General features: G+C 44.6%; 3 protein-coding genes and 1 pseudogene across 4 annotated transcripts; 2 read left to right on the top strand and 2 right to left on the bottom strand.

Annotated features, from left to right (window-relative positions):
• Nucleotides 1-6769: 6769 nt before the first annotated feature.
• Nucleotides 6770-10714, top strand: LOC121048333 (glycine-rich cell wall structural protein 1.8-like). Its single transcript, XM_042291248.1, has 5 exons — nt 6770-6784; nt 7854-8049; nt 9021-9244; nt 10070-10370; nt 10413-10714. Exons 1-5 carry the CDS (start codon nt 6770-6772, stop codon nt 10712-10714), a joined length of 1038 nt encoding a protein of 345 aa, XP_042147182.1.
• Nucleotides 10715-17104: 6390 nt separating this feature from the next.
• LOC121836438 lies at nt 17105-17772 on the bottom strand (annotated as a pseudogene).
• An 8459-nt stretch (nt 17773-26231) lies between these two features.
• On the top strand, nt 26232-29214 carry LOC120850059. Its single transcript, XM_040222397.2, has 3 exons — nt 26232-26556; nt 27830-27907; nt 28413-29214. The coding sequence occupies exons 1-3, from the start codon at nt 26466-26468 to the stop codon at nt 29201-29203; spliced, it is 960 nt and encodes a 319-aa protein (XP_040078331.2). The 5' UTR covers nt 26232-26465; the 3' UTR covers nt 29204-29214.
• A 1103-nt stretch (nt 29215-30317) lies between these two features.
• LOC120850060 (putative nuclease HARBI1) lies at nt 30318-34914 on the bottom strand. 2 transcript variants are annotated; one of them, XM_042291250.1, is made up of 5 exons: nt 34842-34912; nt 34641-34805; nt 34424-34563; nt 34183-34351; nt 30318-31245 (listed from the first exon to the last, which is right to left on the bottom strand). In XM_042291250.1, exons 1-5 carry the CDS (start codon nt 34893-34895, stop codon nt 30577-30579), a joined length of 1197 nt encoding a protein of 398 aa, XP_042147184.1. In that variant the 5' UTR covers nt 34896-34912; the 3' UTR covers nt 30318-30576. The 2 variants fall into 2 exon arrangements, with proteins under 2 accessions (XP_042147184.1, XP_042147183.1); XM_042291249.1 differs by having other exon boundaries at nt 34641-34914.
• Between the last annotated feature and the right edge of the window lie 36395 nt (nt 34915-71309).

The raw sequence follows: 71309 nt of genomic DNA on the forward strand, positions 1-71309 counted from the left end.
AATGTGCACACCATGAATAATGCATCTCACCTTAAAGGCCGACGTACATTTCGCGCTTTTCACTTTTGTCCGCCTCATCCTCTCCTGTATCCTCTCCACTTTTTACCTTAGCCCAACCTGGCTCTCCTCTCAGCTTAAAATAAGGCAGAACTAAACCGTACAAAAAACCGAGGTTTACGTCGCCCTTTAAAACCACAAGAAACAAACACCGCAATCGCACTATCACTACCGCTTGAATCATGCAGATATAATCATCGAATAATCATCCATTTAATCGTCCAATTCAACTGACGTTGACCCCAGCTGAATTCTTATTTTGTGCGATGCCTCCTCTATTTACGCGATCAGAAGCAAACATGTTTTTATTTGTTTTTTTTTTTCTAATACCTCTGCATCTCGCAGACTGTTCAGGCTCCCTCAAAACCTATAATGTCCCGCTATCTTCATCAACAAACCGGACTCTACGGGAGAAAAAGAAATGCCCGCTGCCCAGTTCTCAAAATACGCCCGTCCACGTGAAGGTGTAAGTCCCCCCGAGAATCGCAGACCAGATCTGTAGCAGAGCGGCGAGGAAGTGTCGCGTGTATACCGGAGAAAAGCGGTATAGCTTCCTCGCTCCGTTGCAGCCCTGTCCTGTTCCGGAGTCGCTTTGAGTGGCGGGACGTGACCATCTCGAGAGGAGCCAGACGTAAATCCAGCCTTCTCGCCGCCGTGGGAGCGCCTCAGACTCGTTCAGCGCCGTTAACTGTCCGACTGCGCCGCATTCATACGACGTGGGTCCGCCGATGTGCGAAAACTACGGGAAGAAATTATACACGATTATAAGGGGGCATCTCGCAGGCGTCATGTCTCTCTTCGTGTGAATACGCACGTATATTTTCGAGCTTTTAAAGCCAACCATCTTTCACATGTTGTACGAGTTCGCATAGATGGGGCGGGGCGCCTACATAAATGTCATGCTTCAAATTCTTTAAAAAGAATAAAAAAGAAATAAGCGCTTTCTGAATGTGAACGAGTATGGTAGAACGGGTTATATCATCAAGATTGAGAACTCACAGAACATAGATCGCCTTGAAACACGTTGTGAAGTAAAAGCTTGTTCGTAAACTTTCGAGTAAACGGGGACTTTTAGCAAACCGTTACCGTGTTCCGGTAGTCAGGCCGCGCCCCGCGGTCACGGAATCACTCGGGCGCGCGCTTAAACGCATATGCTGCAAAGGCTCCGGTAGTGCGGTGCGTGGAACACGGTAACGGTTTGCTAAAAGTCGCTATTATTCGGAATACCGTTGAATACGAGCCCGAAGAATAATGCGAGTCGACAAACGGGTAACAGACGTCATACTATCACTTCTTGTTCCTTAGTGCAAATCGGGTCTTTAAGGAATAGTTGTTTCACCCGGTGTTATGACCGTTTTGGAACGCCGTCAGTGTGTGTTACAGTGTACAAAGGGTTAGACGTTTTTGAACTGTTTGGAGAAATAACCTTTATTAGAGGAGGAAGGGGGACGAGTATAGCCGCTGGAATGATACGGGCTGTTTATTACGTTGATATCCGCTTGCTTTATTTTTCCGTGCTCATCACCGCCCTCACTGGAAAATGTCGGTCAATGAGATTGGGGTATATAGTCGATGAAAAAGCCGAATAATGAACCAGGAAGCAAGAAGCGTGATTATGATATAACTCACTTCTAGGGATTCTTAAAAGGCGACTCCGATCGAAAGCAAAACCGAAATAAATGACTGATATCACTTTAGTGGAACGAAATATGATCACAGACGAATTATTAAGTCAAAGTGAAACCACGTACTCCGCTAGAACCTATTTTAAAGATGCGACCAGCTGCTTTTCAGAGGGCAGCAAGCGGGCTAGCTTTTAATCGAGACTGGCGCAGCACCCTTGTGACGCAACGTCTCGGTGGAGCTGCGGTTGATTGGCTGTACCGCGTACCGCAGCACCCGTAAGTTGTCCCTTGGCGGCCTTACGGATGATAATCACTGTTTCTATCACCCTAGCATATAGTTTCAGTTTTGCCGCAGGCGCCAAAAATCAAACTTTGAGCCGTTATAATTTATTTATTTATTTATTTATTTACCATACTGCGAGCCTGGCGGTCAACGCAGAAGAGAAATAAAAAAGTTTGTACAAGCAAAACAAACACGTTACAGCGCTCGGACAGATCATTACACTATCACAGGCAAGGTTGTTGCCTCCTGTGCATTTTGTTAATACATATTGACCATGCGGTGGTGCATATACTAGTCAGGCAAACACTAGCGTAATGCTAACTCGATTGAGTTAAGATCAAGACAGTTGGCAGCTTCATTGGGCAGAGGATTCCATTCAATAATTGTTCTACAAAAAGGAGGACTTGAAAACATTTTTATACTAGTAAGGAGCAATCGCCTTGATGTTAGTGATCCTCTGGGAGCGTGATGTTGAAGGCCGCAGGTACAACTGAGGGTCAATCTTCGTCATTCCGTTTGCAATACAAAATAGTTGTTTTAGTCATGCCACTTTTCTTCGCTTAGCCCAAGAGTCAAGTTGTGCCATTAGTCTCAGTGCTGAACAGAATCCATACGGTTGTATCTGGAAAAAATAAATCTTAGAGCTCGATTTTCTATTCTTTCTATTTGAGAATTCCGATTTTTGCCTATATGGGTCCCATACCGAGTTTGCGTATTCTAAGACCGAACGAACATAGCACTGATACGCAAGTAGCCGCACGTCACTGCTAGCATGGATAAGTTTTCTTCTTAGAAGTACTAGCTTTGTGTAGGCTTTTGCAAAAACGTAGTAACACAGTATTGAGATTTACAACACAATATCTAGAAAAACAATAATACCTTGGAATTCAGAGTCGCAACTTTGGCTGGAAACAGTCGTCATCTCAAATTCAAAAATGTTGACCAGAGTTGCCCTTTAAGTTTTCGGTGACTATAGATCTTTGCAAAAATGGCCTTCTGCGCGCTGCCATCTTGGTCTGCTCTACTATGGAACGCCTTATGAGCATGCGCTGTTGCTCTGCTGTGCGGTATATCAGACGCTGCGCATGCGTCCAGAGTTAAATGACTCAGCGGTTTTCGAACAGGTGATTAACACTGGAAAGGTCTTTAGTCAACACCTCTACGATTATACTTCGTTTCATCTCAAGTCCAGACAAGTCCTATACGAGCTGATGGGACCAATCAGACAGCTCCGAAAGCGCGCCGCCATGGTGCTCATCGCGTTTCTGTACTTTTTCTATCATCGCTGAAACAACCATAAACAGAAACGGCCCAGTGACTTGCGCTTTCGACGCTGCTTGAGCGGTTCCATTACACCGTAGCGTCGTCTGCGCCATTACTTAAGCTGAAACAATATATAGAAGACCTAGTGCTGACTTTTCCTGTGTCACTAAAGAAGGCCCACTTATAGGGCCCTACCAGTGCGTCAGAGTTCAAATGGAAGTGCCCAAGCCAAACGGTTACTCAGTGGTCGCGTCCAATCTCTGTCCTACTTGGGCCTTCTTTTGTGGCGAAGAAAAGTTTATCATTAAAGGCCCTGTTATACCCCGTCGTTGAGTGCATTGAATGCAGCGTAGCGCAGAACGCGCGCGTTTCATTTGCCAGCGTGCAGGAACTCGATATCTGCGACCAATCAGTATCGGTGTGCTCTGTGCTACGCCGCATTCGCTACGCTCGACGTCGGAATATAACAGAGTCTCGTGGCTCTCTTATAGTGGTGGTGTAAATTCCCTAGATAAGAGTTTCCCACAAATAGCGGCATGCTTTGAAGCGCCGACTGCGCGACGGTGGAAGTTTAAGGGAGTGAATGGCGGAGCAAAGCAAAAGACTTAACTGAATGCCGCCATTTTGTTCCAGTGGAACGTGCTTTGTCACTTGTATTGGTTGTCATTACTTTTAAAAAGAAGTATCAAGAGACTTGATGGTGGTGTATAGCCAAACGCGCCCCCTACAATGATGAAGGCCTCCGCACGAGTGCCGAAAGATGACGTAACGCGAGTGTTGCGTCGGAGTTCGGCCACAGGACACGCGTTCAATCAACGCGTCGACGGACGTTCGGCTTCGGGCTCTGGTCCAGTTGCTGAGTTGACACCGCCGGACTCTAATGACGTCTCGTGTAGGAAGAGAAGGATGTTCGCGGGTATCGATTATTTTAGGTGGGGTTGGTGTAGCCCGTCTGACTAGAAATGCAAGATTTAAAAGAGAGTCGCGGAAGAATTACAATCGTCTTCTCCCTCGACGAGTCGTTGCGGCTCGAAGAAGGTGTTTCGGGAAAGATGAAACCCTCTGCATCGAAGACGACGAGGCCCGTTTCGCGGCTCCTTCTGGTCGAGGATCCGACGGGGGCTGCTGGCTGCCCGCACAACTGGGTCACACCGCGAGGAAGCTAAAGATATGGCTTTGGCCCGTTCCTCCTTTTGTCCTGTTCTCCTGAGCAGAGGTCAAGTTAATGGAGACCGTTTCTCTGCATCCCCGGGTGACGAGGCACGGAGACAATGAGCACCGCTTCGAAGCGGGACTGCGGGAAAGCCGCAAAATAAATAAAGATACATAAATAAATGCGTCGAGGAAGAGGACGCTCGCGCGCGCGCTGAAACGTCTGCTTCGGACGACGAAATGCCTTTGTGCGACTCGCCTTGAGGGTTAGGCCGCTCATCGAAGCATTTGGCCGTTTGGAGACGTCTCTTGTTAGAAACCATATTTCCGTAGTTTAAAAATGAAGGTTAAAGGAGGGCGGTTGGCCAACTTCGATTGTTTCTTTGGCTCCGTTCATTTTTGACGTGAACAGTTTAAGTAAGTTTCTGCTCGTCTTCTTTCTCGAAGAGAACGGTTTAGCTTAATCACTGGGAAATATACAAAGAACGCTATGGGAATCACGGAGCGCCGAAGACGGTTTGACCTGAAATATAAATCTACGTAGTGGCAATGAGCATCATGTTTCGCGTGATGGTTGCTTCCGCGCAGATTGCGTTCTGTTGTCTAATCCTTTTTTTTTTTTTGCGTCTAGTTATTTGCTACCTGCGCTCCGCCGGCTTTACGTGAATTGAGATGCGCTGGCATTTTTCTTAGTTTCTGCACCGGGTCGTCAGGTCGCATTATGAATTTCTTTAAATTTGTATGCTACAAAATGTTCGAGTATTTTATTTGAAAATATTTTTCCTAAACAAATAGCCCACAACCTTTCACACGGAACCCTAATTATCATGAAAATAAAGATTCCCTTTTATATCGTTTATTCCGTACAATTTCGAGGGCCTCAGAATAAAGTACTCTCGAAATATCATCGATATGAAACCTGGTAAAACTCCGTGCAGCTTATTTCGCTTGCTGTTCATTATTAAGAGAAGAATTGTCGTGTGCCAATGCCAAGCTATGTTACGCAGGAAAGTCTAGTACCATTCAACAAAATAAACTAGTTTTCTAGTTTCTCGAAATTAACATCGGCTAAAAATCCTTTCTGTGGCGGTGGTATCGCGGTTGTTCCGAGAATTACCAGTGCCATTAAACACCAAGGTGACGGTTTCAAACGCGACTGGTTGTGATTTTAGGAAAACACCTTGTGTGTACAGGCGAAGTTTACCTGACATTTTGGTTGCAGGTAAAGGACTCCTACGACGCCTGGCTTAATCCTCAGTCGGCGGCTGGGAAGTCATAAATGTCATAACTTGATTGATACGGTAAAAACTCTCGAATCTAAATATAAAGAGATAATTAATTAAACCACTGTCCAAAACAAAATTATACATGAGGTTTGTTGTTTTTTTCTCGCTTTGCGAACATTTTTAGACAAACAATAATAACGCAATTATCATATGTGAAAGAGTACAGAACGGTAGAGAACCAAATATAATTTGCAGGGACAAGGAAGCTATGGCAACTGCGAGACTCAATTAGCACCTCAGCCCAGAAAGCTCCTAACGAAGACCTAAGAATATCCCAAACTCCAATCGCAGCGCGGGGGAGGCACGTCAAAGCTTCTCATTGTTCGAGCACGATCGCGCAAATGCAAAGAAGGACCTTTGCCTAAAAACGGTCACTGGCCCATATCATATCGGGAGGTTGCGAGCCGCCTCTCAACACCTCCATTTTGAGACGCGTCTCCACTTCCGAACCGTTTTACATGACAATGGCGGGAACAACTCGGCTACCTTCCTCCTGTGCGCTAGAAATAGCCGCACCACCGAGTAATAGACGCAGTAGGGCGAAGCAGCGGGGATGACGATAAGCAGTAACTCATGGGTCGCTAGGACACTAAACACCAAGGCGAGAATGTCGCCGGCGAACGCTGCAACTAACGGGCAATTCGGATCTACGGCTTAGTCTCCAGCGGAGGCGACACAGGGAGTAGCATCCAGTCTTCATGTACGCGCCAGACGGCGCCGCGAAGATCCGGAAACCTGCATCACAACCCTTGTGGGCACAGAAAGGGGGAAAAAAAATTCGGTGTCTGTTTTCGGTTGAGGTTCTCCGCTACCATCCGCACACCTGAGGCGGAGAGATGGCCGGCGAGGAGAGTGGTTGCACCGAGAGTGAAAGTGGGCTACGCCGTCTCACTTTCTGCTTTATGTGGTCGGCGTGGAAGAGCGGACTTCCCCCGCGCTCTCTCGGAAGGGCCCCCTTCTGGAGTCCCCTTCTCGCCCCGGCGGCACGCACGGACACAGGTGGCGCGAGGAGAGGGTAAGCCTTATAAAAAGACGTGCCCACAGTCCGAGAGGGCATCAGTGCTGTCCAAGGCTCCGCGCCGAACGGACATCCCGAGACTAGCATGGCCGTCACAAAGGTAAGAGGAAGTGGGCTCTTCCCAGAGTGGGGTCACGATGCGGCTGCCAGAGAGCGCCCACCCGACTGGTGCTGCTACCCTGCTTAAAATTCTTCGCTCCGACGACGCACGCGGAGAAAGCGGCTACCTGGCTTTACGGCCGTCCTTCATAGAGGAAGCGCAGCAGAGAAGGGATGTGTCGGTAAGACATATGGTATAGGAAGTACTCTAAAGAAAGAAACCTCCCACTGCGACTGCTACACTGTGATAAGATATAGGCAACGGTGAGTCCCAAAATGTGAGAATGTTGCGCCCGCGCTAAATTTAGGTTTTTTTTTAATGTGCTAGACTGCAGAAACTTTTTAGCACTATAATAAGAGAGAGATTAGTGTAAGAACCAGCGATGCTCATTTGCACTAGCGCAATGCCTGAACCTTTCTTGTAAAAAACATGGCCAAGAACACATGCATGGTACTATCGAGCCAGTGAAACTTGAACGGTGCCCTGACGGAAAAGAAATGCGTGCTTTTCGTAGATGGGTAAAGCGGAAGGATTTTACAACAAGGGATTTGTGTAACAGCCAATTTGCATAGTGACCAACGATTGGTCAATAAGAACGATGGCCTTAAGCAGCCCTACTCTAGTGCGTAGTTTGAGTTTATAAAATTAAATCTGATGCTTCGCTGACGAAAGTAATGAACGCATAATGGACACGATCAATTAAACATTTAAAACGTGTCTAAGTAACAATATATGCTGTTTCTAAGCATATCTTTCGACTAATTGAGGTTACGTCTCCCTGTTTCGTGACCGAGATACATGGTACAAAAGATGGCATGGAAATATGCTCCTTGAATACTCAAAAACAGGACATAATATACCAAAAAAAAAAATCCCGAAATGTCTTAGTACAGCTTCAGACTACATGAAGGTCGCTAGCGTGCTTGGAAAATCAACGTAGTTTAGGCGCCTTTCGCTTGACCTTTCTCATTCTTTCTCAAGGAAACTCTCTAACATTATTTATCTCATTTAACATGACGAACTTTTCGTAAAGCTTAAAATGTTTTTTTTTTTTCTGCTTTTTTTCTAGGTGATTGCATTGTCCCTGAGTTGGGCACTGGTTTCCGCTGGTGGTCTTGGCGGTGGCGGCGGAGGCTTCGGTGGTGGAGGCTTCGGAGGCGGAGGCTTCGGAGGTGGAGGCCACGGAGGAGGCTTTGGAGGTGGAGGTGGCCATGGTGGCGGTTTCGGAGGCGGAGGCGGTGGTGGCCACTCTGTCGATGTTCAAGGCGAGCATTTTTATATTATATATTATTTACAGTACGAAGAAGTTTCAAATAGTTATCGTAATGACCATAGGAAGATTCTCGCCATACTGTTGGGTAACACTATGGTCATTTTTGTTGCAGTTTATTAGAGCTCAGGGCAAAATGTTGCCCTGAGAATTCTTAAACTTTTAGCGCGAACCCGCTAGCATAGAGCTGCAGCATCACGTACATCAAAGTGCTATAAAGTGCAGTATACTCGCAAAAAGAATACACTGTCTGAAAGACACAATCTTCTATCTTTGAATACTTCTCCATGCCTGCACGAAAGACTCTAGAGTATCTTTTAGAACCGCACCGCCAACACTGACGCTATGAGGGTAAGGTGAAAGTTGAAATATATGTGTACACTTACAGAGCAAAAAAAAAAAAAAAAGGAAACGAAAAAATTAATTTAGTGAAATAAGCATCAAGTGAAATATTGATGATTCCCAGATGGTTCCTTTAAGGCTGATTATTCCTGTTTTTCAGAAGTCACCAGTTTGTTCTTACTTGTGTTAGAAGCAAACCATTGCTGCGAAAACGTAGAGCACGCCTCAATCTTTTATTGCAGACAGAAAGTTTGATGACCTAGACAGTCCCAATATACGTTTATTTCAATGGACTGAACAGTCTACTGAAACTTCTTAAAATGTTCCTGAAGTAAAAAAAAAAAACACTGCCAAAAAGCGATTATTCTTTCTATATTTATTCATATTCATAACAGATTGTAGATATAACATCACTGCTATGATTTTCTACACAAAATACCGAAAACACATGATGGCTGCAATCACCGACCCTTAACGTTCTTCCTTATTCATGAGGAGAAACACGAACCTGCAAAACTGTTTGATACAGATCTGTTTTCTTTTTTTTTGCCTCCGTATAATTCATGCGGAGAGAAATAAACAGTGCAGATATGACTGTATTAATTTATTATTTTCCAAATGCAGCGATCGACGTGCCATCGGTAACGGAAGGTGGTGGCGGAGGAGGCGGGTTTGTCGGAGGAGGTGGAGGAGGTGGTGGCGGAGACACCGCCAACGTCATCGTCATTAAGGGTGGAGGCGGCGGTGGTGGTGGTGGTGGCGGCGGCGGCCGTCAGGTGACCACGCTGCGTCGCTTCACGGCCCATGTGGACACCAGCTCCGTGCCCATCGACTTCCAGCATGTCCAGGTACTATGTCATTGAAAAACCTCTACTACGAATGGCACAAGGGAACGTAGTACATAAGGCGGTGCCGATTTCAATATTTCAATCTACTTTATCTATACGGCCCTGTGTCGCACTCAGAACAGAAGTCATTTAAATTTTTTACAGTTTGTACGACTATTGAAGTGGGCGATCTGAATCGTGATTTAATGGACACGCAGCCTCAGGGGAAAATGGCTGAGAGGCTCTCAGGTGCGTAGCCGACGGTAGCCAGAGGTGTCGGAGGCTGTCATTTATATAGCGGTCCACGAAGTTTCTGCGAATGAGTTGCTGTAGTCATTGTTTTCTGTCGTGGAAGGCAAAAAAATGCAGTCCAACTAAGAAGATGAGCCGACTGAAGACTCCAATGGCCTTCCTGACCTTATTATGATGGGTGCTGTATGCCTGAATATTGTTTTACTAGGTACCTCCTCACGGTGAGACAAGAGTGGCTGCCTTCTTGCACCTTGAGTTTTTCATTGAATGACTCAACAACCCTTTGAAAACCGCGAAGTTAGCCGGACCTGAAGCCGACAGAAAGAAATTGAAAAAAAAAACCTCGTCAGAGCCTTATTGTGGCAGCCGATATTTCTGCATAAGACAGCTTTTTCGAAAATAGGCTTAGAGCGAAACGTCAGCCACTACTCTGAAGCTTCCAGAAGGCTCCTGGTAAATTTAAATGTCCCTAGGGTGTCCTATCGATATTCAAAATTTCACGTGTTTCGTCTGGAGCACACTAAGTAGCGGCTTCTCGTCGGTTGATAGCGCACACCCAGCACGGGCTGAAAAAGAAGACATCTTTCCCCACAGATACCGAACAAGTTCCCGAGCCGGCCACTTGGTGCCACCCGGCACGGCCCCGTCGGTTACATCGTCGCCATGGAAGGCCAAGCTCAGGTTCAAGGAGGCGGCGGCGGACACGGCGGCGGCGGAGGAGGCTTCGGTGGAGGCGGGTTTGGTGGAGGTGGCTTCGGAGGAGGTGGATTCGGAGGCGGAGGTGGCGGAGGTGGACACGAGGTGTTCGAGGTCAAGGCTATCTCCGGAGGAGGAGGCGGCGGCGGTGGCGGCCACGGCGGTGGTGGATTCGGAGGAGGTGGCTACGGGGGTGGCGGTTTCGGCGGAGGTGGCTTCGGCGGAGGCGGTTTCGGCGGAGGAGGTGGCTTCGGAGGTGGGCATGGAGGTGGAGGTGGGGGCGCCAATTTGCAGCAAGTCCACGTTGAAGAAGAGACCAAGACGCACAGTTCTGGAGGCGGCGGTGGCCACGGAGGCGGCGGCTACGGAGGTGGCGGAGGCTTCGGAGGTGGAGGCTTCGGAGGCGGACACGGAGGCGGAGGCGGTGGTTTCCAAGTAGAGAACGTCGAAGTCGTCAAGGTGGCAGCAGGAGGCGGCGGCGGCGGGGGAGGCTATGGCGGTGGCGGCGGTGGTGGTGGACACCACGGTGGCGGATGGCAGTGAGAGAGTGGTACGTTGCTGAGTTGATGGAGCTTGGTATCTGAATATTACCAGGACAGGAAGGACCATGAAATGTTTTAAAATAGAGGTGTTAATTTGCATTGAAAGCTAGAGTCGGTGGCAGGTTAAAAATTCAAGGAAACTCCTCCCAGCCCTTCGTACTTTAGCAGAGCGAACGCTGTCGAAAATAGAAAGAGAGGTTAAGGTGCTTCCACTGAACTCTTTACCTTTCACCGTCTGTAGACATCAAAGACGAAGAAAAAGAAAGTTTTTATATTGCCAATTTTATTTGTTTTATTAATTCTATGTTAACCCAAAGATCATTGGATGGGAAAGGAAGTAAAACAGTGCCACGCAAAGGAGGGCTCGGCGTTGCTTCTGAGATTTAGATTTCAAAATCACTGTTACATTCGCCTTAGCAGAGTTTTCTCTGTATTGAGCACGTAAATTCTGATTTGAAGATTCTTGAAAAACTATACAAGAACCATATCATTAGAACATTGAAGGTTCAGCGCTATATTTGTTAATAATATATCGGGTGTCAGTAATAATGATAATGATAATAATAATAATAAATGTTAGTTTCCATCATGTACATGATAGAAGTAGGCCGAGTTTAGAAGTCATCTTAAACCCCGTTTACTCACTTGCGACTTATGACCGGAGAGGCTAAAAACCGGGTTTTCAGCCTTTCGTGACGGCTTGCGACCGGCGCCGGAGCAGCGCAGCCGGCCGTAAGCTGTCACAAGAGGATTAAAAACCTGCCATGTCGGCGTCGGTCGTAGTCATACGCATGTGTGTGACCGGACGTGCATTGTCACCCATACAGCAACCGAACACCGGCAGGAGCTGTTTCGTTGAGTTTGCTTTTCCGCATAAACACAAGTATTGCTCAAAAGCCAACGCTGTTCTCCCAGGGGACTTCGGACGATGACCCAGTTCGATCGGGACGCGGCATTTAATTTCCCCAATTGAAGTCGGATCGGAAAGTGAGATATTTCAAAATGTAATATAAATTATCCTGGTTAATTCAAAAATGGGGATAACTATATATATATATATATTTGTTAAATTTGTATTGACGTTGGTTTTTTGTAAAATGTTTAACAGAGTTGTACTGCCGTCTCAGAAAGAACCGATAAATGCACATTTATGCAGTTAGAAAATGGTAATATCTGGATTCGTAACTTATATTGTTGATTCATTCCCGTTTTCAAACCAACCCAATAAAAAAGCACGGCACTAAGTTTGAGCAACGTGCAGCACTCTTTAACACCAGCTGTGTGAAATGGAGCAGGGGGTTGAGCCAAGTGGAGTATTCGGTTGCTCATTTTGCCAAACTCCGCATAGAGGATGTTGTCGGCCTATTTAATGTTTCTTTTTAGTTCTTAGATTATGACCCAAAAACAAGTTAAGAAGCACAGGTCACGATGCGTTCCTCACTGTCATTCTTGTACGTTTGAGAAACAGCAAGACGCATTCCGTGATTAATCGAAGCCTAGGTTCGCATGAACTTCATTTAAAAATAATCAACTGAGATAAACGAATTGACTTCAATTGACAAAGGAGCGTATCAACAAAACCAGATAGACCAAACAAAATCTTCTCCGTTTCAATGCGAACGGTTGGAGTCGCCAATTTCAGTTCTTGATCAAAGATGTCCAGAACTAAACAGAACACAAAACAGACGACTGGGCGCAAGTATTCCTCCCTATGTTGCGTCAGTTATTAATATAACGGTAGAATAGTCTATCGTGCTGAGGCACCTCATGATTCTACGGTTCGGGGCTTGTTTAGTCAATGCACTTCCCTCCGAACTCCGGGATATTTAATCTCCAGCACACAGTAGTGATCACATATTGAGTGCACTGCGTCGCAACATTCGTGCATACCAATATTAATGACTCGGAATGCCTTAACCTCCATCGCGAGCCGCCTCAGGTTATGGTGTTTTAGCCGCTTCACATATACTGGTGCTTTAACCGAAACACTTGGCCCAATGTCCCCTTCTGTTTAGTGCTTTTTTAGTTTCTCCTTTTTACAACATCATTTGAACAGAAATTCATCTGATGTCATTAAAACGTTGTTTAGTTACAATATAATTTTGAAAGGGTCAACTGACTTCATAATTTAGACACCGAGGCAAGGATAAATAAAACAACGAACGAGACGACACAAAACCTTGATATTTTGTGTGATCTTTTTTTTTTTTCGTTTATATCTCCATTTATTAGGGTTTAGATTATAACGTTTTCCAACGAGCTCGTCCGCATACTTTCGCTGTTTGCAGATGACTTCTTTGTTTCTTCATGCAATGTTCAAAATACACCACCCTTACTCGCGTAACTCACACAAGAAGCTTTAATAACAGTCGTATTTTGTTTATGTCTTTCTTTACACTTCATCAATTTTAGTAGCACTCAGGCTGACGCCTCCAACCTAGTGGAAAGCAACAAATTTGCCTGAAAAGCGCATGTAACTTCACTTTTTTATATTTTATTTTGATGTTCAAACTGTGACACCTTCACTTGAGTAGCTTGCACCAGAAGCTTTATTAACAATCGTATTTTGTTTTTGCCTTCCTTTTTCTGTGAGGTCCCGAAGTCATACTGGAAACCCTCCAACCTCGACGAACTCTCCGGCACGCCACAGCCGACCGGGCACGCCCGCTTCCATACCAGCGAAGAAGCCGCGCCCCAGCGGCGGTGCCGCGCCGGACTTCTCCAACCGTGTAATATATTGTTGAGCTCGCTCGCGCTGTGCATCGCAGCAAGGCGCTCCCCGCGCCGAATGTTAATAAAACTCGTTGTACATACTGTAAAAAGAAATGCACTAGCTCTGGCTTCCGTGTCGTTTCCTTTTTGCTCGTAAGTAAGCGCCCAGGCTCATGAGATATAACAGGGCCAGCTGTCATAGTACGTGGTTATGTACAGCATAGTTTTTCAACTTCCGGCTCTGGAGGTGCGTGCCAAGGCAGTGAAGTTTCTCGGCCCGCAGTTTGATTTTATTTTTCTGGGAATTTAATTTATAGGATAATATAGTAAGGGTGCAGGCGAGCTGGTGAATGTTAACTATATTGAATAAACCTGAGACTGGGGCAGAAAAGAACGAGTCGAAGTAACAGGAAAGGAGAGGACGACGTCTCCAGACATCGTCATGTCCTTTTCTGTTCCTTCGACTTTTATGTTATTTTCTGCCCCAGTCTTAGGTTTATTCAATGTGGTTAATTAATGACCTTTAAACCCCGCAGAAGCTAAGGTATCGCCCAACCAGATATTCTTTGGTAAGAGTCAGGGTATGGCCACCTAAACCTAAATCGCTTATTTAATTCCAAAGTTAGGCTTTCCTCCCCGGCAGTTCGTTTTCAACCGGTATTCTGGGGCCCAGATTAACGAGCAACTACCAAAGATAGGCTTTCCTGATGATTGTTTGGTTGTTGCCTGGCATCTTTGAGTCGTCTGTGGCACTATTATGGCGAACCAGACCAAAGCCGATGACTTTTCTTAGATAGCTAGGGCCAAGGCATAATACCTTGGACTTAACTATCTGCTTGCAGCAACATCTTATCAGCCCAAGTGAGGTCCCTCAGGTTGCCAAACTTTGGTTAAGTTAGGTAATCACCTTGCGTGTCAACTGGTTATTTACTCTGCCACACTTAGGGAAGGCGGACTTCGTGGTGACCACTAAGACACACGTGCCTGATAAGGTTCAAAAAGCTTGTTCATGTTCAAGAGACATACTGGTACTAGGGGTCCACAGTCAAATTTGCAGTATGATGCATGAATATTTTGGCAATAGCCTCAGCATGAGTAAATGCTAAGGCTGCGACAAGACAAACAGACCTTGTTGGCTTTGCAATTGTAAACCATCTCGTCTGTTGGCTTCGTTGGTTTTACTGTATTTAAAGGAAAGGGAATCAATCTGTTGCGATTTAAAATGTTTCTGTAGGTGCAAAATTATTATTAAAACGTATTAAAAGGGTTTTTAAAGTAAGGCTTTTGCTTAATAAATACGGATGGACACGGTCAAAAAGAGGGAACCTAAGAGTAAAACAGTTGTTCCCTGAGACCTCTTTGCACTGATATGAGCCCAACTTTGTTTTGAAATGGCGATGTGTTCAAACTTTTGTGTCCTTCGTGCCGTAATCTTTTTTAGAGCGATCATGGTAAACCAGTTCACCTGCTCGTTAACATTTTCTTTGGTCGCTCCTGGCCGGTACATTTATTTATTTATTTATTCAAGTTCCCTTAAAGGCCCTCGTTGAGGGCATTACATAAGGGGGGGTACATAACACGAGAGCATAAAACAGTAACAACGACATATGCGGATACATGGGGTGCTGCAAAACAACGTGGCATCGCCACGAGCAACGGCAATACACAAATTAGTCTGGGTACATAGGGAGCGTAAGGGGATGAAAACATTGATACATGGCAACCAGTAAAGCACAAGACAAACAAATAGAAAGGCACAGTGGGATTAACAGAAATGAGCACAAAGAGCGTTGCGAAATGCGGTGGGATCCGTCTGGGTCACAATAAGTGAGGGGAGGTCGTTCCTATCTACAATAGAACGAGGGAAGAAGGAGGAGTTAAAATAGGATGTGCTGCCTGAGATGCGAGAAACGTGACACGGGTGATTTAGCCGCGATGAAGATCGCCTGGGGGGTAGGAGGAGCGGGTCTCGGAGCGCAGGGAGGTAGTAGTAAATTTTGTGAAAGAGACAGAGCCGCGCTATCTTACGGCGGACGTTTAGTAAAGGAAGGTTCAGTTCGCTCTTTAGGGCGGATACACTAACCGACCAATCGTATTTCCTCAAAATAAACCTGGCAGCGCGGTTCCGGACTGCCTCGAGATGATTTAAAAAGTATATTTGGTGAGGGCTCCAAATGTCCGCAGCATATTCCGATTTGGGTCGAATGTATGTCTCATAAGCCAACTTTCGCACGAATGGGGGAGCCGATTTCAGGCTTAGACTTATGTAACCGAGGCAGCGAGACGCCTCGGTGCATATAAGTTCGATGTGAGCGTTCCAGGTAAGATCGTTAGTTAGAGTCACACCGAGGTATGTATAGGACGGGACGTCTTCGACTAAGTTATTTTCTAACTTGTAGGAGAACTGAGATCCTTGCCGTTTTCATGAAAATTGGACTACCTTGCATTTAGATTTGTTTAGCGTCATTAACCACCTGGTGCACCATGCCTGGATTTCGTCCGGGTCTCTTTGAAGTAAAAGATGGTCTTCAAAAGAAGGTATCCTTCGGTATAGGACGGAGTCGTCAGCGAAAAGGCGGATGTTAGAGGATATTTTGCCTGGAATGTCATTAATAAAGATCAGAAAAAGTAGGGGACCAAGACCCGAGCCCTGGGGAACTCCCGAAGTAACCTCAGCGCGGGTGGATGAGGAACTATTAATTGTGGTGAATTGAGTGCGAGAGGAGAGGAAATCCTGGATCCAGGAGAGAATGAGAGGGTCAATTCCGAGGCATGAAAGTTTGGCAAGCAGGCGACAGTGAGCAACGCGGTCGAAAGCCTTTGAAAAGTCTAAAAATAGGGCATCAGTTTCGTGGTTGGATTCAAAATTAGTGTATAACTGGTGGGTGAATTCTACGAGTTGCGTCTCACAAGACAGTCCCTTACGAAAACCGTGTTGCTTGTTGTAAAAGAAGTTATTACTCTCAAGATGAGATACAACGTTTGAGTAGATAATATGCTCTAGGAGTTTTGAGGCTACGCAGGTTAGAGATATAGGGCGGTAGTTCGAAGCCGAAGAACGATCCCCAATTTTAAAGACCGGAACGACCTTACCCAGTTTCTAGTCGGATGGTAGGCATCCCTGCGATAAGGACTGCGAGAATATTAAGTAGAGAAATTCGTCGGATATTGCTTTGGTGTAATGAAGAATTTTGGGGGTGATCTCGTCAGGTCCTCCAGAGGATGTCAATTTCAAGTTGTCAAGGAGTTTCTCTATTCCAGCGCATGAGATGTCAATAGCTTCCATTGACTCGCACGGTAGTGCTGCCAATATAGGAACGTCGGCGTCTTCTAATGTAAACACAGACGAAAAATAGCCGTTTAATACTGTGGCACAGTCCGCTTCAGATATCGGGGACCCGTCCTCGTTGGTTAGCTGGATAGAGGAGGAGCGAGAGTTGGGGGATATTATCTTCCAGAATTTTTTAGGGTTGTTACGCAGGATACCGAAAAGATCCTCAAAAAAGAACTTGTGTTTAGCCAGACGAAGGTTCCGAGTGTAGGTCTTAAGGCGCAAAAAGTATGCATCCCAGGCAGCGTCGCAGTCTAGATGCCTTGCTCTTCTAAACAATCTCTTTTTTTTATTGTTGAGGGACCTTGATGCTTTGTTATACCATGGGTTGCAATGATTGCTCCGTATATGTACAGAGGGTACAAACAGGTCAACGAGATTATTTAACTTGTTCTTAAAAAGTAACCAGTTCTGTTCTACGGTCCTAGAGTAAAAACTGGCGGTATACAAAGGCAGATATGCAGAAAGATTGCTGTTCCTTGCGTCGAAATTGACTTTGGAGTAGTCCTTGATCATTTTTGAGGATGGGTTTCTATAATGGATTGGTAAGGATAACTCCACGGTCAGCAGATTGTGGTCGCTAAAACCTTTCCTTTGGCAAATAGTTGTCACCAGGTCTGGGGACGTCGTTAGAATAAGACCAAGGATGTTGTCTTCACGTGTAGGTTTGTCGACGACTTGGGTGAGATTATGGTTTAAGCATAGATCGAGAAAATCCCTGGCTTCACTGGACCCACTAGTTGTTAGACTAAACCAATCTATGTTAGGGAAGTTAAAGTCGCCAAAGACTAAGACATTTGATCTTGGGTACCGCTCATTGATTTCAAGCAGCAGAGAATGAAGCTCTAATTTGGAGGTCGGTAGCAGACACCGATTATAGTTTTTGTGCAGGACGATGTAACACAAACAAAAGTAGCCTCGATATTGGAGCTGATAGTAATATGAAAGGAAGAATTTTTTTTTTTATTTATTGATACTACTATTTCTTTTGGGAGATGTGGTAGGAGGGGGTACATAATGTTGTATAAAGGCATACATTTCTAGTAATTTTAGCACACGCGAATAAGGCAATCAATGTCATCATTATACGGTGTTGAATAAAAATTAGAGCAAAACAACAACAACAACAAAACAACCTGCAAGAAATACCGTCAATCGCAGGACTTACAGAAACTGCAAAGGTTAGCAATGAGTGATGACTCAGATGAGGCATTTATTATATGACTGGGTAGGGCATTCCAATCATGAATGGTCCTTGGGAAAAATGAGAACTTAAATACATCGATCCCACAGCTGTATTCTTGTAATGATCTACAATGAAAATTTCGCGTGGGGTAATTATGGAGAGCAGGTGAAATATATGTAGAGGTGTCAATATTAAATCGGTTGTTTAGTAGGTCGAGCAAAAATTTTAATCTTTGAAACATGCGTCTATGGGTTAATGGGCTAATGCTGGAACACACATATAGTTCGGAAACCGGGTATTGTCTCTGAAATTTGTTGTATGTGAAACGCAAGCCTTTTCTCTGTATGGATTCAAGTAAATTTATGTTGGTTTTAGTAAACGGGTCCCAGACAACGGACGCATACTCTAATATAGGCAGAACAAACGTTTTATAGGCTGTTAATTTTACATCCGATGAGGTTTGCTTTAAATTTCACCGGAGAAACCAGAGCTTAGTTAATGCCTTGCGAACAATATATTTGATATGGGTGTTCCAACGCAGGTCGTTTGAAATGATTACACCGAGGTATTTATAGGAAGTCACTTCGGCTAGGACAGTATTGTTAATGGTATAATTATAGAAAAGAAAACTAGTTTTGCGGGTTATATGCATGCGAACACATTTGTTAACATTTAGTGACATCTGCCACGAGTCACACCAATCGTGGATCTTGGATAAGCAGCTGTTAAGTAATGTCTGGTCACTAACACCATTTACCTCAGTGAAGATAACAACATCGTCCGCGAATAAACGTGCTCGCACAGGAATGTTAGCAGTGATTTCATTTATAAAAATTGAAAAAGGTGAAGGCCCAAGGACTGACCCTTGTGGAACGCCTGATAGCACAGGGACTGGTGAGGATGCACTAGAGTTTATCTGAACGTACTGTTTTCTTTCTAGCAAGTAATTTTCAAGCCAGGAGTGGATGATATCGTTTTGCACGATTGATTTAAGTTTTAGAAGCAGTTTACAGTGTGACACTCTGTCAAACGCTTTGGCGAGGTCAAGAAAAATTACATCAACCTGTTTAGAACGATTTAATATTTCAGCAAAATCATGAACGGTTTCAAGTAATTGCGTTGTGGTTGAAAGGCCATGACGAAAACCATGTTGATTCACATTAAAAAGTTGTGATTTTCTAAATACGCCGCCAAATGTTTAAAAACAACGTGCTCTAAGAGTTTAGAGCAGTAAGGAAGCAAAGGAATTGGCCGGAACTTCCCAGGCAAGAGATGAGATCCAGATTTGTGAACGGGAACGATCTTGGCAATCTTCCATTCTACAAGAATGACGGACTCCGACAATGATCGTTTAAAAATTAGATAAAGATACTTTGAGCACTATTCTGCGTAGCGAACGAGGAACATATTTGGAATGCCATCGTGACCAGCAGCTTTTTTTGTCGAAAGATTAAGCAACGCTGAAAACAGTCCATCGGGAGAGATAAAAACATTGGGTAACACTGATAGGTTGGGTGACAGGTTTAAACAAGGAATAATGCCGTTATCTGAGGTGAAAACAGACAAAAAATAATCATTGAAACCTTCAGCGATGGCACAGTCATCCGTTATTAATCTGTCCGAAACCATAAGTTTGGAAATGTCTTTTCGAACCGGGGACAAAGACCTCCAAAACTTATCGGGTGATTCCCTAAGGAACGTGTGCAAAGTTATATTGTTATACTTATGTTTTGCTAGGCGAATCACAGCTTTCAGTCTTGTACGCATTTCATTGATATTTAAACGTCTTTTGCCCTTCCTGGCACGATTAATTTTTCGTTTTAGGCGTAGGATATCGCGAGTGATCCATGGATTATGTTTTCTGGTAACTTTGACACTCGGTGGAACAAACCTTCGTAAACATTCAAGCACGGTTTCTTTAAAATAATTCCAAAGGGTATCAATAGAAGAACCATCAGAACACATGTTTGAAAAAGAATCAAACGACACCTCAAGCGCGTCAAGTAGTGACTCGTCTTCTGCTTTAGAAAAATTAAACACACGCCTAGAAATCTTCTTTTTACGTAATGAAGGACGAAGTGTTGAAGTAGAAAACTCAACGAGTACCATTTGATGATCAGAGATCCCATCCACCACTTGGCAGTCGTACGTACGTGCTGCAAGTGGTTCCGATAGAAACACGAGGTCTAGTGTAGATTGAGAAGACGAGGTGATTCGTGTTGGACTACTAACAATTTGAAGTAGATTGTTATTATAAACCAGGTCAACTAGCAAGGATGAATTAGGGCAATCACTGCCACTACACATAGAATCCCAATCGATTAAGGGTAAGTTAAAGTCACCAGCCATAACAAGAACCGGGTATTTTTGTTTAATCTTAAAAACAAAATCAGCAAGAAGATCAAGAACGGATGAGCAAGCATTTGGCGGACGATAGACTACGCCGACGACGATTGGCGGAGTAAACCCGGTAAGCTTTAGCCATAAACACTCAATATCAGGAGCGTCATTGATTACAACAAAATCCAAATGATTTTTCAGGATAACTGCAACGCCCCCACCACGTGATTCGCGATCGTTCCGAACAATGTTATACGAAAATCCACTTTTTTACCGCTATTAGCACGCCACCTCCTCTCTGTGCGGACCGATCACATCGCTAAATATTAAACATTAAGTTAGGGGGGGAAATTTCGCTGTCACTTATCTCAGGCTGTAACCACGTTTCTGTAACAATGACAATGTCAGAATTATTATCTTGAATAAAGCGACTGAGCTCGTCACGTTTGGGAAGGAGGCTACGGATATTAGTGAATGTGACTTTATGATTCGAAGTCTTTATACGTCGCGTAGTAACGGGCGGCGGTGACCGATCAGAGACAGGTCCTCGTCGCTATCTAGGAATCTCTGTGACGGAGTCGGTCGTAGAGTCATACTGGAAACACCTGTCATTGACGTACAGTTTTTCAAAGCAAATTTTGAAAAGGGAGTTCAGTGATTTGCCATAATGAAAGAGTTTAGTGCGAGCCGTGCGTACTGAAAGCGAGAAGTCCTCACGCACCGCGTACCGAGTTTCCTTTAGTTTTCCTCCAGAAAACAGAACGTTCTGCTTGTCGTTGAAGCGCAAGAATCTCACGATAATCGGTCGGTTTTTGTTAGCCGTGAACTTTCCCAGCTAGTGGGAGCGTTCAAGGTTTTCGGGGCTTATCTCGGATGCCTAGGTTTTGTGCAGAAACCCGGATTACCTTTTCCTCCGACTGGGTCCATGTTTCAGTCTGCGAGTCCGGAATGCCAAAAAACAGCAGATTTGACCTCCGCAGTCCATTATCTGTGTCGTATCATCGCGAATTTACCTTGTAAAGTTCCGACACAATACCGCCTGAGGCCTCATGGTCAAGAACGTCGCGTATGGGAGAGGCCTTCCCTGCGGCTAACTGGGCCTCGAGAGCTGTAACTCTATCGGAAAGTGCACTCACATTTTCGTCGGTGGACTTTTGAGCGCTCTTAACCCGCCCAAGCTCGGCAAGCACATCGTTCTGGCTCTTTTCAATCCTGGTGATAATTTCAAGAATACTATCTAACTGCTCCTCCACAGTTGGGCCTGGGTTTGTCTCAATGTCACCCGATATTTGCAGTAGTAAAAGGGACAAATAACGAACATGAATGCATTTGACAAGGAACGCGAGCACATGCTTACGACAGTCAGGGAGGTCGTAGGGGCACAACATCGCCATCAAACACAAATCGTTACTACGATAACAGGCGGCATTAGAAAGGGGACCAACCTGAACAAAGGATAGGGTTTGCATCGTTTCTCGAGCGATGTCGTGCCCCAACTGGCCGTCCCGCGTGGTGGGCTTTTGTAGTCGGCCGCGGAGGCAGGGGTCACGTGATGTCCCCGAGCTTGAGTGTTGCCAGGCGTCGAAGATGTACGCGCCCGGGTCGGGCCGTGTGAGCCGCGTGGTCGGTGAAAGCATTGGTGGGCCTGTCGCCAGATGCTCCGCGGCGATCCGTGAGTCATCCCGTGTCAGCGGGTCGTGGAGAAGATTTCCGGGCGAGGTTGGCGAAGTCGTAGCAAGGGCAGCGGTCAGCAACACCTGAACAAAGGATAGGGTTTGCATCGTTTCTCGAGCGATGTCGTGCCCCAACTCACCCTTTCCTGTTGACACAATTTCTTCTTGGGTATTTTTTTTAATAATGTAAAATTAATCGTGTTCGTGCACCGGTAAAATTAAATTATATTTATGGTTTCAGCATATTCATTTCCATGCGAGGACGCTCATGTTTACATGTAGGGTGCACTGACATTTTACACATTAAAGAGGTGCAAAACGCCTGTTCCAGAGACTTAGACCCATAACTACACCATTTCAGCACCCTTAATTAGAGTGATACACCTACCTTAATCATAAAATATGGTACTGTTGCATGAAACACCCTGCATATTTTGAATGGTGTAAAATATGAAAAGACGGTGGAAAGTGCGCTACGGTAAAGTGAGCCGAGCACCGTTTTTTAAGGATGTCTGCGCTTCAAAAAACAAGTTTTAGCGGAGGTTGTTTTAGGGACTAGGCCGAATAATGTTTGCTTGTACACATTTTTACTTGGGAATATCTTCCATTGAGTTAGATATATTAGGTTTTTTGTTATGTATTGACGAGAAAAAGGCAGCGTACGTACTTGTTTCCTTCGTAATTGCGCAGACTGTCACCTGCGAGTAAATGTCTTTAAATTGTGGAGCATATAGAGTGGTGGAGGGCAGTCACCAGTGTAGTGAGTCCTCTCTCGTGCATATTTTACTGCGTCTTTATTGACAATTTCTGTGCAAGTGAAAACTTAATGTGGTGCTTATGGCTTGTAAACTTCTTACTCGTATGAAACAATATCCGAAGAAGGCTGCTAAAATCGGCAGCATGCTATCTTAGTTTGCATTCACCGGTAGATTAAAGGTGTTCTTTAACACTCTTAGGGTGTTAGCCCTTGTACAAGTTGATTGACACCCTTGAGAATGTAATTTGTTTTAGAATGAGTCATAAAACAAAGTGTTAATCAAAAGTAAATTTTAAACTTTCCGCAAGGAATAACCGCGTCATAACAACATAAAAAAGTACTTATGTCATGAAATAGTATTTGTCATGCGAAGGAACAAACACATCTTTAGTCTAATTAACTGTTACATGAAACGGATTTCTGAAATGCTGTTGCAGTACAACATAAAACGTCATTCCTGCCCTATGTCGTAAAATAAGTATTTCATCACGTTGTATTCTCTCAACCTATGGCGTCCGCGTTAACGATAGCCCTAAGCATTACTGATGAAGATTTTATATATAGACGCGCTAAAATACCCAGTTAGTCTACATTGCGGCTAAGCACTCGGGCTTGGTTGCATGGCAGCAATCTACGGAGGGACGTCGGCGAATGACAAGGTCAAAATTATGTTTATACTCGTTTTAACCTCAAGAACCACTGTAAAAAAAAAGGGCGGCTCCTTGCGGAGCTTTACTAATTTCCCCGTTTATTTATATACGATTTAGATTTAGAGAAAATTTTGATGTGGGAACATTTGTGATTAGATATGTTATTTCTTCAAGGCGTGCACGCCTCAAACGCCAAAGAAGCACTGCATTTTAATCCGACAACCAAATCACATACCAACTACTTCACGCGGCGTATGAACAATGCTCAAAACTTTATTTTTTTTTTGTAAAAAAAAAAAAAAGAACAAGTATAAATTGGAAAAAAAAATGTGCGCTGCGATTCTAAGCATCGAGTTTGACATGCTTACGTCATGATCAGTTTAACAGCGCAGACTGCCTTTTTAGGCCTAAATATACTTTCAGCTGCGCCATTTTCTCACCCCTCTCCATAGATTAAAGGGATTGGCTTTCCCAAGGGCACTGCGGGAGAGTAAACACCCAGATACCTTAGAGTGTAGCGAAAACTACAAACCTTAAGCCTAAAACCAATACTATTATAGTACATTCTTACCATATAGTCTTGCTTAGTCTTCAAAGTTACTAGATAAAAAATAAATAATCATTTTTGTCTTCTTTCCTGCAGTCGAGGAGGCGGTATTCTGACAACGTATACATTGTGTTTTGCACCATAAGCACTGCTGAAACGGCTCAGTCAAAAAATAAACAACGCACCGTGAATGGCTAATGGTTCGAGGTGCATTGGGCACGAGACGGAGCTTCGAATTGTGCGATTCAATCCTAAAAAAAAGAACGAGGCGTTGGAAAGTGCTTCACTTCTTTTGTGACGCCAGAACAAGGTTCGGTTGGCACAGGTTAACGGTGAGCACCAAGTTACGCCATTTTGAACTTTGATTTTTGAAAACAGAACGTCTATTACAGTTCTTACGTTCCCACAGACCCTATACCCGCGACCACAAACCTCTGATAGTTACTTAGTATAAAAAGCGGGTGGGCAATCGGTTAAATAGAACCGTCTACGCCAGGGGCCGCAACGTATACAGCTTGCGAGGCGCACTCCAGGAGAGGAGGTATGTTTGGTTCCAAGCCCTCTATAATGGGACGTATCAACTCAAGAGATTAACCAAATAAAGTTGATTGATCAGCTGATCCCCAAACAAACAATACGCCGAAAAATGAATTCGCAGCGAACCCCATACTTCGTTTCAGCGCAGCTCCGAGCGTGGCCAAAGTTGCGTATGGCCAAGGCCAATGAAATGCCGGCGATAGGACGCGACTTCCGCCTGCACTTCGCATATCACTCCGTGCGGAATCTGCGCAAAAGTGCAGAGTATTCGAAGAGAGACATTTCGTCTGATACGGGAGTATCGACGGCATCGTCCGTCACATAATTAAAAATGTAATTTCGCGTCCTTTGGCGTTCATTGCAGTGGCTGCTTGCCTTCACGGAGAGCCGTCGCACTGTCGGGAGAAGAAGGCCAGAGCTGGAACACGGAAGTTGGTCATGTTCGATGCCCAGTCGGGCCTTCCTCTCTGCCGCGGTGCCGTCCGGAGCCCACGGAAGAAACGCGCTCTTTCTGCGAGCGCATAACAGCAACAGAAGCATGCCGCGTCCTTCCGGTCGCACTGAAGTACGCGCTTTCTCGGCGCTCCACCGGCACCGCAAGGTTTTTGCCTCTGACCGCCGCCTTGGCACCCGATTTCGCCACTTTTTTATCGCAGGGAGTTTCGCGCCGTCGCCGGATGAACCTTTCGTCCATATCCCAACGTCTGTAAGCTCCGATGTTCGTTGAACAACTTCGCGGTACGGCGCGGTTTGAGACTCCTGACGAAGTAGAGTGCAAAATCATCACGATATCGCGCCGGACGCCCAAACGTGCCTTTCTTCTTATCTTGCGTTCTCGGTGGAAATTAGGAAAACAGAAAACCAAAGGATGTCCAGCAATTTGGTGTTGAGAACACGAAATCACACGAAAAAACTGAAAAAGAAGTGCAGTCACCTCAGTGTTGCCAGCAGGTAAGCATTTTTTAAGAACGTGGAACGTCATTTATTCCATTAATTTTAGAGCGTAGCTCTTAGGCGCCCGTCTCCGGCTTGAGCAGCGTCGGCGTAACCGCGCGGTGCATCATGGGATGCGTGACGCCACTGGTGACGTCACTGATGACGTCATTAGGGCGATGACGTCATTGTGATGACGCCGCTGATGACGTCATCAGTCACGTTACGTGTGACATCATCATAGTGACGTCATCACGGGGACGTATACGTGATGACGTCACTGGTTACGGTCTGATGACGTCGTCACAATGACGATGGCAATGCCGATGACGACATTACGATGACCCCGGTGACGTCACATGACCCCCGTGAGGTGAGGTGACCCCCGTGAGGTCACATGACCCCGGTGACGTCACGTGACGTCACGTGACCTCCGTCAGGTCACGTGACCCCCGTGAAGTCACGCGACCCCGGTGACGTCACTTGACCCCATGAAGTTACGTGACAACCGTGAGGTCACGAGGGTCACGTGACCTCATGGGGAAGCCGATGACGGCGACGGCGACGCCGCTCGGCGTGAGGACTAGCAGGCAGGATGACGTGGTGAAGAGAATAGAGGAGGGGTGTAATTAACCCTCCCTCAGTACCCTTTCCTCCTCCTCCTCAAGAGCTGCGCTGTAATTCGGCATTACAGGAAGCTGTAAACTGCTTTTATTTTTTTTTTTATAATTGGTTCTTAGTTGGACACAACTAGAAAGCTGAGCAATGGTTGCATACAAACAAGGTATTTCTGAAATTTTACTTTTGCGAATCACATCTTGAAGCGGACGAACGCTCTTTTCTAATGGTGAATTCAGCTGGTAGATCTGGATCGATTTCTAAAATCTGCGAGGGAGGAGAAAACCCGCTCCTTTCGCCACGCTCTGGATCCACCAGGTGAAGATGCGGGCGCGGATTTGGAGCGGCCCAACGCCCAACCGACGGAAACGGAAGGACGCTCTTCCCGTGAGCCTCTAGCAGTCTTCCTCCCGACCCTCCCGTCTCCCGTGCACGATTCCCGCGCTTATCCCTTCTGCAAGCGACAGCATGGCTGATCCCGCTCAGCTGTCAGATCCGGCCGTGCGCCAACTGCTGCTGTCCCTCCTCGGAGGACGTGAGGCAGCTGGATACGGCAACGGTGAGTTGGCAGAGGTCCGTGCTCCGAGGTCGGCGGATGACTTTCGGGCGAAACACAAAGTGCTTTCTGCGCACGAGCGCGCGTTTCGCGACCACTAAACGACATGCTCACGTTATTATGCTCGAGTTCACCTTAGGATGTGCTGCAGCAGAAGCTCTACTTCGTTTTACCTTAGTGCCGACTAACCGTAGAGGCCGTACTAGCGCGAGGCGGCAGCCTTGACCGGCGCCCTCTCTGCGCGAACGAACGCTTCATGAGCTCGGGCTTTCAGCACGTGTGGCCAACCATAGTGCATGCTTAATTTTGAGACTTGTTCACCTGCAGGATGGTGCTGTGTTTGGCTCTGCTGCTTGAGCAAGGAGCTCGAGGATGACCGCGGGTCTTCCTGTCGTAAAATGGACCGCGTAATAGGCCAAATAAAATGAAAGCAGTGAAAGTTTAGAGTGTGCGTTTTGGGCTCAAAAAGCAGACCATTTTTAGCAGACCACTGTTGTCAGCAACGACTCCTGCACTGCGTGTTCTTGAGGACACCATTGTTTTAGTTATTACTATTTTACTTTTCTATTCTTCAAATAACATACCTAAATTGGGATTAGAAACACAAAAGACCTGAAAGCTTAGCCAAGCATGTGATTGAAAGGGTTGCACCCGGCCTCTTACAGTAGCCGTGTAAACCACTTTCCTTTCCCCGTTATTACATTTTATTCCCATAATGTACATCCATGAAATTGTCACATAGTAAATGCATCACTTCAAGACACCTTGAAAAACTTCACTGCTCATTAGACCCCATATGAGCCTTGCTGCAATAACATCCTAAGGCCAGTCGCATAGATGTATACATTCCTACATGCACAGCTACAGTAACTTGTGGTCCAGAGTGACTCGGTCACCGGAACCGAAACCGTTCAGCATTATCGATCTGCGAATATCAAAACATAATTGAGCGTGATCAATCTCCAACCTGCATCCAGTTGATGATTCAGGGAAATGCTCTGGGTGTTCCTCTCTGGTACTCGCTATTATGGTCCCTGCTTCGGTTACTCGGTGGTAAAATCTTTGATCAAATTTATAAACCGATGCATCTCCCTCATTCAGATGCTGCCACACCTGCTGCACTCAATGAAAATACCATGACAAACCTTGGCGAACTTTTAAGCCGGGCTGGTGTTGCTCGTGACAAGCAGTGCTTGCTCAAAATATTCAGTGGAAATTTGTTCTTGGGAGCCTGTGTTAAAATGGTGATTTGACAATGCTGTGAATAACCTTACAGGCCAAATGCCTCCTCCCGTGGAAGCGCCTTCAACGGAGGAAGTCCAGGTAGCCCCCAAGAAAACAAAGAACGCTGGCTGTAAGTGATGTCATTCTACACTCTTTTTTTCCCCGCTTGGCTAGAGAAAGGGGGCAGAACATTGGGGAGATTGATTCTTTGGGGCCATGTTGGCATAAAAAGCTATGTCCAGATTCTAATTCAAAAATCTACTTTTCCCTAAGAAAGCCAGATCTCACTATGATGTCCTCATTTCAACTTTTTATTCAGGGCTTGCATGTTGCATGAACGGGGAATGTGGAGGGGTGGCAATATGAGCTGGCACAAAAAGAGTTCAGGCAGGACCAATAAAAATGGCATGTGGATATCTTGAGTTGCGTTAGGCTGGTGGCACTTGGCTGTCGGCTCATGTTGCCGCGGCGTCTGTACATATTCACACATCCAAATAAGCAAACGGCACCAAGCGTTCTATATTCGAGTCCGATCATTGAGTAAGTAGTGCCTAAAAGTGTTTCGCTTCATTAAAAACTAACATCAACGACAAGCCCTAAGTATTACAGTAAATGATTCAATGTTCCTCTTTCAGATGCTGAGTGGACACCTGGCGAAACGAAGCTGCTGCTTGATTACTACGAACGTTACTTTCCCCAAATTGGACCACTAAAAAAATTTAAAAACAAAAAATCTGTATTTATTAGAATCTCTGAAGACCTACAGACCATACTTAAATCACAAAAAACGCCAGAGCAGTGTAGTACAAGGCTGAAAACGATACAAAAGCGGAAGCGACAAGCAGTCAACTACAACGGCCGTTCCGGTGTGGGACCTGTCGACGTTCCTTACGAGGATGAACTGGATAGAATCAGCATGATGGATGACAGTATCGAGCCGGAGGTCATCAGGGACGTGCATGGGGCAACGCACAAGAAGGCTATGCCAAGCAGTCAAGCAAGGGCGGCCGCAGCAGCTGCAGCAGAAGCAGCTGCAGCAGAAGCAGCTGCAGCAGAAGCAATACCAACACCAGCCGACAGTGCCGTAGCCAGCACATCCTCTACAAGCTCAGAGGAGTCGTCCCAACCAGCCAGCAGTGCAGGCACCCGTCATCGTTCAGGAAGGGTGAACTCTGCACGCATGGAGCATATGAAGGAGTTCTTCACTGAGATGGCGAAGCTTGAGGAAGCAAGAGCAGTACGAAAAGCACGACAGGACGAGTTGAAGGAAGAAAGGCATGCAGCCAAAAGGATGATAAAGGAAGAGAAGTGTGCAGCCAAAAGGAAGCTAAAGGAAGAGATGCGGCTGGAACGACAAGAAATGCACCGAGAGAAAATGCGGCTTCTCGCCATGCTTGTGACCCAGCCTGAGACGAAACAGGATTGAAAGAATTTTTTTTACAATAGTATTCTTGACATGAATGCAATAAATTCATAATTTGCAAGTGGGCCTTCCTTCTAATCTGAAGTGGATACTTCAAAAGATGGTTAGGTAAACTTACCTTAAAAAGTATTCGAGCATACAAATTCTATGACCATGGCAACGGCAGCTTAAATACTGCGAATAAAACACAACGAAAAGAGAGCATTTGCAAACATAACACACAAATACAGGAATATATTTACTGGAAGCAGAAATGTCTATTGAAAGTTCATTTCATTTTTATTTGGATTTTCACCGGCAATGCCGGGTAGGGGGAGGCAGGGCAAAAGGCATTTCTGCCTGACGGGCCCCCATCCCCTGTAACGTTCAGAGCAGCACGCAGAGTACATTTGCCAAGCTAAAAAAATACGGCAGCAAACATGTTCCATGACTAAAACGCAGAGCAACCTAAAAATAGCAATACGGTTAAAATAAAATTGCGATAAAATTAGACGCAGAAACAACAGTAACACTTACCAGCTCTCAGTTGCTTTTTAAAAAGTTACAGTTTAAACGGCAAGAAGAGACGTAAAAATATGGACAGTCAAGGATGAATATATTTCACACAAAACAAAATTGTCATGAGAACGAAACAAGAACATGGTCTAAAGCACAGCAGAAGACTCATTTCAGATCTGCAGGGGAGAACTGCGATAAAATCGGAAGCACAAGCAACATCAACGCTTGTCACAGCCCTTTGTTGCTATGAAAATAATAGTCTGAACGGCAAGACGAGACAAAATTTGGACAAATAAAAAATAAAATATTTCACGCAAAACCAAAGCGGTCATCAGAAGAAACAAGAACAAGTAGAAGACTCATCCCAGGTCCGCACGGGAATGGTGACATGGTGAAGTAATGTTAAATATATACACACCACAGTCACATTGTGAATGTATATTGTGGATCACTCTTCGCATTGTCATGGTACAGTGAACCGGTACTCTATGGTTGAATCTGAATATGCACTCCTTAACCTGTCTATCGACAGTCTTCATCAAAAGCCCAAATCCCATGGCTCGCTGGTTGGCGCAAGCTCGCTCTCGTACTGTAGTGTTGCTAACGTTGGGGGGGGGGGGGGGGGGGAAGGGGTCATGCTACAAACTCCACTACCTGTTACCAAGGCCACTGCCTGTCTACGAAATGGGGCCTCGCCAGAGCAAAAAAAAACTATCACAAAAAAAAAAAAAGATTTGAAGGGAATGTTATGCCACATTGATGGGGAGGGAAAGAGCAAGAACTCGGGCAGACGCCCCTTGTCCCCAAGGCCTACATTCTACAGGCCTCCAATGAGGTTGTGAAAATAAGCTTGCGAGTTTCCGTCTCCGGATGGCGACTCATCTCAGCCCCATTTGGGCAATGACCCTATCCCTCTTCTCCTCTCCAAGTCTGCGGAGGATGGAATCTGTGGCCGTCATGGGCCCAAACTCCTCCAGGGAGTCAGTGTCTGGGCGTCTAGCCTCCCCGTCTTCGGGGTCCTCCACAACGCTATGCTCTCCGGCCTCAATGCAGAGGTTGTGGAGGACGCAACAAGCAATAATGAACTTTGCTGAGTGGTCCACAGTGATGAATTCGAGGAGCTTTAGCTGCCTAAAACGCTTTTTTAGGTCAGCGAAAGAGTTCTCTATTAGCACACGAGTGCCCGAGAATTTCAGATTGAAATTCCTCTGCTTTGCGGTCAGGCGACCATAATCCCGGAAGGGAGTTAGCATATATTCTCTCAAAGGATACGCCGCATCGCCGAGGATGTGGTACTGGCTCCTGCGGCAGATCTCTGGTAGCTTGTCTGCAATGCTTGATGTTCGATACACCCTGGCATCATGGACCTTGCTTGGGTGTCCAGTAGTTACATCCAGGAACCGCTTGTGGCGGTCACAGATTGCCTGGAGTGTCAACGACGGGTAACCATGCCGGTTGACGTAAGTTGACCGGATCTTTTTGGCTGGGCACTCAATGGCGATGTATGACCCATCGATGCACCCAATTGTGCCAGGGACACCGGATACCTGCAGCAAGAAAGGTAGACAAAAGTTTCTCTCGGTGTTCTGAGATGTTTTGTCAAACGAAACAGAATGACGGTTAGCGTCAAATTTGGTTTAAATTGTTCCACTGTTATATCCTCGGTGTCTAGTAAGTTACTGACAACAAAAGAATTAAAACAAACTCGGCAAGTGGGATGACGAACACATCTTTTAACTAGCAGCTGCATGAGTGAATTTATAAGCATTCTTCGTGGTCAAACTGAACCAAAAAAAAAAGTGTGAAAGGGACGAGGAAAGTGCGAACTACAAAAATCAAAATCAGAAAGAAAATATTGAGCCAGAAAAAGCTATTTAATCAGCTGGAAGCTGATTTGCAGCCATGCAAGCTTCGGAGTCCCATCTTTAGACAGGAACAGCGATGGTGCGGATACATTATTGTCAATTGCTCTCATGGTGAATAATTCCATGATTTCCTTGCCCATCTGCTCTCTCGCCTTCCCAAAATTCACTAGGCTCATATCTCGGGTATAGGCAACCTGCAATGCAGTTTGGCGCTGCACGTTGCGCCATCTAGCGGCTGCAAAATAAAGGAACTGGGTAGGCCAGGCCCGCGCGGGTCGCGGGTCCAGCGGGCGGGCGCATCCAGAAACCACGTGTGAACGTTGCATTCCGGGTCGGCGTGAGCTTTTTTTTCAAACCGTTTTTCGTAAAAGTAAGTCCCAACTTCACGTCTCTACGACCTCACCGGGTTCCTGTAACATCTCGCCTACTCTTATAGTTCCCCCAAAAAATAAACGTTGCTACTGCTGCGTGAAAGACGGCCACAGTCGCGAAGGTGACTCAAGCGTCAAACTTCACCGCTTCCCTTCGAGATCTTGGGAAGCGAAAGCGACACGGCGGCAGAAGTGGATTACTGCAGTGCGACGCATCAAGTAAGTGAATTTTACAGAAACTCTTGGGGGGGGACGTGAACGAAAATATATGTGCAGGCTCGGAAAGTGGTCGGACGAACTCGTTTTGCAGACTACTCGTCAAAATAACATATTAAAAGTTGTATTACGAGTTGCTTTGACAGCCACATAGGGAAATACGATAGGAACAATCAGGCCGATTGTTGCTTTGCTGTGACGTCGAGAATCGGGCGATCAGGTCTTCAAGCGAAAGGCCCGTCGGCCCGTTCCGGCACCCCTAATGCCGTTCGGCACACGTGGTCGCAACCAAAACCTTCCAAACCTGCGAGAGTGGATTTTCGTAGCACAAAGTTTTGTTTGTTTCAGCAACCAAATTTAATGCTGAGTCTAGTAACAAATGTGACGGCGTGCAGAAAGCAGGCTGGTAATGTTTTTGTTTGGAAAAAGCTCGTGCGAAGCGTAAATATCCTTTCACATACTTTGTTGCCTGTCGCCTTTTTACACCAGGCTTTGCGATGTGCATGCGGTTATGTAGCATGCTGAGTTCCAAATTTTATTCTAGTCTGTGTGGCCGTCGGGAGGAGAGGACGGCCCAGCGAGGCGCGAGCGGGGCCAGTTGGCGAGGAAAGAGGAAGAGCGTGCTGCACGAGGCTGGGACTGGGCAGGAACGATAGAGCCGTTTTGGCTGGTCTGGCCCATGGCGATTCCCGGGGGCATTCCACCAGCAAAGTGCGGGTCAGGACTGGCGGAAGCGGCGAGCCCTGGCCATACCGGCCTGGGCTATGACGATCCCGTAGTGGTTCCGCAGCGAGACTCTGACTGTGATAGCGCGGAACAGCTAGCCTACGCAGCACTGGCGTGGGAAGGACGATCCGCAGGCCTGGACACGGGCTCCGACAGAGTTCTGAACGACGGGCGACAACTAGGGTCGGCAGGTCCGGACTGCCGGCTCTCGAAGATGGGCAACCGGGATGTACAATAAACCTATTCGCTGCCTTCTCGTTGTATTGTGTCACTTCCTGGGAGACGAGCGAAGCACAGACCGATCGGGCGGCCACAAGTAGTGAAGACAACTCGAACTGGTGTCCAGATGACGACTCTAGAATATTCTCTAAACACTTGAACCTATCAAGACTCCCGATGGTCTTAAAAAACCGCATGAAAAAAACCAGGGACGCACGCAGGTGCACACGGGGACTGCTGAAATCGGGGTCGCTGCCGCTCGCAACGGCCTGGCGGGCAGATAGGCCGCCCCATTAACAGAGGCACCTCCGCTTGTGGCGCTGAATGCAGTACTATCGTGGCGCCGCCTGGCCATTGCCGGCTGCCTATAAGACTCCTATTAGCAACAATAAGTCTCGCAAGCGGCCTTCTGGGAGCCTGTTGGAGTGATGCCACGGAAAGAAGTTTTTCCTAGTTACTTTGCAAATGGTTGCTAATATTTTTGCTGTTTTTAGTACCACATTTAGGTGAAGGTGCAGAGACCATTCAGTGATTGGCGACCGCAGAGACACATGCTCGTTTTCAAAGCTAGTATACCCAATTAAAAGTTCCTGTAAGCTCCCTACTGTTGAGGTGCGATGATCACCAGCACTACCTGTTTGGCCTCTGTTTATGGAGTGTTGTTTTATCCGTCTATTACTATGCCTATGGTTAACTGTGCTCTTTCTGACGAGACTTGCACAAAGTACTTTTGGCCGAACGCAAAGAACTTTGCCATGCATTGCAATAATCGCCAACGTATGAAGATGTCATCTGCAGCGCCACTTCGACTGCTGCAACCGATGAAGGTCGCTCTCCAATTTACACGGTGTGGTTAGATACTGTTGGTCCTTTCAAGACATCTCATGGATGGATGGATGGTAATGACTATACCCTTTGTAATGGGCGGCACCTTGCGCCACCTACCCCTAACTCATATTTAATATATTTGTAGCACAAGGCTACAAATATATCATATATCAGCCTCCTCACGAAATTCGTGCGGTAGTGCACACTGCACAGCCTTTTTGAGGAGATACAACTAGAATGATTGAATCACGGTACAAACCTCTTCAAAGTCTCTTGACAGGCGCTCCAGATCCTCGGGGAACTTGATGAGGCGCGGTCCGATGCTCAGGACGAAATCCAGAACTCGATCCATCATGCCGTGAAGCGTGCTCTCACCCAGGTTGAAACGTCCGGCAACGTCTCTGATGCATGCTTTGTTAGCCGCGTACCTGAGTTGTGTACATAGAATGAAAACAAAAATCGATGGGAGTGAACACGGAGAACCAGAGTCAAGTACTCACCAGAGAAATGACAGCAGGTGCTCCTCTGCGCTCTTCGCTGGCGATCCTCCGTGATCGGCAGCGGGGTACATAGGAGACGCCGCAAACTCGTCGATCAGCTTGTAGGCTGTTCGCCTCGAGATGCGAAAGTTCCGACGGAACTGGAAGCAAAGGTTTTCTTTGCTTACGCATGCTGAACCGAACAGATATGAGACGAAGTACGAGACGTATCGCTTACCTCCTCGTCCCAGTAGACGTGAACCGTTCGCTCGATGTAATCCTCGATCTTGGGTCTCTTGTTACGAGGTCCAAAGAGCTCCGTGAACTTTCGTTCGCAAAGTAGCCGCGAACGCGATTCGCCGGAGCTGCTGCCCGAGCTCGAACTTGAACTGCTGCTTGAGCTCGAACTTGAACTGTCTGAGCTCTCTGAATCATCGCTTTCACATAGCAGGAGCACCGACGCACGCAAGTCCGGTCCCACCTTCGACGCCATTTCGCACAACAGCGCGATCCACTCCTGCCGAGCAGGCGCCGAGAAAGGAAGTGACGTAGCGCGCTGCAACCGAGCACCAGCCGATTTCCGGAGAGCTCGCCCGAATTCCACGGAGCGGTTTCGCCGCTCTTTGACGCGCTCCACGGAGCTCGCGCTGCCACAAATCTGCGAGCTGAAGATGGCCAACTTGATCCGAATCCGCGAGGTGAAGATGCGCGCCCCAAAAGGAGCGGGTTTTGAGCGCGCCAGATCTACCAGGTGAATTCACCATAAGTGGTGGACCGTCCACAATCCCTTTGCTGCGCTCGGAGCTCAGCTGAAACGAAGTATTCGCAACTCCAATTCCCTATAGGCGTCGGGGCGGTAGTTTCAAGATGGCGGAAGAGACGGGGACAGATTCTCCAGGGTTTTCCGTGCGCCTGCTCGCTGACGCTGGTCAGTGCGCTAAGCATGATTCATTTGTCTGCAAACGCGAAGTGGTTAGGGCAGGATCATATTTCAGGTGACGGAGATGTTGATACGCGTTAGCAAAATGAGCATGCTGATATTTAAAAGTTGCAGAAACCTCGACTTGCGAAGCTTTGTGGTGGCCGAGCGCGTTTTACGTACCGGCGATGTCAATGTTTGTGGCAGAATATTTTTGAGGGTGATGAAGATATCGTGTTTGCGCCTTGCCTCGCCATTAGTACTCTAAAATGTGAGCCGCGCACGAAGCTTCGGAAGAGCAGCTTTCACAGCATTGATGCCATCGTGTCACAGGCTCGCAACTCGCTGCTCACCGTCTCCGTTTTAGTGTATTGCAACACGTGATCAAACTGCTCCATGGTTATTGATAGGAAGTTTGTTACCGCAGGCTACCGTGCGGTGTTGCATTACAACCGGAGGCTCGCACTGCGCTTTTGAAGCACAATTTTCAGCACGTGCCGGGAGCGTCGCCTTGCTCATGGTAGCCAACGGTAGCCTGCGGTAACGCTATGCTAAAACTGCCTCTTACCATAATCGGCGTGTTTAGGGGTTTAGGCTTTTACTCATTGCTCTACCACAAAATGCATGTTTTAATATACCGTACTTTTTTTTTTTTTTGTACCGTATTATTTGCAACGTTGTGGCCCTTCTCGCCAAAACTGCCCGTTCTAAGCTCTCGTCACGAAGGGCTGGCTAACACAGACGCGCTTAAAATGCTTCGGGCATTTTTTTTTAAATTTATTTTGTGGTTATCTGAAAACAAGTACGCGTATTCTATCGTTTAAAAGTGCTTGGAATGAATGGTCATGTTCCTACGGCCTTAAAACTCAAACCCATTTTGACGTGTATTGCTCGACATTTCGTTGTGCGACCAGTGTTCTCCTACTTAGGGCAAAGAATAGACGTTTCCTAGACCGAACGCTAGAGCTCTACATTATTAGCGGGAGCATTTGCCGTCACGTTGAGCACAGATCTAACTGGCGGTCATGCACAAGACCAGCAATCCGCAGCGTATGCGATATACGAACAGTCTCTAATGAATTAGATATCCCGGTTCTTCGTGCAACGCTGTTGCGACGTGAAGCACAAGAATTCCTATTTTAACGTGCTCACTTTTTTCGTTACAACGGCTTTACGCATCAAGGCCGACAGCCCCTGCCACCTTTTCCGCGCCGCCGCCGCCGCTGCCGTCCTCGTTCCTCTAGTTCTCCGCTTGTCCGCGGGAGGGCGAGCGGCGCGCGTGAGTTGCGAATAGTTGAGTTTTCAGCAGGGCTCCCTAAAATAAAGAGTTTAAATCTACATAATTTCTCAGCGGGTTAGATCGAAGTGTCCGCTAAATGTGTATTCACACGGCCGACTTGTCTCCGGACAAGTTGCGACAAAATCGGTGACGCCTCTCTTCCTGCGGTTCAAAATGCGCCGCGTTCCAAGCACAAAAAGCATGCAAAACTGAAGAGGTGGTCCGCGGACGACAGGGTCGTGTCCGGGGACAAGTCCGTAGACCTGTGGAATGTTGTATAACACGTTGGAAAACGTTATGAACTTTATCATAACGTAGAAACAAAGCAAAAATGCGGTGTTTTATACATTATGATCAACGAATAGCAACTGGCCCCACTCCCGACGTTACTCAGCCATGAAATAGGTTCGCGGACTCGTCGTACCACGGTTATCAAGATCTTAGACCCGTTCAATTGTCGCTTCTTTCTGTTTCGGTGAGCTCCGTGCCAGGTCCGTGTATTTGGTGAACTCGGAAAAAACCAATAGCGACAAGGTGCTCGCGCCTCGAGTGGCTGCACGAGCCGTCTTATTTGTTTCTTCTTTCTTTTCCACGGAAGATTTTTAGCGTTCGTTCGTATGGCTTTTTCTTGACTGTGTTTTATGTAACCGTTCAAACTAGTTGACACCTCATTAAACCGAATGCGTTTATACGGTATTTCTCGAAATTACTGTTTACGTATCTGCCGCTTGTAAAGAAGCTTTTAAAGACGACGATGTTTTACGACCATTTGTATAAATCTGGTTATAGTTCCTAACATTTAAAGACAGATACTCACTTGGATTAAAACCAACACCAATTCAAAATGCTTTCAATTGAGAAGGCAAACGTAGTTCTCAATAACAAAAAATAAAACGATATCATAACACATATGTATGCAAGCTATACAGGCAGACGTAACAATGATCGCGAATACCACAACGCGGACTCCTGGGGTCATTCTTGGCTATCAAAATAAGTATAGATGTTCTAGGTAACGTTAAAATAGTTTCATACTTCTATGCGATACCAAATTAAACGCCGGAGCTCATTTAAGCTTCAGATGTGGCCCGTCGCTATTCTTCCAAAATTACCAACTAGATAATCAAACGTGTTTGTCGCGAAGTTTCGGTAATTTTATTGAACACACCTGTGCACAATTTTTATCCGGGAGCTGAGTATTCGTCTCCATTTTTCATTCTACTGTCCCCTTTCGGGCACTTCCCAGGAGAACCAGATGGTTTCAGATCTGGGCCGGTTGCTGCGCACGATATGTGTTTCGAAGGCGTGTCCATTCAGAATGCTGTCGTACGAGCCAAAATGAATCCTAACTCTGCTTCGCTGTTCACCTGTAAAGTAAAGAGAATTTCATAAGCTAGTGCAGTGTCTTTTCAGTCGTCAGCAAAGTTTTTGACTGAGGATGAAACCACCGCTTGCAAGCAATTAATATATCTATAAAGGGTGATTTTTTTAGCTGCACCAAATTTTCAAAAAAGGGAACGTGAGATAGATTCATTTTAGCCCTGGGGGAGTGTAGGTGGCCATGGCGGCCTCTAGAAAAAGGTGAAATTAGGTGATGAGTTTGCTAATTAACTAAAATGTTTTAACTAACTTTTAAAATTTTTTCACTTGAGGGCACCTACTGCATTTACAGGATTGAAGATCGGTCACAGTGTAATCTAGCCGTGTCGTCCAATTTGGATAACAAAAATGCCTAGTAGGCGCTACGGTGTCGAGATATGTCACTTTGCTAAATGGCGTCAAACCGAAACTAAACAGGAAAGAGTGCCGGTAGAGTTATTGCTCCGCCCTTCCGGGCGTGCGATTCGTCATTATCACGGCCGGTTCCACTTGCTTAGCGAGCCGGCCGCGATAATGACGAATCGCGTACCCGGAAGGGCGGAGCGATAACTTTACCGACACTCTTTCCTGTTTAGTTTCGGCTTGTCGCCATTTACCAGAGTGATATTTCTCGACTCCGTAGCGCCTACTAGGAATTTTTTTATCTATATTTGACAACACGGCTAGACCATACTGTGGCCGATCTTCAATCCTCTCAATACATTATGTGCCCTCGAGTGAAAAGTTAAAAAAGGTTAATAAAAACATTTTAGTTAATTAACTAATTACCTAATATCACCTTTTTTCTAGAGGCCGCCATGGCCACTAACATTTTCCCAGGGCTCAAATTACTCAATCTCACGTTCACTTTTTTTGAAAATTTGGTGCAGCTAAAAAAACACCCTGTATGTCTATATGTATACATAGATATAAAGTGGAGGTCCCAGAACGGGCCCCTGAGGTACTCGGAAGAGACGGGTGTGGAGGAGGAGTCGGTATCATTACACGTTACAAATTGCGAGCGATTCGTTAGAAATGATATCAATTAGTTAAGCACGTTAGAGTTGCTGTTAAGTTTACTTAACTTAAGCAATGAAATTAGGTGCGAAACCCTGTCAAACGTTTTGGCAAAGTCTTGAAATATGCAGTCCACCGAAGATCTCTGATCAAATGCTGAATGAAAGTCGCAGGTGATAGACAGAAGTTGCGTTTCAAAATATAAATATTTTGTCTACACTGGCCGAGGTTGAGCAGTTTCGCGTGGCTCGCATAATGAGCCGTGCTCCGTGCTGTGCAAGCGCGAGGAGCAGTGACGTCACACGGCGCACAGCTGGCGCAGAGCCGTATATGGGGAGAGTTTGGCCAGTCTATTATCTCGTCGCCGTAACGCTCTCCTCCCAAGTGAGCCAGTCAGCACGCGGCGTAGAGCGAGAGGCATGAGCGCATGCGCGTGAACTCCCGGCTGCTTCCACCTGAGTGGGGAGGGCCGCCATCTTCGATCATTCTCCCGGCGGAATGCGTAGGATCGGCATCTAAATTTCGATTATTGCCTTTTATATCGCTGGCTCTGGCAAGAAAATGAAATTTTGTTATTCCTCGGTGGGTTTGAAAAGCTAATAAATGAAGATTTTTCGGCGTATGGCCACAAATTTTTATTCAGGCGAAAAAGAAGTCGGCCCGTAGCAGACGACGCGTAGCCTCAGCAGTGCTCTTCTCCGACCAGTCTCCGACAGCGTTCCTCAAATATGGCGGTCGTCTTCTCTCCGCTCCCTTCTTTATCTCTCGCTCCTTCGGCGCTCTCCTCCCTTTCATTTATTTTTCTCCTCTCCGGCGCCTTCGTCGCCACACCCACTGGCCAAACTCTCCCAATATACGGCTCTGAGCTGGCGGGGCGGAGCCGCCGTCGCCGCGGGCTCCGCCGCCACCGCGCGCGACTCGCCGGTCTGCGCAAGCGCGAGGAGCAGTGACGTCACACGGCGCACAGCAGGCGTGCCGGAGCCGCCGCCGCCGCGGGCTCCGCCGCCACCGCGCGCGCCTCACCCGTCTTCGCATTCCAGAGGAGTGACGTCATAACCGCGGCAAACACACTGGCGCAGCCGCGTGCCCAGCTGTGTGCCTCCTTTGCGCAGTAGCCAAGTATGACGCTGCACCGGAGCTGCTTGATAGCGCCTCTCATTTTGTACGCATAAGCTCACGCTACGTATATCCTGGCATAGCCGAGCTAAGCCACCGCAATTTTTAGAGCCATGCGTAGTCGGGGATAAAAATAATTGGATTCTGGGAAGGTAACGAGTTGCGTATAGGTAATATGTGTTCAAAAACTTTACTGGGATCGCGGGTTTGTTAGATTGGTCTATAATTGATAGGAACGTGCTTATTACCAGATTTGTGTAAGGGAATAACTTTAACGATTTTCTAGTCGTCTTGTATCAATGATTTCTCAACTGATTGTCGAAAGATATGTGCAAGAATTACGGAAGAGTATTGATTTGTAGCTTTAAGAAATTTTGAGTTAATTTTATTTTTTCCAGTCGCCAAGAAGAGCTTAAGACCATCTATGATGCTCACAACACCATGGGGAGAAATGATGATGGGATGCATTAACGGGAAGAAATAAACAAGATAACTTGGTTTCTCACTGATGGGGCTGCTAGAAAAAGACCCAATAAACACTTCCTGAAAGCTTGTAGCAGATAAAATTTACCGATCAGAGTTTCGTCTAGTGTTTTTAATAATATACACGAGTGCTTATCTCGGCGGGACAATAATTTCAAAATCGAAGTGGATTGTTTTCCTTTTTTTTTTTTCAACACGGGCGGTAGTAAATTGTAGAGTAAGTTGAGCTATCACTTTGAACTGCTCTCTTGTAACACTTAGCATCTCTGAAATAATTCTGCAAGCGAACTGGGCAGAACTTGAGCATGACATCTCTAAATTACGGTTCTTTTTAGTACCGTAACCTCAAAAGAGCGCAATAGACCGATCTCACCAGCTAGTTTGAGCACGCCACCGCTGCCGCCATGCATCGTGGGAGCTGTAGTCTTTCTGCACGCGCGACAACCCCGCAGGAGGTCTGCGCGAGCAGAGCAGGAGGCGGCATGAGCTGTCTCGTGATCTGGCGTCTGCCTCATATGAACTACAGTTATGGCGGCGTCACGCATGCGTGGAACGCTTGGTGAGATCGGTCTATTGAACCATCCCAAGTAGCACAACAAGTGGAACCCACGTGGACCTTACCCCTTGTGCTACTTGGGATGGTAAAGTAGAATTTACAATTATGGTTTTCGGAGATATGTCTTCTTTAGTAAGTGAAACTACCGTTTTCTTAAAAATGCGACCAATTAGTTTCGACAGAGCGCCCTGAGAAGTTACCAAAAACGAAACCATGAAAGCTGCATAATTCAACTTTAATGGCATCGAAAGTGGCTTTGGTATTGTCTCGAATTATTTTCTTTTGATTCCTGACACAAGTAGAAGGAACACACAAAGTAAAATGTAATCACAGGTGGCCACTGAGGCCAGGAAGTTAAGTATTTGGACCAATTAGGTTGGGCATAGTAGTCAAAACCAGGTGTAAAATGTTTGACGTTGTTACGTTTATTCTCGTTCGGTTGTCAACTAGTAAAGTGAAATGACAATCAGAACGCACACATAAGAACTTCGCACAGTCTGTTAGAAACGGGTCAGAGCAGGGATCACCCGAACCCAAACAATCTTAGGATAATTAAAATCGCCTATTAAAAGCAGGGTCGCGTTTGGAAAACACGTTGTAATGGCGTTCAACGTATTGATCATGTAGTTTATCTGTAAAATCTGCAACACAAGAATGTGAGCGATAGTTGCATCCCAGTACAAACATGTGATGTTACATTGTTGCTCTACGTTAAGTTTCTACTTTAAAATGTACTGACTAAAACAAAAAATACTGTCCTATTGGGCGAAGGCCATAACGAACTTAATTGAAATTGGATGCGGTCTTTTTTTAAAGATTTTGTCGGATTGTTTTAATGAAAAGGTTATCAACTTGAGAAAGAACTTCCTTTTAATTTATTATCGAGTTTATAATAACCAGTTTCACTGAAATTGGTTCTCTATAAAACATTAATCAGACGAAGTCCAGTATGTGCAGCCAAATTCAGAATATGCAGACAGACTCTGTTGCAGCACGACAACCTCGTCACTGCAACAGAGTTCATCTAAAATCGCTCAGCTCGTTTTATCATATAGAACTGCTAGTGTCACAGAAATGAAAATTAGTATGTCTTTACCATTTCCCTCCTTCTATACGGGGTAAAATAGCATGTTGGTGTTTATTACATAAAATTATTTTTTACAATCCCATCTCACGCGATCATATGATAACTCTACCCTTTGATAATCAAAATAAAGTTGAAGTCTCAAGCTCATTAACAAAGGCATTCTACTCATCCTGTCTTCCTCTCATGGCACAAGAATCTAAAAACCACCTCCCCGGTTTGATTGCTACTATCACTTATCCTAGCCTATTCCGAAATGCTATCACTAAACATTTTTCTTTTCAATGAGGGATGACCTGCTTGATTGTTTGTTTGCTTTCATATTATTAATGTTGTTCAGCGGTTATAGTCTTACTTCCAATATTATGTCTCTCCTTTTCTCCTCCATGATGCCCTCAAACCTTGAATATGTGTTCAATAGATAAATAAATATATCAGGGTGCAGCTGACTATGTTTGCCATCACGAAAATAATGCGGATCACAATTTAAAAAAAAAAAAACGAAAAAAAAAAGGTGAAGTTTTCAAAAAAGAAAGGTCTGAGTTGAGAGCTTCATTTTATAGTTCTTGGCCCCCGAATTTGAATGCCAGATTCAAATTAGACAGAAGCTGAGGTTTACCTGTTTTTTTTTATGTTTAAGGAAACGTACAGCGATTGCCGCAGGGCATGCACCAAGCCTGTCTGTCACCTGTTAGGTGTCAAAGGTGTCGGGACGTCATCGTCGTCAGCTCTGTGTCACCTTAGAAACAACCAAGATTGCGTCTGACACCGCCGATGGTGCCACTACCTTTAGCTTTTTCTTCTGCTATCTTTCTTTCCTGCACTCGGTGCGCAGCAGTGTAGCTACAGCGAAATTTTAACTGACGATTACGTCGCTCCTACTAATAAAATAAAAAAAAATATTTTACATAAGTAATTGCTAGAAGACCTACATTTATCTTTCACAGTTCTTCTGAGTTCAAAAACTTCTTCAGCTTCGTTTTAATGGGTGTTTTTCTGAGTTCGTAGACCACAAATCTTGTAACGAACTTGCACACATAATTTAGGCTTGTTGCTTAAGACATCGCAATTTTTGCTTAAAATGCTTTAACCGTCTTCCTAACTTACATCAGTATTTAATGCATATATAGCCGTGATATTAAACATATTAGATTGATTAATATATAAATCTATCAATATAGATATGAAATATTTCATATATGATATAAGATAAGAAATATGAAAAAAGAAGTCGCACTGTATATTAATACCTTTTTCTGGACACCACAATTTGGAACCACATAGCGTAAACACAGGATTGGTTTCAGCACAGTTTACTTTAATGTGCCATCAAGGGTCCAATCTAAAAGGAAAATACAATGCATACGAGGTTCAACACGAATTGTTTCGTCCTGGTTTTTTACAAACGTAATTTAAGCTTGTGAAGGCGTAGATATGGATGCAGAATTTCGCTTTTTATTGACAGATGGATAATGGGAACGAAACAGTTTAAAAAAAGTCAAATTCGTTAAACATAATGTTTTATAAAAAGCGGCCTGACCAAAGGATATCTGAAGTGAAATATTTTGATAATTATTGCTTTATTTATAATTTTGATCGCACCGTTATCCAGGATCAATTAATTCGCATTGGTATACATGCACAAATAATATAAAAGCGATAATTTAATGAAAAAGATAAAAAAAGTATTATAAAGGTTTTTCCCACACAGTAGGCAAGCTCCATGAGGCCTGCTTGTTTTGGTACTCTACGTAAACCTTGGAAGGTTTTTGTGCTCAGTGCTTTTGTTTGCCGAACATACATTACTGCAAATATTGTATGACTCGCGTAGCGAAACAGTATTATCAATAAAGCAAATGAATCAATCAGCTAATAAAATGTTGGACGCCACCTTGTAATAAAATTAATAATAAAACAAAAAACACGATCGATTGAATACTCGAGTTTACATGCATAAGCAAACTGATCATAAGGGCGCAGGTGAGCTGGTGAATACAAGCGGCAAAATTTGCAGTGTGTCGTTATTGCACGAGCAAATCACCCTCCATACCACGTATTTTGTGTGCACGGGTGACTTTTCAAAATTGGCAGATCAACAAAAAAGACTGTTTGAGGAGTTTAATTTGCAGGCTCGAGGGGAAAATATTTCGATAAGCTTTTGTTTTCTTCAAAAAAAGAAAAAAAAAGAAAGAACAAAATTTACAGTACGTTTTGGGTTTAAAGCTTCAGTTGTTATCCTCTAACGTTCGTAAGCATAATTTCAAATATCAATTTCTGCATAACTAGAAGAGACACAACACTTCTTACGTATTACCTATATATAGAACGGTTGATCAGTGACCCCCCAAAAAGATCAAACAAACGAAACACATTGAGATCTTAAAAAAATAACACAATGCACAACAAATCAACGTTTACAAGAAATCTACTTAGAAGATATTTTGCAGAAACATTGTGATGCAAGAAAATATCTTTTTGAAAAAAAAAACACATTTCAAGAAGAAGACATCATATTAAGTTAGTGCTTCGTTTCCTGCTACTCTTGTTGAAGGCTAAATATATCTTTTTGCTCACAGTTCAAAGCACTGATGTTTTTTTGTTTTTTTTCTCGATAAAGATAGTTCGCTCTGCCTGAAAATAAATTAACAACTCTTCGCACCTTCTCAGAAAAGGAATCCAGTGAAGGTTTTTGCACTTTAACAAGCGTCATAAATACCTCTAACGTACTATGCAGTGTATTCTCACGTACTGCTTTGATATGATTCTTATTGTTTTATTTTACGTTCACGTGAAGAAAAAAAACACTGACGCATTTTAAGGGCATACAATTCACCTGTAGTAGTTTTTGTAATAAGGAGAATACGTCTCTTGCCAATAAAGAACAGCCTCTTCAGCGAGTTTTCCAGCGACGTTCAAAAGGAGCCAAACAGAATTGGAAAGCACACGAAGGAACAAAAAATGCTGTAATATACACCAAAAATGGAAGAGTAGCGCCATCTACCCTGAGGAAAGCGAAAGATTCCGCTTTGGGTGACCTACTTTTCGAAAATAGTTCTATTCTGTGCCGAGAGATGGCGGCGTCAGTTTGTAAAGGCGACGGCTTGCGCTAGCCTTCGACTTTAACCCCCCCCCCCCCCTCCCTTTCCTCCCCTGTTGGTGTTTTTAATATCCTTATCTTGTACGCTTCGTGCAGCGTACTAAAGTCGCAACAAATTCTTGTAGGCAATCCGAATTAACCTACGAGAGCGCGTACGCTTGCACACCTTGACTGCTGCTTAAAGCGAGCACCTCTTCGAAAATGCCATAAAACGTTGCCCCCAGTAGAGTTATTCTTTAGATGTAAACCATTAAAAAAATGTTATGCTAACAAATTACAGCAAGGCAGAGCTGAAACTCAATCTTCCAAAGGGAGCTAAAGGGGTATTTTTTTTTAAATATTGATTTATGCAGCTATTGCGGAGATAACATAATTTAGTATTTCCAATTTAAACTGCAAAACTAGCCGCGCCTTTCAATGTTGAAGTTATCCAAAACAAAAACAATAAATGACATAGAATTGATGGGCAAATGCATGAGCACCGTGTAGTGTAGTAGACTGTGTGTGCGTCTCAGGTCAGGTTCTACGTTCACGGCACGAGTTATGTTAAACTTTAGTGACGTAAAGTTTACTTTTTCACGCAGAGTCAATAACTGATCTCTAATACAGAGGGCTGGATGGCGCATAGCATCTCTTTGAGCCTGGCGCCAGTGAAGCCACCAGAAGTTCAATATATGTGCCGGAAGTCTGGCGTCTGCTAGGCTGCCTAGCGCATTCAGTCGATGTTTCGGTCCATGTTTTCTTTTGTGTCTGAGTGGGTTTTAATAATGCCGCTCTAAATTAAATTTCGAGAAGAAGGCATTTGAACGTGGGACATATAAACTCTTCATCAACCAGAACCTCAAAATGTTCACGTCGAATGGCTTGCCAGGAGACTTCTCGGGTCTTCGCGGTTAGTGCGCAACAAGCAGGTTCTCTTGAGATGTCAAGAAAACATCGAGCGCCCTGAACGCTTTTCGAACGAGCACTCGGAAGAGTAAAAAAGCCTGTCAAGTGCTCACTTCCAGGACAAGCCGCTTACTTCCGGTGGCTTCATACATTTTTGCTCAATGCGCCATCTATCCCGCTAGTGGACAACAGTGGAATCGATACGCATCCAACACAGGGCCGGGTACAACCACAATACAGAATAATACAATCAGTGTCGCCTTTGAGGGATTCTAAAGATAGAACTTAGTGCTACCAATAGCATAATTTGCTTGCATTCTGCGTTAACGTGTCTGTACATTAAAGTTAAACAACGCGGACTCGATCTGTTCGACGAAAAGCTACTGGACTCTTGGCAGATCAACGAATTTTGAAAAGAGTGCAGCCTCACATTTTTTTCTTAAAATGGCTTACTCTTTCAATAAACTTGGGAATTTTGCAACGCAGCTATTACCTATCCCACAGTCTCTCAAATTCAATAATATAATTAGAGTGGAGACTTAGAAATATCTGAAACGAAACTTTTCATTTCATGTCTGTTATCTAAAACGTATGATTACTTGTGATGGTATTTTGTGGCTATTCTTAGGATAGGCTATGATTACTTGTGATGGTATTTTGTGGCTATTCTTAGGATAGGCGTTGCATCAGCTATTAAATAGCTCTAATGAGGTCAAGAACCGCGTAGTAAACTGTCAAGTTTGGAAGAAACGGGAGGGCGACACGAGGCGCACGACAGCAGAGCGCACGACGGGAGAGCGCCGCGACACGAGAGCGCGTGTCTGTCAATAGAGCGTGCCGCCAAGAGAGCGCTGAACAGCAGCTGAAGTCACTAAGGTGCCGTTCCCCGTGTCCCCTTTGGCCGTAACTGGGTTGTTATACATCGAATTAACTGTTACGCGACAGCCAGCACTGCACAATATATGAGTACAGCTTCATATTTTGTCAATATTCTTAGGAACGGAAGGGAATTTGTTTCGAGCGCGTTCCAAATTTGACGTTTTCCCGACGTTTGTCAGATATAAACATGATAATGATGTAACAGCTGAACGCAGGGTAGGCTCCTGTAGCTTTTCTTTCAGTAAATAACTAAAATGTTGATCGTGAAAAAAGACTCATCGCCAAACCATTTTTTTTATTGATTATATTGATATCTGAACCGAATTTTTTTTTCGGGGGGGGACAAAAATGACAAGTAGAATTGCCTCGAGAGCGGAAGTAGTGATCAATCTTAAAAGGAGAACACTATGTATGAACCGCAGCGATGACGATTGCGCAGTATTCTATTGAGTTAGGATAGATATCCTGAATAAAATAAATTATGTTAAATGTGGGACTGCAGACCGCTGCGTTCAACACGCTTGTGCCACTTCGCCCAGCTTAATTTGTCGCACAACGCTGTTTTCATATCAGTTCAGTGGACACTAAATTCAAATGATTAGCTGATCTTAAGATTAGTCGGTACATGAACAGTAAAGCAATAACTATCTTGTATATGTTACTGCGCTCAACGGTAGTCTGCACTGCATAGTTATTTCAACATCTACATGTTTCGCCGTCAATTTAATAGGACGAACATTTTCAATTCTAGCTCGTTCCATTGTTGTACAAGTGCCTTTCTCTACTTTGGTCAAAACGTTCGCGAGCTTTCTCCTCATCAATTGGTTTTGCAGTGAGCATTACACCAGACAGGGCTGGGCAGAGACACTCCAGAAAGTATTGGGGGATAAAAATACTGAGATACATCTATTTTAAGGCCCAAATAGAGATACTGAAACACATTTGTCTTTCATGCAACGGGATATCCCTGAGATACTTCTGCAAAAACAGCGAAAAAGTATTCCGGACTACAGATAAAGACACTTATAGAACTACATTTGCTCCCGAACGGTACTACGTGGAGAGGGCCTAGCAAATGAAAGTGGTAATTTAGGCTTGCACTCCTCCTTTTGTGTCATTTTATGCACTCACCTCTTAGCTCGAACTTTTTATTTATCAAAAATGACGCTAAAAAGACATGCCACCCCAGGTGAACCTCACAGTTACTGAACGGTAAAGACTGCGTGCCATGCTTGACAAAAGGCGTCTGCACGAAACAAACCCTGTTTTGCCGAGAGGGCGCACCTCAAACTGTCGACTTATATGCTTCTGAGTCACCGATAGCATGGGGATATTGGACAAAAGAGCCGTACCTTTTCTGCACTCAATTGCTTTACAGCGTTCGCTCTGCTAAAGTGAAAAGGGTGGAAAGCTTTGTGGGTGAAGCTTATTCTGTTATTCTAGCAAGTAGCCTCGTTTAAACCACAGTTATATATTTTTATTTTAACGTTAGTGATTATGATGGATCATGGGACGGGTTCATGTTATAAATTCTGAAGCACTTTGCACCAAGCAGATATTTTTATCTTTTAAATTCATCGCAAAAACGGCACCAAATGTAGCCAGATACCTAAGTCTGGCAAAGTATCGCGATACAAGCGATACACTGTAAATATATTTCACTACTGATATAAAAATACAATTTTTCAAGTATATCTCGATACAAAGATACAGATACACGACAGTATCTCTAAGATACAATCGCGATACATTTGGATGGTGATACTGCCCAGCCCCAACACCAGGAAGCTTTCGTCCATTACGCTTCTCTCCAGCATTTTGAACACGCGTTTCGAAATTTTCTTGGCTGCCATTAGAACCCACTATCGAACATTTCCAAGGCGCGCAAACGTACTCTCTCTTACTCGCGCTCTAGTGACACGCACTCTCGCGTCGCGGCGCCCTCCTGTCGTGCGCTCTGGTGTCGCGGCGCTCTGCTGCCCTGCGCCCTGCTGTTGTGGGGCTCTCCCGTCGGCGCTCTAGTGTCGTGCTCTCTCGTATGTTAAAGCAGTAAGAAACCGGAAGGTTGTCCCTTTTATTACTGTCAATATACATTTTGCAAAAAATCCCAAAGGTGGCCTGCCAGGTCCTGTGGACTCCTCGATGCCCCCACAGTACCTGTCAAGGGACAGTGAAGAGAGCGGGAGCGTAGCGCAGTTGCTCGTCTGCGCTTTCCCGCTCGCCGTTATCTCCGAGTCACTTACGTCATCTGCTACAACCGGTTGTACATAGCGTTCCGCACATTCTTTTTGGCGCCGCGGATGCGTTCCACGCTTTGCAAAAAGATCTGTTGTCGGCCATTATTGATTGCAGGTAGAGGTGTCGCGGAGATCTTTCGTTGTTGTAGTTTTAGTCTCGATCCCTAATAGATTGAAGAACGATAACAAGTTTTAATACTGCCGGATCATCAACACAGCTTCCAATTAAGTCCTTGTAAAACAAATGTAGGAAGATGCGTCTGACCACGGTTGTTTTACAATGCACATCACTAACGAATATGTGAGGGCTGTTTTTTTTTTCAACGTCTGATGAACCTGGGGAAAAAAGAAAATAACAAAATTGTGGAATAAAGTTATACTATACGCAAAATTTAGGTGCACAATGTAGTTACACTCTCTGCGCAATCCTCAAACAGAGTTAGACAAGTGTCTCGATGTGGCAACATTGTAAAGGGATGCAGCCGACACCACCTATAAGTAGTTATCACAGCCTGCACGCTAGAATTGGGACGTCATCCGAGTGAGATCGAGCGAAGGCACTGATTTGATACGAGTGCTGCGTCAGTGCTTGGCGGGGCCTCATGTCCAATCAACGCGTCGAAGGACGCTCGGCACCGGGCTCGGGTTCAATAGCCGAGTTGGCGCCATCCATCTGCGGGATGACATTCCACGGAGGAAGAGTGGGGCGTTCGGAGGCCTTCATTATTCCAGATGGTGTTGATGGAACTCCCGCATAACTCTGTCCAAGGGTTCAACAATATCATTAGTATCAGCAGTCTTTTAGGCTCGCCCCTCATCATGAACATGAGTTTGTCCTTCTTAAAACTTCAGACACCATTTCCACATGAAACTGTCACTCATGCAGTCCTGTGCGTCCTCGAGGCATATCAAACAGTACCACTTGTAAAAAAAAAAAAAAAGAAGAGAAGGAATAATTCTTATTTGGCGATAACGGCGAACGTATGCGCGCCATGTTTGCACGAGTACTTGACGAAAAAAAATGGGTTGAAAAGACTTACCGTAAATAAAGAGGAGGCGCGTGAGATGCCTTCAGTGACGAACTTTCGATTTTAAATCGTCGGGAGTAAAAGAAAAAAAGGAACGTATTCAGTTACTATGCGAGGAGTACATCTTTTTGGAAGCCGCTAAATGACGTCACGTAGTGCAAGTGAATTACATTTAGAGTAGTGGGATTATGTTTTAATAGTCGCGACAGGACCGGAAGTCTTTGGGCACGTGTTTTTTTGTGTTGATGTTGATTACCAGTCCCTATATTAACATTAATGCAGTGGAATATTCTTATAAACACCTATTATGCATTCAGACATTAAAAAAAATTTAGCAGCAGGAATTGTTTCGAAATGCGAACGACGTTTATTACGGTAAAGATACAGGGGAAATAAAGCCTAAACCGAACGTATTCTTAATACAGTTGAATGCACTCGAAAACAAAAGAAGAAAAAAACGTGCTTACGAAATGATGAGATTGTAAAACTCCGACAAGTGCACTTGAAGGCTGTTTTCCGCACTTGAAAACCTCTTGGGATTTTTTAAAGCGAGAGAATACACTGGCGCTATTTGTCGGGTCGATGTGGAACGTTTGGTACTTCCGTATGTTTCCTTTTTTGTTTCGCGCTTCATTCTCTCTCTTTTTTTTTTCTTTGGGAGGGGGGGGGGGGGGCTTGAGAAACTTTTGAAAACGTAATAAACAATCGTTTTTTATAAATAGTATATGTCCATATGAATTCGCACATACTGAAAAGCCTCTGCTCTAGTGCAATCCCATTTTAAGATCACCTCATGGGTTGTGCCAGAATGCCACCATGCATTCTCCTCGTAAAATATCACAAGAACTTGGTCGTAAGCAAACGCTAGTGTATGGCCGGGCCGCCAGACGACCAAAAAAAAATTGGACGCATCTCCACGTGGTGAAAGATGTTGATTGGGGCAAAGCACTGGTGGTGCTGAGGATTCTGATTTTATTGTTCATAGGTAGTTGTGACGGTGCTGATTTTTTTTTTATTACTCATAGGTAGTGCTGAGTTCCGGGTTGCGTTTCGACTTCATTATTACTGCTTTATGGTCGGTGAAATGCAGAGCCAGTGCTTCTAGCGTATTAGCTTGGATCCGCTAGAAGCCGTGGGAACGAATCTCCAACGCTTAAGTCAACGGTCCACGTCAGAAAGAGAATGTGTGGTATGGATCGTGGTTATATACGCAGTTGAGCGTTTGACCGCAGCGCCCTCTCGTCTATAAACGTCGATCCAATGCATGCCAAATTTAACGCGATTCTATAGGATGGATGGATGGATAGTTGAATCTGGCTGAGCCTTCTGGGTCGGGCGGTAGCTTACGCCACCTAGTCATTTTGTTTTACCATTTAAGTTTAGAATATTTAAATTTTAAATCTATATTCACTCCGCACTGCAAAGAAAGTGAGACTATAAAACCCCCCTGCCATCAGTTAACAAGAATATACCTAGTTTTCTCTCGCTTTGTGCCACCATTCACTTAATCTTTGCTTGGTTATCTCTACTGTCTTGAAATCCACTCTCTCTTCGCTGTCTCTAAAACTCAATGACTTTATTAAATCTATATTGTCTTCGCTAGGCGTAGGGTGAAGCCCTTTACAGTAGAGTATCAAGTGCTCAGCCCTCACGTCCTCCTCTCCACAAGCAGTGCACACTGTATCCATTTCCTGGTACTTCGCTCTCTGTGTTCCGGTTCGCAGAACCCCGTCCTCGCCTCAAACAACAATGAGCATCCCCTGGAATTGTCATAAATGCTTTCTTTAGCAATAACTGTTTTGTTTAATCTATAGCTTTCCGGAGCCGTCTTTGTCTGCATTCCCTCTAGCCACCGATTTCTTTCTGTGGCCTTAGCTTTCCTCTTAACTGAGACCTGCTCTTCCGTATCTCAACTATAGCCTAAAACCTTTCCTCTTAATTTCCTAGTGCGCTGTATCCACTTTGTGTCTATACTCCTCATGTATGAATAGCTGAAAACCTTTTGTGCCCATTGGTCCCCATCCATTTGCCTCAACCGATCCTCAAATTCTATCTTGCTCACCACTTCCCTGCTCTCAAATGACGCCCATCCCATGTCTCCTTGTACTTCCTGGTTTGGCGTTTTGCAATATGCCCCCAAAGCCAGCCTACCTAGTCCGCGCTTTTTCATTTCTAGTTTTGCATGAACTTCGGATTTCATGCATAGCACTGCGTTTTCAAAAGTCAAGCCAGGCACCATGACCCCTTTCCAAATCTCTCTCACCACCTCATACCTGTTGTAATTCCAAAGTGCTCTATTTTTTATTACAGCTGCATTTCTGTTGCCCTTACCTATTATATACTTTTCATGCTCCCTGAGATATTGTGCACCAAAACATATCCATACTCCTAAATACTTGTATTTACTAGCTTTCTCAACTCTAATATTCTGTATCTTCAGCCTCTCAACTTCATCATCGTTAAAAATCACGACTGCTGATTTTTCACTACTGAATTCTAAACCGAATTCCTCTCCTTCCTCACCACAGATGCTACTTAATTCCTGCAACTCTGTCCTGTCGTTAGCCATTAGCACGATATCATTCGCATACATCAATCCTGGTAAGGATTGCTGAATGTTTTCACCTAGCTTACTGTACGAAAGGTCGAATCCAAGGCCAGTCTTCTCTAGTCAATCCTCTTGTCCTCTCAGATACAACATAAACAGCAAAACCGATAACGGGCACCCCTGCCTAAGGTCTCACCTTATCTCTATTTTCCCCGTCGCCTTTCCTTCCCATGTTATAATCACCTTATTATCTTTTTAAATGTTTCTTAATAGTGCTCTTAGTCCTTCATCTAGGTTTAAGCTCTCAACTATGTCCCACAGGTTCCTTTGGTTCACATTGTCATAGGCACCCTTGATATCCAGAAATGCCAGCCAGAGCTGTCTGGTGTCTTTTTGCGCTATTTCTATACACTGCGTTAGAGAAAATATATTGTCATCCAACCTTCTTTGTTTCCAAAACCCGTTCTGTGACTCGTCCAGTATGCCCTCGCAATCTACCCATTCCTCCAGTCTGTTCTTTATAATCTGCATTACCAACCTGTAAATAACTGGTGTCACGGTTATGGGACGACACTTCCTAATATCAGACCTATCTCCCTTTCCCTTATATATCATACTCATCCTACTAAGCTTCCATTCCTCTGGAATATTTCCTTTTGTCATCATCGTGCTCACTACCTCCCTTAGTTTTGCCTGAGATTTAGGACCCAAATTCTTCACCAGCTTGATTGGGATACCATCTGTGTCTGTCCACGTGCCACTATAGGGACTCTTCGTTCAGCCTTTTCCCATTCTCTTTGTCCAAAATCCGCGATGTCACAAGCTGGACAGCTACTTCCTTCGGTTCTCCTATCTTCCACATGTACCCGTTCCCGAAATTTATCCTCCATCACTGCTCCTATATATCGTATCGCATCATCTTCCTCTAATTGATCTCTCTGATGCGAGAGTATGAACCTCTGTCTAGCTGGCGTCGTTTCACCGAGCGAGTTCAAGTGCTCCCAAAACTTCTTGGCTGCGTTTCTATCCTTCTTACTTACATCACTCATCAATTCCTCACCTTTTCTTTGAATTTTCGCACTGACCAAACTGGATGCCTTTCGGCGACATGTTATAAAAGTGTCCCACTTTTTTTTAACCTCCGTTTCTCAATCCCAACTATTTTCATTACTTGTAACTTACCATATATTTTGTGTGACATGAGTACGTAATCTATAGCTGAATGTAGATTGCCAGCTTCCCACGTTATGTGCCCGTCACACTTCTGACTGGTATTACATAAAACTAAATCATGTTTCTCAACCAGTTCCAGTAATATGCGTCCAGTTGAGTCCGCATACCCATCCAGACCATCGATATGGGCGTTCATGTCTTCCATAAAAATTATTTCAGAGCCTTCGCCTTGCTCACCAATGTCTCTTGGTATGCAATCAATCATTTTTCTGTTTTCTTCTTTAGCACCTGTCCCTGTCCATAAGAAAACAACTCCAAGGACTGTTGATTCCCCAGCGACTTTTTCTTTTAGCCACAAATTTTCGGCGCACTCCTTTCTGATCCTTTGAAAGTTCATATTCAGGAGAGGGCGCCGCAGCGCCCTCTCCTATAGACGTTGAGCGGCTATATCCAACGTTGGAGTGTTGCGTTGTGGTTAAGACGTCTGCCTCGTAAGCAAGCGGTCCTGAGTTCCATACCCCGTCCGGGCGTAAGTAAGGGAATTTTATTACGATTCCGAAATTTTGACGTCGTTCTTGCGAAAAAAAAGGGCGGTGGAGGCCGCATTTACTAATTGCACCATGTGAACCAGAGTTAAGACTGCAGAAAATGCAAAACTCGCAAAGAACACCGCCCCAGTCAAACGTTAAAACAGTATGGCACATTGTTTCGACTTCCGGCGTCTTCCAGCGTGTTTCCAAGGCATAACTTTGGCCCGACTGTAATCTTACTTGATTTTTTTTCTGCTTTACTGCCTTTTAAGTATAGGCTATATGCATTAATAATTTAATACATGTAAATAGATAAAAATCAACAAACCTCTAACAAAAACCGCTACACTCGTTGCTACCATCGACACGGAAGACGCTATCAATTATATCCGTGGCCACCGATCATCCAAAAGCATCAAAAAGACAATCGGTTACTTCCCCACCCCCTCCCCCCTCCCTTGCCTTTCTCTGCGAGAACACACCGCAATTTTCTAGAGATGACCCCTCCCTCCGTTCCCAGCGAGGAGCCGTTCGGTTCACTGAACCGCTCCAACCTTGTTATGCCTGTTATTAGCTCGCGGTGCCAGGACACGCACACAGATTCCCCACGGCGATAGGCAAGGGAAACAACCCGGCGACTCTCGCTTTGTCACGGCTCCGGTCAATGGCGGCAACGCGCAACGCACAGAGCAACTCGCGTACGCGTGCTGCTGCTGCTTCTGTCGCTGCAGCGCTGCGATAGAGTGCCCAGAAAATACCGTCCACGTCTTCTGCCCTGGGACGATTCTCAACTTAGACATGCTAATATACGCGCTCCCGTGGGCGAGCTGCAGCGTCGAGGATGCGTTCGCCTGGATGAAACGGCTGCTGCGGACGAGACAAAGTAGCGCAGTTATCACCTGCGTGGGCGGAGAGACGATGCCGAGTCCTATAAGACGTCGGGTAGGCAGCGCTGACTGAAGCTGTTCGCTTCCTTTTCGGAGGCAGCCAGTCTAAAAACAGACCACGCGGCACAATAAGGAGCAAGCTTTAACGCGTGCGACTTAGAACAATACAATTCAGAAGACAAGGCCTAACCCCTCTCCCTCCCCCTCCCCCTCTACGTCATCACTAGTGGTTCCACATAGCGCCGCCTACCTTGCGTCAGCGTCGCCGCCAACGCTTCTTGCCGCGTCACACAACGAATGCGAAGTTAGCACGCGGTGACGCCAAGACGCGCGCGTCTGCCGCTTTGCGGCGGGTGTTGCTTAGCTTCAGCGTGTTGGCCGCTAGGAGGCGGGTCGGTGATCCACTAGCGATGACATCATGTGCCGGCCTCTTCTTCAGGGTGGGATATTGCTCAGAACCGCGCAGGGCAGAGTCTGATTGTTCTGGTACGCCCTGGCATTTTGAGCCGCTAACGTGCCGTCGCGCCGCGACGGCACGTTAGCGGCTCATGGATGGTCTCTTAATCGTAGCGCCCTTGATGCTGTTCGGGTCTCGTCATTATGGACACCCCCCAAGCAATCGTTCCTAATATGTGACCCGTTCATAATAACGAGAACAGAGATGCGTGTGTTTATTATCCGTTTCGTGCCCCAAACATGCTGTCTATATATAGTGGGATCTCGATATTAACGGGGTACGTGTGAACGAGACGTGACAATACGACGACGGCAAATTATGAAACGAACCGGCACTGCGAGCCGGTGTGTAATCGTAATTTTAATTAAGAGAAAGTTCCCTCCACCTCCCCCCTTTCCTCCGAATCAACAACAACGAAACAACGACAAGCAAAACGAGATATGTGTGTTTTAATTTCCATTTCCTTTTTTTTTACCGTGGGCTGTGTCGACGTGGTGCGTATCTGACAGATCTTTGAAACTGAAATTACAAATCAATTTATAGTTGGTTGCCATTGCCTTGCAAGTGAGGCGAACAGATCAAAGCGATTTCGCGGTCTATATTACTTTGAAGTACATTCGCGAACACACCGTAATCTTGAAAAAATAAAAAGAAAGATCAATACCTACGGCGAGACGGAACTCAAATTCAATCAACGGTACGATGGTTTACCTTGTAATTCCAAGCGAGGAGATGTGCGATGTGAAATAAGGAAGGTGCTGTACAATGAAGATAGCAAGAGTTAGGGGATGAAAAACACCGCTTCCTAATTAGAAGAGCATGTCTCATTCGCTTCGAGTTTCAAAAACAGAAGGAAGGGAAGAGAAAAGAGAGAGATAGAGAGAGAAAGTGAAAAGGGAAAGAAGGCAAGTCGTGGAAGGTTGCGTTTGTGTTTTGTGACAAAACGTAGAAGAGATCTCAAGTGAGTATTAGTAGACTGTATCGACTATTGTAATTGAAGTGGGTGTTGTTGGACGAACATCGTGTTTTCAGACATACATATTTGTTCCGCTGTGTGAGCAGGTAATGATGAATGGGCGTTCGACACAGCTGTGAGAGCCATATCGATATTTTCTGGTTTAAAGAATTTGGTAGATAACATTTTCCAGCAACCGGTTAATTTGAAAGGCGTGTCGCACTCTTTAGGTATCTCCCGAAATACAAACAAGCGGAGTAGATTGCTTGACACTGTTAGAACGAACGCGACATTGGCATCATTTTTTTTTAAATTTTACTCAAAAAGGGTATTGGCGGGCATCACTGTTTACCACTCAGGTTATAACCTTAAATGATCACTTTCTACCAGAGTGGCAGTGTTTGTGATAACCCTTTCGGAGCAAGGCTGCAAAAACTGGTAATCGCTTGTTCGCGCTTACAGTGTTGCTCTGTGTACGTCAGTAGAATAAAAGATGAGCGTTCTGAACCTTCCCCCATTTGCCGAGATCTTGACCGTTTCAAAGAACAAGACTTTTAAGATAATTATGACCTCCGACTGTTATAAAAAGTTTTACTACGAAATGAAACCATACCTTGTCCATAAATCGTTCCCAGAATATCTTTTTCCTTCATGTCAACTAGACAGTAGTACGGAACACCGTCGCTCAAACCTTCCTTTATTCGTTAGGCTTCGGTTGTATAATTCTGTTTGTACCCATTTTTAAAAAGCCGTTTATATTTTCGTAATTCCACAGTATCGCAAACTTTAAATTTTGGCTTTTCGTTACATATCTATGAAGGATACAATTTTTTTCTTACAACCTCTTTATTCTTTTTTAACGAGGCTTCGGTTGGAATCATTTTAATAGGTCGATGTTCGGAAGTATTATAGTTTTTAACGAGTTTATCTGAAACTCGCAGATTCTGAACCTTTTTTAATTCATTTTCTAATGTTTTGTTGAACCTTTCGACTGCAGTTGCCTTAAGTTCCGAATAAGTACTAAAACGTTTAATTCCTTTATCTTGAAACAGTCTCAGTACTTTACAATTATAAAACCCTAGTCCTTGATCTGTTTGTATAATTTGGAATATTCTTTTTTACTGAAATATTTCAAGGAATGCCTGTGTTACTTGTTCACCTGTTGGTTCTTTAACGGTATTACCCATGCATATTTAGAGAATGTATCTATACAAGTTAGAATATATTTAGAAGTATTGACTTCAACAAGATCAGCTTGGCATTGATCACCTATTAGTCTTACGATCACTCTACGGATCTTAAACTTCTTTCTAATCGGTTGAACGTTTTTTTATACACCTTGTTTCTCAGAAATCTCTTAAACTTATTTAACTTACTTGTTGCACTTCTTTTTTTAATTTAATTTATTTCTGAAAGTCCTCTTTCTGAATCATAATAATTTTTTTTTAAACGGTCGATTTACGTATCTTGAAGGATAATTGACACGAAACCTAACGATACTGAGAGAACAGCATGGTGGACGAGTGATCCAATAACTGATAGCAAGACGGGGTAATTAGGGAGTTTTCGGAGATCGTTTCCGCTGTCCCGCAACGCTCTCCGCAACCCGCTACGATACCTGGAGCTCTACAGTCAAGGCCATCGGCAAGCAGGCGCGGAGGACTTAGCGGAGGGGGAAACGCGGTCAACGAAAACTTCCTATTGTGCCTCACGGAGAGGTCGGCCTAAGGTCCGCGTATGTATAGCCGCGGACTCAAGCCAATCCTAGCGGGCTTATAATCGGAACGAAAGCTCTTGGTAGCTTTCTTGGTCGAGTTAAGGCTCAGGGGACTCAATTTTGACTAAGACAAAGATTAACTTCAAGTGCGAGTTGCTTAGAGATCAAATTTTGGTGGCTGTCAATATCATGAACCCTATACTTTCAGTGCTAGGGCAAGGCGTGGCAAAATGAGACATTGGGCAAAATACGACATTTTGTGTTGATCGACGCTTATATTTCAATCTCGCAATGTGAATAATTGGTTAATTTGCCGACATGTTAAGGTGCATATTCGCTTTGCTTCATAGAAAAATCTGATTCCCCCCCCCCCCCCCCCCTCAACTTGAGCAAACATTCTGTCAAAAAAAAAAAAAGAAGAAACACAGTTATTGTACGTGCGTTTAAACGATCCGCGAGAATGGGGTCAATTTCTGCTCTTGCCTCTCGTGGAGGAATGCTGCTTAGATTTCGAAAAAAAAAATATTGTAGTAACTTAAACAGTTATTTTATATGTTTGTTTCGTTAGCTAATTTAGGATATAATTTTTTTGTCAAGATTTTAATGGACAATACCATAAAAGTTTTTTTTTCCTTTTTTTTTTAAATAAGAGCAAAATCAAGGGGTAAAACTCGACCATTATCACCGAGAACAAATGCAAAATAATTTTTAGCCGAGTAAATATTTCTTTCTAAGCTGTTATAGTGTTTGTATTTTACTGTCTATAGTATATTCCAGAGGTGCAATAGAAGACAACTAGAGTCCAGTGGTGCAAAAAGGACGTAAAGAAAGCGCTGGAATGTGCGCATCAGCTGCGTCAATCTATTCGCGCTGTGGCAAAAGTCTTCGGCAATTTAAGGATGCACCTTAAAGGTGTGCTAGAAAACTCAACGTATTTACAGGGCAAGCACTTTGTAAAAGACAGTTAAGATCCGAACATCAAATTCTTTTCAACGAAAAAACAAAGAAAAAACAAAGAAAAAACCTCCGAGCATATCTTTGAAGAAGTCCCTTTACGGGCTCACGTACAGTGATATGCTGAGGATAGATTACATTTACTCTGAAAGAAATTAAAAGAAGGAGAAAGATTTTTCAGGCTGAAGGAAATTGTCTGCTGACACACTGCTCAGTGAACAAGCCGGTGAAGAAGAAGCGTTCTGCAAACCGCGCGAGGAGGCAAAACACTATGGAGCAAAACAAGCTTCAGTTCTGCCCTGGGTGTCAGGGCAAAATTACGCATCTGTGACTTTTTGTTATTAATTAGGATTTTATTGTTACACTAACCCCAGTTTTAGGTACCAAAATGCCAAGACGCCAAAGAAGGTGTTTGTAAAATTTTAGAGCGCGGCTCTTAGGCGCAGGTTTCTGGGTTGAGCGGCGTCGGCGTCACCGTCGCCGTCGGCGTAACCGTGCGTTGCATCAAGGGAGATTTCTCATAGTGGCGTCACACGTGACGTCACCCAACCCTGGAAAATTATCGCACTAAATTTAACGATAAAATTTTTCTGTTAAGTTTAGTGGGAAAATTTCCCCGCTAAATTTAGCGGCAAAATTTCCAGCCAAATTTAGCAGAAAATGTTACCTTCGTGACATCACACGTAACGTCACGTGTGACGTCACGTCAGTGAATGTGACGTCATGTGTGACATCACAAGAGTAAAACTTTCCCGCTGTATTTCGCGGGCAATTTGTTTCGCTAAATTTACCGGGACCATTTTTTCGCTAAATATAACGGGAAACTTTTTTCGATAAATTTAGCGGAACAATTTTCCCGGGTTGACTGGTGTGACGTGTGACATCATGAGGATACAATTTTCCCGCTAAATTTGGCGGGAAGTTTTTTTCCTAAATTTGGCGGGGAAATTTTACCCTCGTGACACGTGAGACTTAACGAAAAACTTTTTCACTAAATTTAAGAAAAAATCTACCTGCTAAATTTAGCGGGGAAATTGATGTGACGTGACCTTAACACCAATTTAGTTTCCCCACAAAATTTAGCAGAGAAATTTTCGCTAAACTTCCCGCTAAATGGGAGGGCAGCAGAAGAGGAGGAGGGGAGGGTATGGAGTGGGAGGAGGGGCATACCGTTTCTTCCATTCCCTCACCTCCTCCTCCTCAAGATCTGCGCTCTGATTCGGCATTACAGAAATTTGTAAACTTCTTTCATTTTTTATCTCGATTCGCAAAAAAATAACAACATCGATTTGCAAATTATTGTCTCATTTTGCTTCGTCTTACTTGATCGACATGCATTAGCATGCTTTCGAAACACGTATCAATCGTTTCCCTTTAACCTTCTAAGCCAATAAAAATTAAAAAAAATAATGAGTGGTGCCGTGCTCCCGTTGTCACTCAGTCTCAGCGGCAAAAGTGAGACTGCACTCAGCCACTTTAACTGCAAGACCACTGGACTACAATACCCGTCACAGGGCCGTCTCGTTGGTTGGGCTTATTAAAGCAAAATACTAATGAGTAGTGTCGTCAGCTTGTCGCGTGGCAAAACACAGGAATTAATGAAAGTGTGACCAGTATTAATCGTTTTTTTACACCGCAATGCTTTAAAAAAAAAAAAAAAGCCGCACGTATAGTTCGCTAAACAAAAGTGTATTCTGCTCGGTTAAATTGTAGCTCTTCAGAAAAAGAGCTCTAAACGACGCTCAATAATTGCATTGCGCTCTCTTTTTTCAAAGGACATTCAGGTTCTTCCTTCACTGCTTCGAGTCCCTAAGAAAGAGTCCCGAACAAAGAACTGTTGATGCCGACTTGGTACGTTTTCAATAATTGTATATAGTGTCAAACAAAAGACTAGAACTAGTTTTAAAAAGTAAAGTTGCAAAGATGCGTTTGCATCTTTAAGGGAAGCGTAGTAGGAAGCACTCTCATTATAGCATGAAATCTTTTGTTTTGAATTCAACACACAAAGAATGCCTTAAACCGCGAAAGGAGAGCAACCAGGTTTCGGCTTAAACGGCCACGCAGGCGAGCAGCGGAAAGCGGCAATGCTAATGGGAGGTCATTTCTCCGGGGAGCAGCGTGCTATGTCCTTCTCCTTATCCTTTGAGCATGACAGACAGATTTACGTTTGCGATCCCCCCCCCCCCCCCCCTCCCCCACGTATCAGCCTCGTTTAAAGTTATTCCGCGGTTGCGCTCTTAAGGGCCAGGTGAAGATTCGTGATGGTATATACCTTTTTGGTTTACAACAATATAGTAACAAAAAAATAACGACAAGTGTAAGCCATGATGATCGCAGAGAAGCATTAGATGAAACCGAAAATGTGGAGCGTCCGTGACCAGAGCATTTGAAGAAGGAGAATCTAGTCGAAGCCACGATCTAAATGATAGAAAACCAGCGTGAAAGTAGGAAGGAGGAACTACGGTGGCCAACACGATTCATGCAGCATGCAGGCTGGACGCCGTGTCGTGACAAACTTGAACCTCGCCGATTTTTTTCTTCTTTCTTTCTAGCTCGTTTTTGGGGATTCAAACTATGAGTATCTCAATAAGGAGCCCCATCTCCTTCTCTCCAGTGCTCGCTCGTAATGGTCAGTAGACGTAGACGTGGAGACAGCTATACGCGTGAAACGGGGGGAGAAAGTTCGAGCAGGGTGCCCGGCGTGCCTCGTTGATTGGGGCTCCCCCTTGGCTTGGTGAACTCCATGAGGATGCGACGCTACAGTCCAACGGTTTTGCAAGGGGCCCTAATTGGCAGAGGATGCACTTTCGAAACGAACGCTGCGAGATGGAGAAGCAAAAATAGGCGTTCGTTAAGCCTAGTTGTGCTACGTCTGTCTACCTTTGTTTTATTGTGGAGGGGAGTGAAGATGGGAAGACAGGCACACTGCGGAAGAAATGATTTCCATGTAGCTTTCAATTTTTCCGGGATCTTTTTTTTGTTTAATCACAGGCAACGGCTCATTGAAAAGGAACAAGAGCTGATTATGTATGATTGTGAGCTTTTGAACAGGTTTTACATCGCTGCCACATGCATATAAGGATGATCTAATCAAATTTGAGAAAAAAGGTGCAAAAGCGCCGAAAACAGCAAAGACAAAGACCAAATAAGACAACACAAGGCCCAGCTCTATTCAGACCCTGCCGAAGCGTACTCTCAATCGTTGATAAAGTCTAGCTTCAGACTTCAGTCACCGGAACAATGAAATCGCAAACTAATTAGGAGGACAGCGAGCTGGTTGTAGGTGTACATGCTCAAACGCAAGGCAATAGAAATCGAGGAGTCAGAAATAGTCGGCACAAATACCTTCTCTAGAATATTTATTTATTTATTTGAATAATAATGCCGGTCTAATTTTGTGGGCCAAGGCATGTGAGTACATATGGGACATATACAGGGTGTCACAAAAGAAAATTTACACGGTATGTTTTACCGCAAAAATAAACTAGGCATCGCCGAACGCTCATTTTCCGCCCAAAAATAGAGCTAGAGGTCACAACCAGATGCCAAAGTTTCAGCCCGATCCCATAACTTAATCAAAAGTTAAAAGTCATTATCTGAAATTTCAATGGGAAAATGGAGCCCATTTTTGCCCGTTTTCGGTCTCTGGTGCCATAGAGCCCCATGTGTCTGAAAACACCGTCGGCCGCCATTTTCCCATTGAAATTTTCAGAAAATAACTTATAACTTTCGATTAAGTCATCAGATCGGGCTGAAACTTTGGCATCTGGTTGTGACCTCTAGCTCTACCTTTGGGCGGAGAATGAGCGTTCGGCGATGCCTAGTTTATTTTTGCGGTAAAAAAGACCGTGTAAATTTTCTTTTGGGACACCCTGTACAACAGCAGAGCTGTAGTTATATATGGCTTCAAAAAACATAGTTGAGAAAAAGTGGAAGGCTTTTAGAACAGACGCTTCCCATAAACAGAGGTAACACTTGTGTGTTGTTTGTGTCTCATTTTTTTTGTCTTGGGTTCGTGTTTGTGTAACTGGATTCCTACTTATGCCGCATACAACCGATTTAAAATCTGCACACTGGAAAATATTAAGGTTTTTGCCAATTCTAAGAAGAAATGCGGAATAACGCGAAAAGTTTCAAGACAGCCCGCGGCATCTTTCTACGGAGTACAAAGATACATTTCCAAACGTTATTATATATACCAGCGCGTTATTGATTAGTCTATGAGATGTGAATACAAATGACAAAAATACAAGTTTAATTCGTTCTTCTCTAAAACAATACGCGAAAACGCGATTTTCATCGGCTGTTGTATGTATTGGAGACGATAAGGTGGTTAATGCTGCGCTGTGAGGTGCTCCATTTTGCTATTCTTTATTCCCCCCCGCCCCTTCTTTTCTCTCTCCCGTCATAATTCAATCCAGGTGTTCCAAGTAAAACGATAAATAAGAAGCCCTTATAGTCAGGAACATTAAAAATCGATTGTTTCTATAAAACTAGCCTGAAAAACCACTACATTATTTAGGTGTCGTTCATGACTGTACTATTTTATTTGACCTTTATTGCGTCCGGCAGAACGACTATCGCACATTTGATGGCTTTAGCATCCATGCAAATGGGGGAAGTAAAGGGATTGGGAGGTATAAATTACAAACGAAAATTCTATTTTAGGTTTCCAAAACAAAATTTCCTTTTCCAGCGACTAGGCGGCTGCTTTTGTTGAAAATTTGCAACGCCATATTCAGTTGTCCTGAAGCAAATCGGGCGATGCATCACGGTAGACGTTGGGTATGTTCAGACACAAACCTTGGCAAAAATTTCTGTATTTTCAAACAACTCACTTCATTAGGCTAGTCTGACGAACCAGTGTGCACCGTTACAAGTATCTTTACATTGTCGAAAACCTTGAACTGTAAATGTATGTCATCAAAAGCAAATCAGCTAAAATATAGCGTAGATTTGGTAGAATGCACTAAAACAGGGCGAGTGCCACGGCATAGACCATTCGCTGAGACACTCTGTGGAAACACGTTGCATTACTTTGTTGTATATATATATATATATATATATATATATATATATATATATATATATATATATATATATATATATATATATATATATATATATATATATATATATATATATACGATGCAGCGCGTTTACACGTTGAAATATTTGCGCTATTTTTGGCAGCTGCTCGCTAACAGGCCTTCTCACAATAATTTCGTCCATATCGGCTCACGGAGGTGCATAAGGGTACCTCTTCCGCTGGTAATCCTGAAGCACGTGAACTCAATAAGCACGGGTTAAATTACTACGACCGAAGCCGTGTTTGATATATGCTTACTGGGACGTTAGACGTTCTAAACCACACCGTCGTAACCGTTGTGGTCGGTTAGCCTTGCTGCCTACCGGACCCGGAAGAACCTCGAGGAGTCATCGAACCCAACAACAAGAAACTACGTTTAACAGAGCTATCTCACTAAGCGTTCCATGCATGCGTGACGCCGCCATAACTGCAGTTCATAAGGGGTAGGCACCTGCGCACACGATAGCTAGCGCCGTCTCGTGCTCTGCTCGCGACGCAGACATCCAGCGGGGTTGTCGCGCGTGCAACAAGTCTTCCTCACGATGCAAGGCGACAGCGGTTGGCGTAGACAAACTAACTGGTAAGATTTGCCTGTAGACCTTTGGCGAAATTACCCAAGCATAAAAAAAAATTGCTGGGAACGTAGGTCCACGCGCTGCACGCGTTCGCATTATCTGTGATCAATATTCGAAGTAAACAACACAATTAAGCTGTTTATGGACGGGCGTGCAAAGTGCCATTTGTTTTGGAGTTTTACTTTAGAACAGTTACTGCCGTAGAAAGCAGTACGCGCAGCCCGTGTATGCTACGTTCGCGCACGCTTCTTGAGCTTGGGCAATTTAGCAATAAGAATAAGTATATTGGACACAGAAAAGACGAGTAACAAAGTGACCTTGTGGGTTCCTCGCCAACCGCCGAGTGTCTGCGCGCAGCGCCTGAGTTGTATCCTATTAAGGTGGCGCACGATTTGCGTGTTGCTTGGCGATTTTAATCATCACACGGTAGAAAACGTGGTTGGCTGGTTCAAAGTGCTTTTTGGAAAAGTAGACACAAGGGAAAGTGAACTCTTTTAACCGAAGTCATAAAAGCACATTAGAGATACTAGAGTGTGAAGCGCATCATTTCACTTTTTTAAAGAAAAGGTTTATATTGAAATTCCTCGCACTCGAATGCATGTTCGCTGTAAGCAAGCCGGAATGCTCTGCGGAACGAGATCCCCCCCCCCTTATCAATAGTTCCGTCTCTAGGTGAAAGAATTAATAAACGGTGACATAGAGATGTCGATAATTAAACTTGAGGAAGAAAACAAGAAGGGACGGACATACACAAACTTCCAAGTTGGACGTTTGTGTTTGCGTCCCTTTTCGTTTTCTTCCTCAAGTTTAATTATCCATACCAACCCGCTCGTTCTGTCCTTAGAGATGTCGCACTCTGATAATTTTCTTGCATTAATTATCGGAGTTTAATTTCGCATGGTACATTAATTCATCCATTTTTGTTGTTTGTGTGTCTTAGTACATTTCTTATCTTCATTTCAACATACACCACCAAGTTTAATTCAAGGAAGTCAACTGCCAATCCTATCAATAGCGCAAACAGCTTAATTATTTCGCAAAGTAGTATGTACGCCCTCATATTCTGAATTATTAAATATCGTCCTGTTAATTTGCATTCGCGCGTTTCATGGGCCCAAGCGGGGGCCCATGGGAGCAAAATGCGGCTTTAAATTTCTTTAAAAAATATACGACGACAAAATTTGAACTTCTTGATTTGTTTTAACCAAGCCTGCCGAACTTTTTTTTATCTTTTTATATCGATGTCGAGATGGTATAGGCAGGTTGAAACCTCTTGAAACTCACTTACTTAGACTCTCCCATTTTTTGCTTTGTCGTGTATTTAGAAAACACGGGAAGAAGTTAAAAATAAGTGTTATTCGTTTTTAAAACAATCCTATCACAACTTTGCATTTCGATATCAGCTAATAACCCCACCATCATTCCTTTCAGCACATCTTTATTACCATCACAATGTAGGAGTTTCTTTTTGCTGCTACAACAAACATTTTGCCTCATTTCTCCCGACAGTTTCAAAGGAATGAAACAAGTTGCCTGCATCAACTGCATGAATTGTTGATAATTCTATTTTTGTTCATGTGTCACAGTGTCAGTAACCATGTTTTTCCCATCCTTAACTCTTCGTTTATTTTTTTTCTTGTATTGTTTTAGTTTTTGCACCTCTCCTCTCTGCAATGCCTCTGGCCCTGATGGTGAAATAAATAAATAAATAAATAAATGTATTTATTTATTTATTTTTTGAAATGTACTTCTTAACCCATAAAATGTCGCATGTATTTCTTGACAAATGGGATACTTTATACTATAACTTCAGAATAGTCGGCGTGAACAACGTTTAGTTTTAGTAGTGAGGACTTTCCATGCTGTGGATTGATTGGAGATCTTCTATATTCAAGTAGAAAGAGGAAGACGGACGCGGAAAACAAAAATTACTCAATGGTACGACTATATCCTACATCCTACATCAAACCTGACCTGATGGTCAAACTCGCTGAAACAACAAGAACATCAACAAGTTTCCTTCTTGAGCACGCCTTGCGGCTCCAGGTAAACTCGCGCAGAAACGGTGTCTCGAGTCACTTCCGCACTGGGCGGATGCCTTACCTAGATCAGTAGGCAAACATACAATCGCCACCAAAACCCCAGGAAAACAACGGAACTTGTAAATGTATACCTCTGTGCTGACAAGCCGAACAAGCAGATAATATCGCGTGTACATACCCACCGCAAGACTGATGCGAGTTTAATAAGAGGACGTGAACCCCAGCGACCACCCTTGGAGCGTTGCAGTTTTCACCTCGTAACCCTTTCCAGGGGGGCGTCGTGGGGAAGGGGGGGGGGGAGTGGGGGAGGGGGGGGGGAGTGGGGGCGTGCATATTATTATTAAGGAACAAAGCGCGTTGGCGTGCGGAACATCTCTCGTGTGCAGCCCCTTCAATCTTCCTCATTCGCGGCCGCGGTGCGTTTCAAGCAGCACCTTTACGCTGAACCGTGATCCCACGTCGACGTCGAGGGGGGGTCAGACCTGTGTACGTGCCTAAACAGAAACTAGGGGTTATCGACAAGGCTAAGAACGTGAAAAGCAATTCGCCCTTCGCAAGGGAAAAAATAAGTGGAATCTAGCATCTGCGTGGACGGGCAAAACCAACACTGATAAACAGGCGCTTTGTTACAGCCTCCAGCTGGACCACGGCCAAGGCTGAAAGCTCTAATAGCCAATCCCGTTTCGCGGATACACTCGGGAACTGCGTTCTTCGGCAACGAGAACCAACCGGCTGCCAAGAATATGCCACGCGACTTCAGTCAGTATAGTCTGCATTATGATCTTGTGGAGCTTTCGAAGATGTCACGAATGATGCAGTTAATGCGGTTAAATGCCTGCGCGTGAGTGTGTCTGTCTTGCCTTTGCTCCGGTTCATATCGACTTGAAATGAACCTTGTGCTGTGCGCGCGCCGCACACAGGCGGGCTGACGCGGGGTGCACAATGCCCAGGTGATTCATCGAGGTAAAGATGGACATCGCGCCAACTCGTGCTCGTATGCCGGAAAGTCTGGAAGAGGTCGGCGAAGGTACAGCCCGCACGCGGCGAGCGCCATGCAGAGAACCGGCCTAGATTACGAAGTGGAGCGCCTGCAGCGGCGTGGAGAAGATACACAACATTTGCTCGCGTCTGCGGCACGCCGGGTGTATGCGCAATGTCTTTCATTCTATGGGTGCACGCTGTTACAATACTACTTTGCATTCGCACTTTTTATTTTTTTTTTATCGACGCTGCTGTGGAACGGTGATGGGCGGTGGCGCCTGGAAACCAGTTTCAGAACGAAACAAAAAGCGCGATAAATATGGCATCTTTTTTCTTGAATATTTCCATCTTGATCTTTGACTCTTGTTGTTGGCCAACTGACCAACCGGTCTCCAGAAATATTTCTAGGTGACCCATCTATGTTTGCGGAACCGTCTCGTATGCTCACTGTGTTTCGTGGAGAAACACGGATTCTCGTCTAAAAACGGAGGGATACGGAAACGAGATTCAATTGCCTAAAGCTTTCAGCCATCAATCATAGACGCGATGGCATGCTCACCGGTTCTGGAAGCTTTCCATTGTGCGTAACTCAGTGGAAGTTGTCCGTCATTAGTGGGAGCAAGCAAAGTGATGGTACTGAAACACGGAAGGAACCATTCTGCTAGTATTATTTTTGAGTGGCTCGGATAAGGAATACCACAGCTAATTTTTTGTTTGTTTGTTTCTTATAGGTTACGTTGTTTAGTGGAATCCAAGAAAGTATCTTCCGGCACTGCAACACTTCAGTGTTAATCCTACGCTTTTCTCAGTCATTCTTTAAAAAAAATTAAATAAATAAAAGATTAAAAGAAACACGTACGTACAAAACCGTAGACACATGTACCATCTTCAAAGAATGAGTTTTGTTTTGTTGTTGTATATGGATTAAACCTCACACGGTAAATCACTATGTATGCTAAAAGGTGGATTTTCATGAAGCTTCTTGTTTATTGGCACACTTTGAGAAGTGACGTGACTCCGTGTAACACGACGCCACGTGACGTCAAGTGACGTCGTAGTTAAGTGGTTTCAGTCGATCTGAAGGTAGCGTCTAGTGTGTTTCGCTTTTCTGTATACAAATAACTTCAGCTCTTATCTTCTTACCAGCTCATCAAGACAAGGAAAAATGCTGCTTCCTTCGCCCTCCACGATGAACTGTGATGGCTGCAGTGTTGTACGCGTTATTGAAAGGAAGTCCACGATTACAATGTATTTACTTTATTAAAATATTATCTGATTGCAGTAATGAGTTACTGTATCACAAAAGTTATTAAAATGACCAGAAAGCAAGTGATTACTTAGCAAGTTACTTGTTTTTTAATATTTCTGTTGCAACAAAAAATGCATATGTTAAAAGTGGTTACATATTTTTTATAGCTGCTGTTCTCACCTCGTTAAGATTCAACCAACGTTATCAGATTAGCTGAGTTACGGAACTGGTCAAAGACTCTGCGAACACAACGAGTAACCCCCCCCCTCCTCCCCCCCCCCCCCCCCCTTCGCTCTCTCACCACAGCTCGCCTTTGTTAAAGTCCCTACATAAGAGCTTCCTACAAGTAGCGACTTCTCTGAAGCGCAGATTGCGTGACGGTACAGGTTTTAGGAAGGAAACGGCGCGGCTCACAGCCGACGTTCGAACTGAATGTTGCCATTTTGTTCCAGTGGACTGTGCTTTGTCATTTGTATTGGTTGTCGTTACATGTAGAAGAATATCAAGGGACTTTAGCCTTCCGCCGTTCGGGACGCGCCGAACGGCTGCAATGGTCGCTGCAGTGCATTCTATGAAATGCGTATGTTTCGAAGCACAGCGTCAAGATGGCTTTCAACCGTACTCTATGGAATGCACAGTTTTGCAACGAAATTCGAGTTGGCGCTTGAAACGACGGTATGCCGACTAAGCGGGGTGAGGGAGTGCACCCCTTTGCTCGGGAGTTCCACAAGTGAGGCAATCTAGTAACGTTGGCTTCAAGAGCAGTTGTCGTTCGAAGTTCTCGTCAGTCATCTTCCTACGTTTTCTGGTAAAGATATCCGCCGCGACGCTGAAGACCCCTTTGACGACGGATGCGCTCGAAGGAAGAGAGGTGTTGCAACGCACAAACAGCGCTCCAACTCGTGGATGCGCAGTTCTTCGACGGACGCTCCCGAGTCCTCTAGGAAGCGAAGCGCTTCACTGTTGCGACCGCCTGCTGTGGCTGCCGGGTCATAACAGCCCGTGCGCTGGAAACGAGGCACTCTCGACTGCTCGACAGCGAAAACGTCGCTGAGCGCGTTGTCATTCTAATCTTTCTGATATTTTGCTATATTTGTTTTTAGTTGTTTAAGGGCAAAAAAGAAAAGTGTCCAACGTTTGTGCAACATCGACGAGTGACGCACGGGCAGGGAAAACTATTTTTTATATAGAAAAAAAAACTCAACTTAATAATTTAATCTTTTTCAGAAACGGATAGTCGATTACATGCATTACAAAAAAAAATACGAATTGAATTACAGCAAAATTTAACGCAAAAAAATAAAAAAGTGATCAAACTGTTAAAAAATTACAATAAAATGAAGTTGATTAGAGGTAATCGGTTACTTGTAGCTTGTTTCATACAAGTCTGGATGGACGGAAGGACGGTCCGTAAAAGCGAGGAATGGCAGCGAGCGGCTATGCATTATGAAAATACACGAGGGGACGTGTATGCATCACCTAGAAATTCCAATACTGCAGTCACACCGATTATACGTCATAAAAAGAACGATTTTCGCTGCTTACATGATGATAGAATAATCGACGGACATGTCTCAGCATCTTCGAAGCATGTTTGCTTATACATAAGGTTTAATCGATTCTAACGTGTGTGCACACAGCTTTTTTTTTTCTATGTCCAATGTAAAAGCGCCGTCGTACACGAAAATATCATGGCCCAGACATGCGTGCAGACTTTCTGCATACAGACTGTCTAAACATATTTCCAGCCCCGTCATTGGCCAAACTCTCTCCATGGATCGCAGCCACTGGTTCTCCCAGGTGCTTTG

The sequence above is a fragment of the Ixodes scapularis genome, unplaced genomic scaffold, assembly GCF_016920785.2.
Source record: "Ixodes scapularis isolate PalLabHiFi unplaced genomic scaffold, ASM1692078v2 PGA_scaffold2__306_contigs__length_199485367, whole genome shotgun sequence".
Lineage (NCBI taxonomy): Eukaryota > Metazoa > Arthropoda > Arachnida > Ixodida > Ixodidae > Ixodes > Ixodes scapularis.

What these genes read in the sequence shown, in the direction of transcription:
- LOC120850060 (XM_042291249.1), bottom strand. Translation starts at nt 34,895, where the DNA reads ATGGCGTCGAAGGTGGGACCGGACTTGCGTGCGTCGGTGCTCCTGCTA. An exon ending in ACGTCTACTGGGACGAGGAG is followed by an intron (nt 34,564 to 34,640) that starts GTAAGCGATACG and finishes CTTTGCTTCCAG; the next exon opens with TTCCGTCGGAACTTTCGCAT. An exon ending in TGTCAAGAGACTTTGAAGAG is followed by an intron (nt 31,246 to 34,182) that starts GTTTGTACCGTG and finishes TTCTTGCTGCAG; the next exon opens with GTATCCGGTGTCCCTGGCAC.
- LOC120850059 (XM_040222397.2), top strand. Translation starts at nt 26,466, where the DNA reads ATGGCTGATCCCGCTCAGCTGTCAGATCCGGCCGTGCGCCAACTGCTG. An exon ending in GGCAGCTGGATACGGCAACG is followed by an intron (nt 26,557 to 27,829) that starts GTGAGTTGGCAG and finishes ATAACCTTACAG; the next exon opens with GCCAAATGCCTCCTCCCGTG. An exon ending in GAAAACAAAGAACGCTGGCT is followed by an intron (nt 27,908 to 28,412) that starts GTAAGTGATGTC and finishes TTCCTCTTTCAG; the next exon opens with ATGCTGAGTGGACACCTGGC.
- LOC121048333 (XM_042291248.1), top strand. An exon ending in CCACTCTGTCGATGTTCAAG is followed by an intron (nt 8,050 to 9,020) that starts GCGAGCATTTTT and finishes TTCCAAATGCAG; the next exon opens with CGATCGACGTGCCATCGGTA. An exon ending in AGGTGGCTACGGGGGTGGCG is followed by an intron (nt 10,371 to 10,412) that starts GTTTCGGCGGAG and finishes GTTTCGGCGGAG; the next exon opens with GAGGTGGCTTCGGAGGTGGG.